Source organism: Moschus berezovskii, chromosome 23 (genome assembly GCF_049115385.1).
Source record: "Moschus berezovskii isolate FMDL1 chromosome 23, NW_MosBer_1.0, whole genome shotgun sequence".
NCBI classification, from domain to species: domain Eukaryota; kingdom Metazoa; phylum Chordata; class Mammalia; order Artiodactyla; family Moschidae; genus Moschus; species Moschus berezovskii.
The window spans coordinates 41,412,942-41,482,645 of NC_142482.1; the positions used below are offsets into that span (position 1 = coordinate 41,412,942).

The 69,704-nt window shown below is 42.3% G+C and overlaps 5 protein-coding genes and 1 non-coding gene across 17 annotated transcripts in view; 1 reads left to right on the forward strand and 5 right to left on the reverse strand.

Annotated features, from left to right (window-relative positions):
* Window positions 1–425: 425 nt before the first annotated feature.
* PGBD1 (piggyBac transposable element derived 1) lies at window positions 426–34,756 on the reverse strand. Of its 5 annotated transcripts, XM_055407138.2 has the most exons (8): window positions 19,253–20,830; window positions 17,776–17,825; window positions 16,602–17,011; window positions 15,302–15,458; window positions 12,832–12,944; window positions 11,150–11,249; window positions 10,423–10,519; window positions 426–2,193 (listed from the first exon to the last, which is right to left on the reverse strand). In XM_055407138.2, exons 3-8 carry the CDS (start codon window positions 16,995–16,997, stop codon window positions 636–638), a joined length of 2,421 nt encoding a protein of 806 aa, XP_055263113.2. In that variant the 5' UTR covers window positions 16,998–17,011; window positions 17,776–17,825; window positions 19,253–20,830; the 3' UTR covers window positions 426–635. The 5 variants fall into 5 exon arrangements, with proteins under 5 accessions (XP_055263113.2, XP_055263114.2, XP_055263110.2 ...); XM_055407139.2 differs by lacking the exons at window positions 17,776–17,825; window positions 19,253–20,830 and adding an exon at window positions 34,670–34,756; XM_055407135.2 differs by having other exon boundaries at window positions 17,776–20,830.
* On the reverse strand, window positions 23,035–34,658 carry ZSCAN26 (zinc finger and SCAN domain containing 26). Of its 4 annotated transcripts, XM_055407151.2 has the most exons (5): window positions 31,039–34,658; window positions 30,899–30,931; window positions 28,954–29,434; window positions 28,385–28,502; window positions 23,035–24,921 (listed from the first exon to the last, which is right to left on the reverse strand). In XM_055407151.2, exons 1-5 carry the CDS (start codon window positions 31,041–31,043, stop codon window positions 24,020–24,022), a joined length of 1,539 nt encoding a protein of 512 aa, XP_055263126.2. In that variant the 5' UTR covers window positions 31,044–34,658; the 3' UTR covers window positions 23,035–24,019. The 4 variants fall into 4 exon arrangements, with proteins under 4 accessions (XP_055263126.2, XP_055263127.2, XP_055263124.2 ...); XM_055407152.2 differs by having other exon boundaries at window positions 30,557–34,658; XM_055407149.2 differs by having other exon boundaries at window positions 23,036–24,921; window positions 28,954–30,931; window positions 31,039–34,657.
* LOC129543941 (U7 small nuclear RNA) lies at window positions 31,679–31,742 on the forward strand. Its single transcript, XR_008683392.1, has one exon. It is a non-coding gene; the product is annotated as a U7 small nuclear RNA (small nuclear RNA).
* Window positions 34,757–37,021: 2,265 nt separating the features above from the next.
* NKAPL (NFKB activating protein like) lies at window positions 37,022–41,953 on the reverse strand. Its single transcript, XM_055407155.2, has one exon. The coding sequence runs from the start codon at window positions 41,477–41,479 to the stop codon at window positions 40,277–40,279; it is 1,203 nt and encodes a 400-aa protein (XP_055263130.1). The 5' UTR covers window positions 41,480–41,953; the 3' UTR covers window positions 37,022–40,276.
* Window positions 41,954–47,253: 5,300 nt separating this feature from the next.
* On the reverse strand, window positions 47,254–56,065 carry ZKSCAN4 (zinc finger with KRAB and SCAN domains 4). 2 transcript variants are annotated; one of them, XM_055407147.2, is made up of 5 exons: window positions 55,358–56,065; window positions 53,891–54,032; window positions 52,606–52,688; window positions 51,011–51,134; window positions 47,254–49,793 (listed from the first exon to the last, which is right to left on the reverse strand). In XM_055407147.2, exons 1-5 carry the CDS (start codon window positions 55,778–55,780, stop codon window positions 48,931–48,933), a joined length of 1,635 nt encoding a protein of 544 aa, XP_055263122.2. In that variant the 5' UTR covers window positions 55,781–56,065; the 3' UTR covers window positions 47,254–48,930. The 2 variants fall into 2 exon arrangements, with proteins under 2 accessions (XP_055263122.2, XP_055263120.2); XM_055407145.2 differs by having other exon boundaries at window positions 47,256–49,793; window positions 55,349–56,065.
* A 9,568-nt stretch (window positions 56,066–65,633) lies between these two features.
* Window positions 65,634–69,704, reverse strand: part of ZSCAN9 (zinc finger and SCAN domain containing 9) — a 5,330-nt gene continuing 1,259 nt past the window's right edge. For 2 of the 4 annotated variants that reach the window (XM_055407156.2, XM_088831461.1), the window contains exon 3: window positions 65,634–66,601. In XM_055407156.2, coding sequence (XP_055263131.2) covers window positions 65,985–66,601 — 617 coding nt within the window. In that variant the 3' untranslated portion in view covers window positions 65,634–65,984. Of the gene's footprint in view, window positions 66,602–67,974; window positions 68,109–69,704 lie in introns of all 4 variants that reach the window. The other 2 variants (XM_088831460.1, XM_088831459.1) reach the window with 2 other exon arrangements.

A 69,704-nucleotide genomic window follows, 5' to 3' on the forward strand; every position in this document is an offset into this window, starting at 1 on the left:
ACCATTTGAAGACTGTTTTCTACTTCGTATATTCTTGCCTCTTGTCAAAGTTTGATCATAGATGTAGGTTTATTTCTGGGCTCTTTATTCTGTTCCATTGATCCATATGTCTGTTTTTTGTGTGCCAATATTACATTGTTTTGATTACTCTAGCTTTGTAGTATTGTCAGAAGTCTGGGAAGGTTACGCCTCTAGCTTTGTTCTTTTTCCTCAGGACTGCTTTGGCAATTCTGGGTCTTTTGTGGTTCCAGATACATTTTTTAATTATTTGTTCTAGTTCTGTGAAAAATGTTAATGAGTGATTTGATAGGGATTATATTAAATTCTGCCTGCATTTATAAATGGCATTCCCCAGAGAAAACTACCAGGAAAAAAAAAGGAAGGATTTCATTCTTTAAATGGATAATCAATTCAATGCAACTAATAAAGGATTTCCATATGTTTATATCAAAATTAGACACATAAAATGGATTTCAACATTTTCACAGATCATTTGTTATAACAGTTTTTGAAACTCTACATTTTAAAAAGAAATAGTTAATTGTATACATACATCATGTTTGCTTGGGTACAATCTGCTGTATAGTTGTGACTTTTCTGTGTTTTATTAATGTCTTCATTGTGTTTCACCTGCCTTAATCTGATATATTCGCGTTATGCTCCAAGTAGAAATGTGCAACGTATTTTCGAAAATCCCCGAGGTCTAGAGAGGCACCTGGGTTACAGGCTCTGTGTAGCTGCCATGCATTGCTCATGGCTATGTCAATCATATAGCTCACCAAAACTGAGTACCATTTCTTGCTTCTTATTCTCACCCTGTATTTGGAAGTGATCTGTTCCATTTTAGCTACACCTTCCCTGCATTCATCATACAGTTTCACTATGGATGGTTGACTTATCTGAGGGATCTCCTTGTCACTGGCAAAACAGTGTATCTCATCGACTGGCTCTATGCCAACCGCATTGGAACACAGACTGATAATACCATCACCATGCCAACGACACAAAATTATCTCATCATTTTCTTCTACTCGGAAATCACAGTACCCCTTCTTCATTTTTTTCATATGTTCTGCACTCATAAGGGGGCATTTTTCAGTCCTGCTGTCACGAATTGTCCCTGTTGCCCTCACCCCTTTCTTCTTCAAGGCTGACACCAATGTGACACTTGTGAAAAAGCCATCGAAGCACAGGTGATATGGATACTGACCCCTTGCTAAAAGAACGTCAGCAAAATTCATCACGAGGTTTCCACCAAAACCAAGATCAGGATCCTTACCTGCCATCAGAGTTGCTTCTTCTTGATGAGGCTCAAACCAAACCAGATAACCCTCTGTGGTAGCACCACACCAGATTTTATAGCCAATTCTAATAGATTTACCATTCAGAAATTGGTCACTATCAAAGCACTCACACATTGTCTTATCAAAACAGTAGTATTCTTCGAGGGGAGCATATAGAAGAAAATTTTTATTCATTTGCTTTATGAGAGGCCTCAATTTTGTGAACTTATCATTCTGATCTAGATGGCTATTATCTGCAAAATGCAGGTATGAGAAAATCAATTCAAATCTATCCCTTCTGATTGCATCTCTAACCAGGTTCTGGTCAGCATCAGACGATTCCCAGTACATCCCCCTTCTGGGACGCTGCACGAGTCCACTCAGAAGCAGGACACCAAACACACACCTCACTTCCTGAACTGTGACTTCCAAGTTGACATTTTTCTGAGAAGCATAATTATTGGTTTCACTGACAATCAGGCTGAATGTTTCATCATCAAAAAATAACTCAAAGAACTCTACTGGGTTCAACTTTTCACTCTTGAGATTCAAAAGTCCAGAATCCAGTGCTGACCAGCATGGAAAGTTGGGTTTAATATCTCTTTTGGTCCAGTTCTTCTCTGGGACACCTGATCCCTTTCGCCTTTTTGGAGCAGGCTGGGTCTCAGGCCCGTTATCCTCTTCCACATCTGAATCACCAGAAAATGCAAGGCCTTGGAGCAGTTCACTCACTCGAGCTTTGTCTTTCTTCCTTCCTTTTCGGGTAATGTCTCCTGCAGCATATTCCAGGGAGGAGATGTGCATCCGAGCCCACAAATCACCTGGATGACGGTCCTTGAGAGTGTTCAAATGCACAAGTGTCCTTTCAGCAGGAACAGGGGTACCACCAGGGGTCTGGGGTACACAGTCTCTGAGAAAGGAAAAACACAGGCTATAAAAATTCTCAGTCTTATTCACTGATACAGGATAAATCTCCTGACACCTAGAGATTCTTCTGTGGGGAATACTTCTCACTCCTCATATTTCTGTGGGGAGGGCTCTGACCAGACTGAGCATTTCTGGCTTCCCCTCTTCCAACTCATTCCTCATGACTTAACTGTTGAATCTGGGAGAAGGAATCTATCTGCAGGTTGCAGACATTCCATGTTCCTGCCCCCCAGCCAAGATGAATCAGGAAGGCCTAAGCAGAAAGGGTCTACAGTCACTATGCATCCATTTAGCTCTGCCTCTGAGCAGCTTTATTGGTCTAGCTTCTGTCAGTCATAAAGCTGAGGTTTCTAGAACTATCTGTTTTACTCCTATGTCTCTATCAATTGGTTCTGAATTTGGACAAAGAAATGGGTGGTTATTTACTGAGCACCCCCCTCATCTCTAACAGACTTTCTGAACAAAGAAGGATTTAGTCTCTTCTAGTTCTGCATTCATGTGGTGGATACACCGTTTTGGGGAGAAACTCAGACTGATTGCCCTCGAACTGACTTTTATGGATTTCTCAAAGAAGTATGCTAAAGTTATTAAGATGGAAACTATCATTTCACACAAACTTCTTAAATTCTAGAAATCTGCATTTTTTTTTTTTTTTTTACTAATTTCCTGTTGGTAAATGGCCCAAAAAGATATAAGGGAGAAAAAAGCAATGAAAAAAGTATGGTGTAATATAATTTACAGTACATATATTTATCTGCTTAGAGCATTTATGCTCAGTCATGTCTGACTCTCAGTGACCCCACAGACTGTAGCCCACTGACTCCTCTGTCCATTGAATTCTCCAGGCAAGAATACTGGGAGTGGGTTGCCATGCCCTACTTCCTGACCCAGGGATCAAACCCAAGTCTTCTGGATCTCTTGCATTGCAGGTAAATTCTTTACCCACTGAGCCATCTAGGAAGCCCAAAATAATTTACATTACATATATTTATCTGCTTAGAGCATTTATCATCCTGAATGTCTCTAATATCTGTATGATCCATTCAACACATCCATCTTGAGTTCCCTGACATCCTCAACGTCACGGATCCTCCTTGAATCCTGTCACTTCACTACGCTGAACTTTCCATTGCTGAAAACTCCAAAGGCTCACTCTGTTCCCAATTTCTTTTCACTCTAGCCTCCTCATACAGTTGTCCCACAGTACTGGTTCTTCCCTCTCACTCTGACTCCTCCATTCTCTCCTCCTTTTACCTCCCTTGCTCTTCCATCTAGACTTCATGATCGATTGCCTTAGTCCCTCTCTTGCCAGGATCATCCCTCACCCTGCCCCAGTGTCTGCAGTGCTGGACCAGCAAAATCCAGCACCAGATCAGCTCCCTCCTTGGTCTTCCCTATTCCTCATCCGGAGCGAGTAGTGCCAGAGAACTCACACAACGCAGTAGACTGATAAGCTAATAATGATGGTCTCTGAAGTTCAGCTAATTACTCATTACACCCAGAAATCCTTCTCGTGTCCTCTTGTCCGCTTCTTCCCAGTTCCCCACAACGGGTGTTTCATCACTCTTCTCAAATCTTCTTTGTACTCAGTTCTTGGTATCTCCAAACATGACTTCTTTTCCTACTCCAAAGAGGACCCAGAATTTTTCAGGCAGAAAGTTGTTCTTCAAAATGATCTGTGACTCCTCTCCCAGTTCTTCTAGCCTCTCTAGGCATTTGCATTTTCTTTCTCTGTTTCTCTCTGATATGTCTCCTCTTTATTTGGTAAATGCCAGTTTACTCATTCAGGTTTTGTTTCAAATGTTTCCTCTTCTGGGATACCCTCTCCAGTATCCAGATCTCAGTTGGGTTCTCTGCTGCAAGATCTATCATAGCTACAGGGCACGAAGGCATACTGCATTGTGTTCAGTATTCACTTACCTGCTGTACCCTCACATGACTTAATGAAGGTAGGGTCTCTGTATTACATGTGATTCTGAATATGAGTGATAATATGCTTACTGAATGAGTGAGGATGTTGGGGGTCACTCAATCTCTGATATCATGATGGAGCCTCAAACCTAGAACAGCCTACCCCTTCAGACTTCTTGTCACATCAAACAGTAAGATATCTTGATTCTCAGAGGCACCGTGAGTCATGGTTTCAGTTATCTGATGTAAACGTACCTGACAGACACGTGAGCAGATTTGTATTCTCTTATTATAGTCCTGAGCTAAATCACAGTGTTACTTCTCTTCATTTAGTACAGCTTGGCTTAGACTTCACCAGCTTTATGAAAGATTTCACTTCTCAAGCTTTAAGACGTTTCTCTTTTAACTGAGATTGTGGTCCCTGTTTCCCTAAGATGAACAAATGTCAAGAAGAATTCTCATCCCCGGCCCTGCTTGTCAATAATTATCCCAAGCTGTTTCCTTTTTCTTCTTTACTCAAGTCTCCAAGGAGTCGGTGGTCTCACCAGAAGCCCACCTTCTGCTCATGGTCTGGTCTCTCTCGGCTTCAGGAGCACCTATGCTACACACTCATTCATTCCACAACCAGCACTCGTGTAGGTACTTTTTTTTTTTAATTGATATTGGAGTATGATTGAGTTACAACATTGTGTTAGTTTCTGCTGTACAGCAAAGTGAATCAGTTACACACATATCCACTGTTGTTGTTTTTTAAGATTCCCTTCCCATTTAGGTCACCACAGAGCACTGACTAGAGTTCCCTGTGCTATGCAGTAGGCTCTCATTAGCTAGTTTATGTAGTGGTGTATACATGTCAATCCCAACCTCCCAATTCATCCCACCCCTCACTTCCCCCATTCCTAACCCTAAGTTTGTTTTCTACATCTGTGACTCTATTTCTGCTTTGCAAATAAGTTCATCCATTTTTCTAGATTCCACATATAAGTGATAGTATACAATATTTGTCTTTCCGGCTTACTTCACTGTGTATGACAGTCTCTGCTGCTGCTGCTAAGTCACTTCAGTCGTGTCCGACTCTGTGTGACCCCATAGACGGAAGCCCACCAGGCTCCCCCGTCCCTGGGATTCTCCAGGCAGGAACACTGGAGTGGGTTGCCATTTCCTTCTCCAATGTGTGAAAGTGGAAAGTGAAAGTGAAAGTGAAGTCGTGTCCGACCCTTAGCGACCCCACGGACTGCAGCCTACCAGGCTCCTCCATCCATGGGATTTTCTAGGCAAGAGTACTGGAGTGGCTTGCCATTGCCTTCTCCATGACAGTCTCTAGGTCTCTGCAAATGGCATTATTTCATCCCTTTTCATGGCTAACATTGTATATATGTATGACACCTTTATACATTCCTCTGTTGATGGACATTTGGGTGGCTTCCATGACCTGGCTGTTGTAAATGGTGCTGCAGTGATCACTGGGGTGCATGTATCTTTTTGAATTATGTTTTTTCTCAGGTATATGCCTGGGAATGGAATTGCAGGGTCATATGGCAACTCCTCATGCGACGAGTTGACTCACTGGAAAAGAGTCTGATGCTGGGAGGGATTGGGGGTGGAAGGAGACAGGGACGACAGAGAATGAGATGGCTGGATGGCATTACCGACTAGATGGACATGAGTTTGAGTGAACTCTGGGAGTTGGTGATGGACAGGGAGGCCTGGCGTGCTGTGATTCATGGGGTCGCAAAGAGTCGGACACGACTGAGCGACTGAACTGAACTGTACTGATGGCAACTCTAGGTTTTTGAGGAACCTCCATTTGTTCTCCATAGTGGCTGTACCATTGACATCCCCACTAACAGTGTAGGAGGGTTCCCTTTTCTCCGCATCCTCTCTAGTATTTGTTGTTTGTAGATATTTTGATGATGGCCATTCTGACTAGTGTGAGTTGATGCCTCACTGTAGTTTTGGTTTGCATTTCTCTAATACTTAGTGATGTTGAGCATCTTTTCATGTGTTTTTGGCCACCTGTGTGTCTTCTGTGGAGGATTATCTATTTAGATCTTCTGCCCATTTTTTAATTGTTTTTTTAAAAATCTTTTATATTGGGGAATAGCCAATTAACAATGTTGTGACAGTTCCAGGTGGACAGCAAAGGGACTCAGCCATACATATATGTGTATCCATTCTCCCCCAAACTCCCCTCCTATCCAGGCTGCCACATACCATTGAGCTGAGTTCCATGTGCTATATAGTAGGTCCTTTTTAGTTATGTTTTAAATATAGCAGTGTGTACATGTCCATTCCAAACTCCCTATCTATCCATTGAGTCTTTTTTAAATATTGAATTGTATGAGCTGTTTGCATATTTTGGAGATTAATCCCTTCTCAGTTTCTTTGTTTGCAAATATTTTCTCCCTTCCTGAGGGTTGTCTAACTATAGGTTTGCTGTATAATGGCCTTTTATTATGTTGAGGTAGATTCCCTCTAAAACCACTTTCTAGAGTTTTAATCATAAATTGGTGTTGAATTTTGTCTAAAGTTTTTTTCTGCATCTATAGAAATGATCATATGGCTTTTATTTTTCAATTTGTTAATGTGGTGTATCACATTGATTGGTTTATGTATATTGAAGAATCCATGTTGCATCCCTAGGATAAATCCAACTTGATCAGGGTATATGATCCTTTTAATATGTTGTTGGATTCAGTTTGCTAGTATTTTATTGAGGATTTTTGCACCTATGTTCATGTGATATTGGCCTGTAATTTTCTTTTCTCTCTGTGTGTGTGATATCTTTGTCTGCTTTGGGTATCAGAGTGATGGCGTAGCCTTGTAGAATGAGCTTGGGGGTGTTCCTCTGCAATTTTCTGCAAGAGTTTCAGAAGGGTAGGTGTTAACTCTTTTCTAAATGTTTGACAGAATTCACCTGTGAGACCATCTGGTTCAGGACATTTGTTTGTAGGGATTTTTTTTCCCACTTAGGGGCTGTGTTCTCTTTTTTAAAAATAATGTTTTATTTTGGCTGTACTGGGTCTTCATTGCTGCACAGGCTTTTCTCTAGTTGCCATGAGCAGGGGTTACTCTTCATTGTGGCGCACAGGCTTCTCACCGTGGTGGCTTCCCTCGTTGCTGAGCACAAGCTCTAGGACACACGGGCTTCAGTAGTTGTGGCGTGTGGGCTCCGCAGTCGTGGCTCCCGGGCTCTAGAGCACAGGCTTAGCTGCTCCACAGCGTGTAGGAGCTTCCTGGACCAGGGATCCAACTCATGTCTCCTACATTGTCAGGTGGATTCTTTACCCATGAGCTACCAGGGAAGCCCTGTTTGGAGTTTTTTAATCGAACTTTGTTTCAGTACTTGTGACTGGTCTGTTCATGTTTTCTATTTCTTCCTGGTTTAGTCTTAGAAGGCTGTACCTAAGAATCTGTCCATTTCTTCCAGGTTGTCCATTTTATTGGCATACAGTTGCTTGTAGTAATAGTAGTCTCTTATTTGTATTTCTGTGGTGTCAGCTGAAACTTTTTCATTTCTTATTTTATTGAGTCCACTCCTTTTTTTCCTTGATGAGTCTGGCTAAAGGCTTATCCATTTTATCTTTTCAAAGAACAAGATTTTAGTTCTTTGCTATTGTTTTGTCTCTATTTCTGCTCTGATCTTTATGATTTATTTCCTTCTACGTTTGGGTTTTGTTTGTTCTTCTTTCTCTAGTTGCTTTAGGTGTAAGGTTAGGTTGTTTGAGATTTTTCTTGTTTCTTGAGATAAGACTATAAACTTCCCTCTTAGAATTGCTTTTGCTGCATCTCATAGGTTTTGGATCAACATGTTTTCATTGTCCTATGTCTCCAGGTATTTCTTGATTTCTTCAGTGATTCACTGGCTATTTAATAACATTGTTTAGCCTCATGTGTTTGTGTTTCTTATGTTTTTTCCCTATAATTTATTTCAAATCTCATAGCATTGTGGTCAGAAAAGATGCTTTTATGATTTCAGTTTTCTTAAGCTTCAGTAAACCTGTGACCCAAGATGTTATCTATCTTGGAGAATGTTCTGTGTGCATTTGAGTAGAAAATGTATTCTGCTGCTTTTGGATGCAATGCCCTATGAATACCAATTTAGTCTATTTGGTCTAATCTCTCATTTAAGGTTTGTGTTTCCTTTATTAATTTTGTCTGGATGACCTGTCTGCTGGTGTAAATGGGGTGCTAAAGTTCCCTACTACTATTGTGGTACTGTCAGTGTCCCCTTTCATGGCTGTTAAAGTGCAAGTGTAGTCACTTAGCTGTGTTTGACTCTTTGTGACCCCATGGACTGTACCCGCTGTCCATGGAATTCTCCAGGTAAGAATACTGGAGTGGGTAGCCATTCCCTTCTCCAGGACCATGGCTGTTCAGAGCACCTCAACATATAAGGCAAATGCTATGTTGGGTGCATATGTAATTGTTATGTCTTCTTGTATTGATCCCTCAGTCATGATGTAGTAACCTTCCTTGTCTCCTGTCTATTTTGCCTGATATGAGTATTGCTACTTCAACTTTTTCTTTTGATTTCTGTTTGTGTGGATATCTTTTTCCATCCCCTCACTTTTAGTCTGTATGTGTCTTTAAGTGTGAGGTGGGTCTCTTGTAGATAGCATATATACAAGACGTTGTTTTTGTATCCATTCAGTCAACCTGTGTTTCTCGGTTGGAGCATTTAATCCATTTACATTTAAGGTAATTACTGATATATATGTTCCTATTTCCATTTTCTTAATTGTCTGGGGTTTGTTTCTGAAGGTCTTTTTTCTTCCCTTCCTCTTTTGTTCTTGTGTTTCCCACCTAGAGAGGTTCATTTAGCATTTGTATAAAGTCGATTTGGCGTTGCTGCTCACAGCTTTTACTTGTCTGTAAAACTTTTGATTTCTGTCAAATGTGAATGAGAGCCTTGCTGGGTAGTGTATTCTTGGTTGTAGGTTTTTCCCTTTCATTACTTTAAATATATCTTGCCACTCCCTTGAGGATTCCCTTGTGATGTGTTGCTTTTCCCTTGTTGCTTTAATGTTTTTATTTAATTTTTGTTAGTTTGATCAGTGTGTGGTCTCAGCTTGTTCCTCCTTGGGTTCACCCTGTATGGGGCTCTCCTCTTTGTGCTCCCTGGATTTGGGTGACTATCTCCTTTCTCACGTTAAGGAAGCTTTCTATTATTAGGCCCTTTCTCCTCTGGGGCTGTTCACCTGTGGGTATGCTCTGTTGTCCCCTTTCGTCCACTGTGCGAGTTCACAAACTACACTATTGCTGGTGCTGCTCTCGGTCCTACCTTATTAACCCTGGGTATGTAAGCGAATGGCTCTGGTGACTCTCAGGTGTTGTTTTCACCAGGCTACTGGTGCAAATCCTACTGTTACCTTTAATTTGTCTATTATCATCAGCTTCACTCCTTTTGATTCTTGCTCAGTTCAGTTCAGTCACTCAGTCGTGTCCGACTCTCCGCGACCCCATGAATCACAGCACGCCAGGCCTCCCTGTCCATCACCAACTCCCGGAGTTCACTCAAACTCATGTCCACAGAGTCGGTGATGCCATCCAGCCATCTCATTCTCCGTCGTCCCCTTCTCCTCCCGCCCCCAACCTTTCCCAGCATCAGAGTCTTTTCCAGTGAGTCAACCCATCGCATGAGGTGGCCAAAGTATTGCAGTTTCAGCTTTAGCATCAGTCCTTCCAATGAACATCCAGGATTGATCTCCTTTAGAATGGACTGGTTGGATTTCCTTGCAGTATAAGGGACTCTCAAGAGTCTTCTCCAACACCACAGTTCAAAAGCATCGATTCTTCGGCGATCAGCTTTCTTCACAGTCCAACTCTCACATCCATACATGACCACGGGAAAAACCATAGCCTTGACTAGACGGACTCTCCTAATGGAGGTTGAAAATATCCTACCTAACTTCCTGTCTTAAGTCCTTTTCCAAATCTGCTATTTCTTTAACCATCATGACAGCAGCCTCACCTGCAAGGCCTCACTCTCCTATCTCAATCCTCTGCCTTCTCTATCTTCTTTTTCTGGCTTCAGTATCTATAGCTCCACAAAAACATAAGGGAGCCAGGGGAACAGTGATCAAGCCAGGAACCAAGATAGGATTCTTGACGCAACTGTGTGCCAACTGAAGGTTTTGTATAATGATATACCAACAGGTCAGTGTCTTGGTGTGGGGCCTCCTACAATCATAGAAGTGAGTGTTACTTTTTCTGTATTATTCCAGGGAAGCAGACGTTTACCAACTGGTTTCACTCCAATTTTTTACTTTTGTAAGAGCTATTCTACAAGGACACTCACCTGTTGGCTATTCCTGAGGCCTCAGCACCTTGTTCCATTTCCTCAGAAGTTTCTTGTTTTGCGTTAAAAAATCCATCTTTAGTTACAACTTCTTCAGCTAAAATAACACATTGATAATTCAAATGTCATTGCCACCTGAATCTAGAAAAAATCTCCAGGGTAGGGAATAGTATGTTTCAAATTAAAACCAAAAATCAACAGGTGTCCCAGGAACAAAGTCATAGCAATCCTAAAAACATGGTAGAGTGTGGGAAGATAGTAAGAAAGGTCAGTTTCCAGGGGAGAAGGCCTAATGGGGCAAAGACTATTTAAAGAAAATTACATATAGACAGTAGTGTTCTCAGAGTAAAGAGAACTTCCTCTGATGTGAAGGAGGGATAAGGCAGAGGTGTTTGTGGAATTTCCAGATATTAAGGGATGTGTGAAAATGACAAATTATATGGGACCCTTGCAAAGGGGTAAAAAAGGGAGCAAAGGAGGAGATGTTGAGGGAATCAGGAAATACAGAGGGATGATCAGAGAAGAGAACAGCAGGAATCAGTAGGCTGAGTGATTAGTAATAGGAGGTACTACGATTGTGAGGGATACAAAATGACAGGCTGAGAGAGGCGTGGAGATGGAGCCCAGAAGAAGGGGAAAGAAGGGTGTGGAGGAAATGTGGGTTCACAGTGGCTGAGTCAGGGTTAATGATGGGAAAGGTGGACACCAGCCAGAGGCCTGTCCTTACCCATGAGACTGACGTTTGTAACCTCATCCTGAGCCAGACTCAGAACTGGCCACTCCTCTGAGACAAGGACCGGTGCTGCTTCCTCAGTCTTCACTGATGTCTACAAGGACAAAAAATGGCCTCTTAGTCTTCACTGTGGTCAAGATAAGGGGTCTAGTTGTGAAGGGTGCTGACAACCACACTGCACACCAGGAGGACCAACCAGCAGGGCCTGCTCTCTGAAGGTCTAGAGGAGTATCGTCTTGCCTCTCTCCTGCCTTCTGAGGGTTGTCAGCAGTCCTCAGTGTCCCCTGGATGCATCACTCTGGTCTCTGCTTCTGTCGTTACATGGCCTTCCCTGTGTGTGTCTCTGTCATCACATGGCCTTCGTACAAGGACACTGACCACTGGATGCAGGGCCCACCCTAATGCAGTACGACCTCATCTTAACTTGATTACATCCACAAAAAGTAATCAGATCAGTCACAGGTACCTGGGGTTAGGACTTGAATACATCTTTTCCAGACACAATACAACCCATAACTTCGTCTTAGCCCTACTTCAATTAATATTAATTTTCTCTTTCTCTGGCTGGTCTTTCATTATTTGACTCAACACTACTTTCATTCCACTGACCACCCATATCTCTGCCCTTTCATTGCCCAGACTGTTGATCTTCTTACTCCAACTTAATTCAAACTTGATTACACATGGGTGCAACATTTAATTATTTCTTGGAGTTATTTGTTCAAATGTTTGCATTTTTAAAATACATACTGTTTTGTGGGGGGGGGGCTGCCCCACATGGCTTATGGGATCTTAGTTCCTCAATGAGGGATCAAACCTGGGTCCGAGGCAGTGAGCGTGCAAAGTCCTAACCCCTGAACCACCAGGGAATTCTTTCTTTTTTCTTAATAAATTACTTTGTTTCTCCATTACATTTTAGGATAATTACATTGATTTAAATATACATAAGGGAAGTTTTACTTGCACACATTTCACTTGCTATACACTGGTTTTCAGGGAGGTAAAGTATTAAGACTAGGAGGCCTGGGTCTGATAGGATTAAGAACCAATTAGAAATCAGAAGAAAATTGAGTGAGCAGAGGACTGCATGCAAACCTGTCGGAGGAAACGAACTCAGCAGGAAAGGACTTAATGGGAGAGTTAAATACTTATAAACTAAATGACTAGGAAAATGATTGGACCACCAAAAATAAGGGGAAAAATGAACAAGAGTCCACTCTGTGAAGAAGATACACAGTACTGCTATTACCATCGCCAGGTATTAATTGGACACGTGCAGAACACTGGGAATATAAAGGAATATGAGGGAGAGGTCGGTTCTCAGACTGCGGAGAGAAGCCAGAGGTTCCTCAAAGGAGAAAACATGTCACTGGGCATCAAATGAGTGGAGGCACTTTCGGAAACCAAGGGCCTCACTCTGCCCCTTACTCTTACAGCCTGAGATTTGGATGTGCCTTCCACATACGGTGTGGAATAAGGCAACAGCACGTGTGTATGAGCTCCCGGATGAGGCATACATGGTGTGTGGTATTCTGTGACAAGGTGAAGGCAGAGGGACTGTGCCACCTGAAAGGCTCTCGGGGTGACCAGTGTGAGCCAAGAGAAGGGCCACGGATGGGAGGGTGGGGGAAGGAGGGCTACTACTGAGGTTCCCACAGCCTGGGCACCCTGCTCACCTGGGGCCTGGCTGAGTTCAACCCCAGTGCTGCAGCCTGGTCTCTGGGATTCTCTTCCTGGAGAGGGTCTGGTCTCTGGGGAGGAGGCCTTGTGGACGGAGCAGACAAGAGTCCTGAAGAGACACAGTAGCTTTTACAAGAGCCCTTTGTGGGGGACCCAGCCCCTAAATTTTATGTTTGTTAAACATCCAAGAACTAAGATACAGATCTTAAGCTAGAACCATCACGCCTGTTTTCGTTGTCAAAAATTCTAGAGCTTTAGCGTCTCCGACCCACAGAATAAGTGGTGTTTATGAACTCATGAGATGCTTTCCAATGATGCACTTTCAGACATAAAATCAGAAACCACAGATAAAAATAAGGAGAGGAAAGAAGCAGCTGGTGATTAAAGAAACATTAACCAGAGAACAAAGAAGAAAGGTAAGAAGTGGAGAACAGAGACAAAGCCAAGGGGCGACAGGGAAGCAGGTAAGAGAAAGATGAAAAGAGAAAATGAGGATAAAAAAAATTGAGTTGATAATGGGGGAAGCTGGCTATGTGTGGAAGGCAGGGAGAGACGAGAAATCTTTCAATTTTGCTGTGAACCTAAAATGGCCCTAAAAAAGTCATACATGTACACTTGAATCTAATAACACTGTAAATAAACTATACTTCAGTAAAAAAAAGTCAGACACACAGTCATACATAGAAGAGATGCTAACTGCAAACTAGGAGAACTTTTGAGAATCTGCTGCATTGGAAACCATAATCCAAACAGTGACAATGACTGCATGTCACTGCACTGTTACTTAGAGAGATTCTTTCCAATTCCTATCTGTACAAGGGGGAGAATACAGTCCACTTTACAGGGGCAATGAAGACTGAGATAACATAAAAGCCCTCTGAAGCCCTTTAAGACCCCATACAAAGTAATGTACCACTGTTTGCCAAAACGGTAACAATAGAGGGAGTCCAGAATTGCTAAACGAAGTGCATAGGGGGTAATTCTAAACCAGAACATAGCACTACTTTGCTTCAACAGTGAATCACTGTGGAATCTTTTTGGTGCTGTTCCTTCATACTAGAGAGAATACAGCTTGCTAGGAAAATAAAAGAGCCTTGCCCATTTCACTATTACTACCTAATCTCCCCACAATGCATATATGCCAAAAAACCAACAGCTTAAAAAGCACAATGTGAAGCTGATCTGCTGTCAGAGAAAGGGCTGAGCTAAGGAGGGGCAGGATGGCAACAGAAAATGGAAGACGGGCAAAGAGATCAAGAGCAATGGGAAATCTGAGAGCAAACGTCAGACCAGACGCTGTGACTGCTCCTTATCATTCCTCCTGAGGTGGAAAAGCTTTAGGGTTAAGACTGGGAAGAAGGTAGAAGAATGTTTTCAAACATGTTATAGCTCACTACACATACCACACTGATCCCGTTGCTTTATATCTCTGCCAAAGACAGAACAAGACAAAGTGGGCTTAAGTTGCCATGAGTAAGATGATATCAATGTCTTTTCTACTTCTCCATCAACATATCTAAAATTTAACAATCTGTCTGACACTAAGAATCACAGCTGAGCATTAAGAGACTAGCAAAACTAAAGTACTTGGTAGTTTTCATTTTAAATCTAGTGTTCCATGACTGGTGGGAATGAAATACCATATACACACAAATAACAGTCACTGTAAATCATATTTTTTACGTTAAAAAAAAAGGCTTCAATGGTACCCAGCTTTTTTCAAGTCTGAACTTCCTGGTTTGAATTTAAACACCCTATAAAATGGCCCAAACTAACCTCCACCCCACCCCGCCTTTCCCCTAAATAAACCCTACCCTCTAGTTATGCGGGCTGATTTATTATCCCTTTGAAAATACCATCAGGAGGGGAGGGAAGGCAGGTAGCCTGGGGAATTGATCTTCCATTCATTTGGTCTCTGGTACCCTGGAGAAATGTGCTTGGGTTATGACTAGTAGGCACACAGGTCCTTGGCCAGAGTCTCCAGAATATTTGGGAGGGCCTACGAGGGTATAAAAAGCCCTTGCGAATGACAGGGAGTAAATCTTTTTTTTTTTTGACAGGGAGTAAATCTTGAAGGAGGCCACTGAAAAAAACGTTACCATGGGAAAAAAGAGAAAGTTATGGAAAAGTACCAAGTAAATATTTAAATCCCAGGTGTGGAATTAGAAATGTGGAGTAGAGACATATAGTAAAGAGAATCTTGGTCAGAAAGTCAGATGACAACGCTGCCTCTGCTGACCCTGGGCAAGTCATTTATACTGAGTTTCGGTTTTCCTAACTATTAAGGGTGTTGAAAAGATCTTAGATTTCTAACATTTTACAATTTCAGGTGTTTTTAAAAGCTTGCTTAGATACAGGGTTAGACAAAAGCAAAACTTGAGAACATAGATAAACAAGCTTTCACTTAGAAGGCCATGCACCTGTCAGTGGCCTGTTCCCTTACTAATTTCACCCTCTGGCACTCACCACTCACTTCCTGAGAGGTCTCTTGGGCGGACTCTGGAGGCTCACACTTCAGGGTGGTTACCCCCGACCGGAGCTGGGGGCTCTGACACTCCAAAGAGGTTCCTTGATATTCTGTCACCAGTAGGTGCAGGTCCTGTCCTAGAGTGTAGAAAGAAGCCTGAGGACAAAAGATTCACTTTGAAAAGGCGTCCTGGTGGGAACTGGACTGAATAGCAGTTAGGGACATTCCCCAAGGGAACACCAGACAAGCTTCATTTAATCCTTAAGTAGCGAGTAAGACAAAGTAGCAAGACACAGACATTCACTCATTTGGCAAATTTGGACTGAATGCCTACTAAAGCCAGACTCTGTTCTGCATGCTAAGCAAAGAAGAGAAACAATACAGGCAAAGAACCCCTGCCTAGAAAACAAAACAAAACCCCAGATGGATGCTTAAACTAGTGTGTGGAAGTTTAATGAGAAATAGTACACCATCTCCAAATGTCTTCCACAGATTACTTACTAATTACAAAGGGGAAAACGGTAACTTGATAGTGGAGAAATCTGACATACACCACCTTAACCTCATCAGTAACGGGACGATCCACCACCATGTGCCTCCCGAAGTGATGCACTGAGGAGGCCACAATGTCACTTCTGTGGTAATCCAGCCAAAATGTACTGCCTGGGTCTTATCGTGAGAAAATACAAGACAAACCCAAATTGAGGGGCATTCCAAAAAGTAACTGATCTGTACTCTTCAAAAATGTCATTGTTGTGACAAAGACTGAACAACTGTTCCAGATCTAAGAAGACTGAAGAAAGCAACTAAAAAATGTGTGATGATGCAATCGGGGCAAAACGGTCATAAGGAACACTATTGGGCTATCATGGATACATCTGAACAAGGACTACTTCTGAGGTGAGAGTATCATAAAAGTGTTAATTTCCCCAAACATGATAATCTATATTCCAGTTATACAAAAGAATGTCTTTCTTCTTCAGTAACACACTGAAGTGTTTAGAGATAAAAGGTCATGGTATCTTCAACTAATTCCATTCTCAAATGGTTCAAGAAAAACAACTGCATAAGCTCTTGTGGGTGTGTGTATGCACACAGTATGTATGTGCAGAGAGGGAGCACTTGCTCACACAAGAAGGGCGGCACATTCCTGAAACAAATGTTAACAACTGGTGAATTGTACACACAGTTCTCTGCACTACTCTCCCAATACAAGTTATAAATTATTTCAGAGTTAAAAATTAACAGACAATGTTCACCATTACATCTCCCACACCACCACACACATTCTCTTCCCACCTGTTCTCCTGAGTCTCCTGTGTCTCTCTCTAGACTCTCCAGCGCTGTCACTGCGTCCTCCCCACTCTCCAAAGAACATGCCTGCACCCTGGCCTGGAGCTCCTCGGGCAGGATGGTCAGGAACTGCTCCAACACCAGCAGCTCCAGGATCCTCTCCTTGCTGTGGGTCTCTGGGCTTAACCACTGATGGCAAAGTTCTCGGAGTTGGGCCAGAGCCTCCCGGGGCCCGGGTACCTCCTGGTAGCAGAACTGCCGGAAGCGCAGGCGGCAAAGCTCCCGAGTGTGGGAGCCACTCTCCTGTGAGCTGCATGTCTGTTCCCATGTGGGATCTTCCTCCTTCACTTTCACAAGGCTGTCTCCATTTTCAGGAGCGGGGTCCTGCAAAACTTCATCCATGTTGACCTTAAAGACTTAGAAAACAGTTCACTTAGCTTTTCCAAATGTACACCTGAGGCGTAAGTATTGATCACTAATGTGAAAACAACAAGAGCTTCAAAAATCTATGTAACACATTTATCTTTTTGTCCCCACTCTAAGTGATGCTCAAAAACTGAGCCTGCTCACCTGTTTTATCAATGAAGTATACCTTGACTCCTAAGGGAGTAGAGCCCAAAGGGAGGGAATACAAAAGAAGGGTTAATAAGAATGCCAGTTCTAATGAGGTGGATGAAACTGGAGCCTATTATACAGAGTGAAGTAAGCCAGAAAGAAAAACACCAATACAGTATACTAACACATACATATGGAATTTAGAAAGATGGTAACGATAACCCTGTATACAAACAAAAAAAGAGACACAGATGTATAGAACAGTCTTTTGGACTCTGTGGGAGAGGGCGAGGGTGGGATGATTTGGGAGAATGGCATTGAAACACGTATATTATCATATGTGAAATGAATCGCCAGTCCACGTTCGATGTATGATACAGGATGCTCAGGGCTGGTGCACTGGGATGACCCAGAGGGATGGTATGGGGAGGGAGATGGGAGGGGGGTTCAAGATGGGGAGCACATGTACACCCGGGATGGATTCATGTCAATGTACGGCAAAACCAATTGTAAAGTAATTAGCCTCCAATTAAAATAATTAAAAAAAAAAGAATGCCTGAGCAGCTTATACTTTAGACGGAGGGAAGGTCATCTATCTCTGTGTCTTTCTCACAGAATACTTTACCTTAGGTGAAGTAGACTTTCAACAGTCTCCAAGTCTCCATCGCCTAAGATCTGTTGTGATGAGATTTTGTTACTTTTCCCATTATGGGGTGGAGTCTTTTTCCTTCCCTTTAATCTGCGCTGGTCTGTGACTTGCTCTGACCAATAAAATATGGCAGATACGACACTGTAAGAGGAAGTGCTCTTGTAGTGTCTGGCACACAGCCATGAGATTGCCATGCTGTGAGAAGGCCCAAGCTAGCCATGCAGAGGTCACATGGATGAGAACCACAGAGCCCCAGCTGAAGTGGAGCTGAGCCTAATCTCCAGCCACATGAGTAAGTCTGGTAATACTGCCCAGTCAACCTACAGAATCATAAGAAATAATAAGCTGAAGTTGTCTTACGCCACTAAGTTTGGGGCTTTATTTTTTTATGTAACGATAAACAGTAGAAATATTTCAACTTGTTTCTCCCTCTCATTTTTCCTTTTGTTGTCTCCATCAAAATTCAATGTATCTCTGTTCTGAACGCAGCGCCTTAGACCGCTCGGCCATCCTGACAAGCACTTGTATCTCTGTTTTAAGAACACTCTTACTATCTGATTCTGACTTGCCTTTCACATTCCAGACTCACATTGTGAAATGCCACAGGATGCCTCCAGTCTTAGACCTTCCTGCCCTGTCATTTCAACACATCCCAAACTGAAATCAGCCTCCTCAAAGCTGCACTCACTCTGTATTTTTCTATTTCCATTGGCATCACCACCATCTTCCATGTATTCAGGCTCAAAGCCAGCCTACATATAGTGTACATAATCATCCTGGTCCAGTCAATTCTTCCTCCAAAATGCCTGTTGCACACACTCCTTCATCTTCCTTTTTACACCCTTATTACGATTGACAGTCACTATTATCACAATATTTTCCGTGTGGTATTCCTGCCCCACCACTTCATCATCACCGGATCGGAATTTCTTAAAGCACAATTCGGACCATATCTGACAACACCACCCCACCCCCGCCAAAATGCTAATTTCAATTGCTCCTGGTTGAACTAAATTCAAACTCCCCAGGATTCGATCTTAGAACTGAGTTTCACTTACGTGTTTGCCACTCGATAAACATTTATCGAGCACATCATTATTTTCTAGGAGCTATCCCCGGAATAATAGACACAGACCCTACTTGCAAGAAAGCCATCGTCTTCTCAAAACGCCTCACTGCCAGCTGGTACTCAAATTTGTTCCACCCACCTTGTACTTTATGGCCACGACCAGTCTTCTAACGGTAAATCCCCAAGGCCTAGCGCAAATGCCACCCCCAAACCTAACGTACAGACAATCTTGTCCTCTGAGCCACTCAGGCGGAGGGCGTTCCCATGGAAAAGTGAGCCCAAACCTGCCTCACCAACTCGCTTCACTAACTCACAGGTCACAGCCCCCACCACGACCACCACCCCTTGCTCCTTGAGGACAGGGTCTTATCTTTGCCGGCGTACCTGGTATTCAACAAATACTGGTGGATGTCTCGCTGAATGCACGGAGACGAATTGGGATGCCAGGACGTCCCGCGGGCCCAGAATGTATCTTACTGCGATCGCACCCCAGCACTTGGAATGCAGGGGGCACTCGGTGAATGATTGTCTTAGCTGCTGGCTAACAGACCAAAAGTTCAAGGAACAAGCACAACAAAGACGTAGGTGACCCGGTGAAAAACCCCACCGGAGAGCGGAGGCCCAGCTCTCCAGTCCGGAGAAGCCTGCTGCCTCGCCTGGTGGGCGTGCCCCACTTCCTGCCGTCGGGACTCGGGGGGCCAAAGATCTCTCTTCCCGCCGCTTTGGCTGCCGAGCCGGCTCTGTGCCTCTCTAGGAATCCGGCCGCACGTCTCTCTGGTGCGCCTGGAGGACCCCAGCTGCCACAGCCCAACCCGCTCAGTAGTATAGTCTCCGACAGACCATCTGGATATCCCCAAACTATCCCTCATTTTTGTAATTATTTCAATTAAACACCAAATAGATGAGGAAGACAAAACTGAGTTTCTGTCTTTAGAGTCTTCACAGGCTGCTGGGGAGACAGATGAATAAACATTGCAATACAGCAAGCAGCACACATTAAAAAAATTTAAATATACAGATTCAAATACAGTTAAAACTCAAGTTGCATATAACTGCGTATATAACTTAGTTAAGCCTGCTAATAATGTATCAATATATCAAAATATATTAAAAAGTCCTATAGTAAAAAAACAAACACACACCCTCGAGTTGCACAGAGATTGAAAAGTATCCCGACTCCCCACAGTTAACCACGTTACTATTTTGTGTATACCCTCCCAGGACACCACCGGCCACACAATAGCACTCAACAAACATTTGTTTAGTAAGTACCTATTTTAAACCACCTCTGGCATCATGATATTATTTTACATCTTATCTTTTTCAGTTAAGAGAATACCACTGAATATATATGCTTTTATGAATATATTTCTAGGGTAAATACATACTGGAATATATTTGTCAAAGGGCATGTGCATTTAAATTTAAATCCCCTGTTTAATTAAGGGCACTGCTGTTCAAGAGTAAAATGAGAATCTTAATAGAATAATTCAGCCCAGGTAAACATGGTGGTTCAAAATCAGAATTAATATTAATAACCAATTAACATGTGAAAAGATGGTCAGTTTTGACAGTAAAACTATTTAAAAACTCTAAAAAGTAAACTCAAACAGAAATGGCCAATCAGTAGACAATATTGCTGCAATTCAGTACAGGCTTCCTGACTTTCTGCTCTGAGTAGATTTTTAACTGCCTTTTAGGGTGTCTAGGGAGAAGGCAGGAGAAGGCAATGGCACCCCACTCCAGTACTCTTGCCTGGAAAATCCCATGGACGGAGGAGCCTGGTAGGCTACAGTCCATGGGGTCACTAAGAGTTGGACACAACTGAACGACTTCACTTTCACTTTTCACTTTCATGCATTGGAGAAGGAAATGGCAACCCACTCCAGTGTTCTTGCCTGGAGAATTCCAGGGATGGGGAAGCCTGGTGGGCTGCTGTCTATGGGGTCACACAGAGTCGGATATGACTGAAGTGACTTAGCAGCAGTAGCAGCAGCAGGGAGAAGGCAATGGCACCCCACTCCAGTACTCTTGCCTGGAAAATCCCATGGACGGAGGAGCCTGGTGGGCTGCAGTCCATGGGGTCGCTAGGAGTCGGACACACTGAGTGACTTCACTTTCACTTTTCACTTTGATGCATTGGAGAAGGAAATGGCAACCCACTCCAGTGTTCTTGCCTGGAGAATCCCAGAGACGGGGGAGCCTGGTGGGCTGCCGTCTATGGGATCGCAGAACAGTCGTTCATGACTGAAGTGACTTAGCAGCAGCAGGGTGTCTAGGATGTTTTATGTTGTAAGCAAAACCCCAAATGAAATCTGTTATAACATTTGCCCTTTGTTCAATGTTTCTATAATTTCCAGGAAAAAGGAAAACATTACTTAAATATATCTCTATCCATCATTTGTGCATAGGTGGTTATTTATGGGTCTGCCTCCATGGTACAGATGAGCCCACCACTTCCTTTGGAATTGTAAGGAAGAATTAGGTTAAAGTGTCAATGAACTTAGGATGCTTGTAATACCTATACTATAGAATCATCAGATTACTTTTCCAGAGAGTTAAGGATATGTACTGTTCATGGGGTTCTCAAGGCAAGAATACTGAAGTGATTTGCCATGCCCTTTTCTAGTGGGTCATGTTTTGTCAGAACTCTCCACCATGACCCATCTGTCTTGGGTGGCCCTAACACGGCATGGCTCATAGTTCCAGTGAATTAGACAAGGCTGTGATCCAAGTGATCAGTATGGTTAGTTTTCTGTAATCGTGGTTTCCATTCTCTCTGCCCTCTGAGGGATAAGGATAAGAGGCTTGTGGAAGCTTCAGTCAATCCTAAAGGAAATCAGTACTGAATATTCACTGGAAGGACTGATTCTGAAGTTGAAGCTCCAAAACTGTGGCCGCCTGATGCAAAGAACTGACTTATTGGGAAAAAAAAAACAAAACAAAACCCTGATGCTGGAAAGGATTGAAGGCAGGAGAAGGGGGCAACAGAGGATGAGATGATTGGATGGCATCACCGACTTGACGGACATGAATTTGAGCAAGCTCCGGGAGTTGGTGATGGACAGGGAAGCCTGGGGTGCCATAGCCCATGGGGTCACAGAGTTGGACATGACAGAGCAACTGAACTGAAGGGTATATAATTCTTCATACTTTGAATCTTTTCATTATCATCGCTCTTTAATGAGAATAAAGATATTTCAGGTTACTTCCTTAACTGAGCAGAATCAAATAGATCTAAACTATGATTTAGAGCTAAATATTTAGGCATTAACCTCAGCACATCCCTCAAAACTCTTGGAAAACTCCCTGGTATCAATTTTACTAAAGAAAGCAGAATAAAAGATACATGCCTTATGGTTTCTTAAGCAAAGGAGTATGACTGACTTTCCATAAAATTCAATTTCTTGAAAAATTACAGCTGCTTCTCCTGCAGATATGGTCCTTCTCCAAAAAACGGCATTAACTGTTACTTCTGGTCAGCTTGCACCAAGTCAGATCACAGTGGGAAGTGGATCAAAGACTCCTAAGTGCCTATTTCAACCTTCATTCTTCCCTTTACTGTTAGTGACAGAAGCCTGATTTTCAGCTGAACACTCTGAAACCCAGAATAAGATATACTTTCCAGTTTCCCTTTCTTTAGTTTTGGCCTATGATATATGTGCTGAAGTGATTTATGGGAAAGCTGCTTAAAAGGAGCTGACTGACAGGCAGGCATCTCTGTCCTGCCTTCTGTCCGCATTTTGTATGTGATAGCTGGAGCTTCAGCAGCCATCAAGGATCATCATATGATGACTTTAAGGAATGATGGCATGAAAGGCAAAGGCTGGGGCCCCTAGTGATGTCAGAGAACCACCTTCCATGCCTGGACTGCTGTCTCTGACCTTTTCTATTTAAAGAAAAACTTTATAATGTTATTCCCACTTTTTGTGTTTAAATTATATGCAGCTGAACAAAACCGTAGCAAAACCTGAGGGCTCACCAGTCTTCCCACTCACATGACAGATTAAGAAGTCTTTTCCAGACAGCAGTACCCCAAGCAGCTGCCATCAATCAGTAAGTGATGTTTATCATCCTGGTAACACATTTAGAAGTCAGACTCCCCTAAGCTTACTAGTCTTCACCATTACCATGACATTTTGGCATTCACAATGTGACGATCATGATCTCTTCCAAGCTGATTTTATTACTTGACTTTCAAAATTCCAGAACAAACAGCATTTTAAAATTACATTATCAGTATTAAAGGAAAAAAATCCAATTTCTTTCCCCAGACAATGATCAAAGTTGCTATGTAGCAGCCACTATACTAACACTGAAGTTATCAAGTAAGGTAGTTGCTACTTGGATTAATTCAGCCTGGTTCATTCAAATAACTTACCAAATCTCTTCCATAGTCTAAATAAAACTTTAGTTTCTAATTTGAATCAGTGAAGTATATACGGCAGGGATAGGGCTGGGAAATGGTAAAATTAGATCATCATTGCTTTCCAAAATGTTTCTGCTGATTGGGGTGGGGATGGGGTAGTAAAATCAGTGGGGAAAAATGTTCAACATTAATAACCTGCACTTTAAGATACCTTTGAGGGACTTCCCTGGCAGTCCGGTGGAACTCTGCACTCCCAATGCAGGGGGCATGGGTTTGATCCCTGGTCGGAGAACTAAGATCCCATGTGCTATGCAATGCAGCAAAAAAAAAAAAAAAAAAAAAAATTTAAAAGGTACCTTTCAGTGTGGTATTCCAAAGGCTTTTTTTTTTTTTTTGTATAGGAGACTGTTGCTGCAGCATGTGCAAAAATATCAACCCTCTCTTCTGCTTAAGCCTATAAATCTATACATACTTGACTCATTGATAACTTCAAGCCCTTGATCATGAGGCTCTCTGCTACTTGGAGACACATAACTACACATTTACCATGTTAAAGGCTCTGAGAAGTCCTGCAGTGAAGAATGCTTTTTCCTTTGATCCCACAGTACCATCTAGTGTCAAAATATTGTGGCCCAAACCTGACTACAAGGAAAATAAGAGTGCAGGCAGAAAGCCTTCAACTTGGCCCCCGAGTTCTCTGCCAGAATTGGCTAAATGACTTTTCCTGAAGTGCTGATTATTAACGTACTGTCTCTGATGGTCCATAAGGAGAGGACACTTCATCAAGCCAATCTGTCTTTGTGGTGATATCTCTGATGTTGAAAAAGACCGGACCTCTGCCTGAAGGCTTCTCCACATTCATTACACTTGTACGGTTTTTCCTCGTTGTGGATTCTCACATGCTGAGCGAGATGTGAGTTTAATCGGAAGGCTTTCTGGCAAATAGTACACTTGAAAGGTTTTTCTCCAGTGTGAATCCTGTGGTGTCGAATAAGGTCTGAGGTCAAACTGAAGGCTTTCCCACACTCGTTACACTGGTGGCTTTTGGAGTGGCTGTGGATTCTCTGATGGTGGGTGAGGAGAAGGGCCTGACTAAAGGTTTTCCCACACTCTTTGCACTGACAGGGCTCCTCCTGACTGTGAATTCTCTGGTGTCGATTAAGGTGGGAGCTGCGCCGAAAGTTCTTTCCACAGTGGATACATAGATAAGGTTTCTCTCCAGTATGGATTCTGAGATGTTCCAAAAGGCCTGCATTCTGGCTAAAGACTTTTCCACACTCCTTGCACTGATAAGGCTTCTCACCAAGATGGATTTTCTGATGTCTGATAAGGTGTGAACTTCTCTGAAAGGCTTTGCCACATTCATGACACTGATGACCTTTTTCTCTAGAGCAGATTTTCTGATGTCCAGGAAGACTAGAACTCTGACACACTTCAGCTTCACAGAGCTTTTCTTTCATGTGTGAACTTTCATGCTTAATCAGGTCTGAGTGCTGGATAAACCCCTGCCCGCATTCTGAGCATTTATAGTCAGTCTTCTCCTCGGGTTTGGCCTGTTGCCTTTCCAAGTTAGAGTCCTCATAATGAACCTCCATGGGTTCAGACGGTTTCCCAGATGATTCCACTCTTCCACAGGAGTCTGTCTCTACAACCAGCTTCCCATTCTCAATCCTTTTCTCCTTACCTGAAACATTAAGTATATAACACAAATTACTTGTTTTTTGGTGCTCAGGAAAAGGAATGTGCAATTAGGAGGATAAAACTGAATCAAGCCACGTGTGCAAAATGGAAATATGGATGTTTGTGTTTGCATAGAACATACATGGAATGATACATAAGAAAATGTTTCCCAGTGGCTGCTTTGGGAGGATTATGGTGAAAGATGACTTATTTTAAATGATTGGAAGTTAATCATGTGATACATATGCATATATACATACAGAGAGAAGTTAGCAAGCAAGTAAGCAGTCATAAAGGACAGGGCTCTATGTTCTTTTTTTTTTTTAATCTGCTTATGGTTTCAGTGAAGAAAATACTGAACATTTTCCTGCCTTCACTCCTTCCTTCCTAAACCCATCCTAAATGCCAATCATTACTGTAGGCACTGAGGTTATCAAGTAGGATAAAAACTTATTTATTTTTTATGAACTTTTTAAAGGAGAGACAGAATTATAAACAAGTAGTGGGAAAATAACGTAAAGTTTGTGCCAGGCATAGCAGCAACACAGAAGAAAAAAATAATTGTTACAATTTTATCTTTGAGAACTTTTTGCTAATCTAGTTTTCTATAAATTACCATGAAAATCAACCACCAGACAAAACCAGGAAATAAGAACATATTATACAACTTAAGTATTTGAATAATTTATAATGGCTATATTACTTAAAAAAACTTCAGTTCATTTAGGCAAAATGATGAGATCACTGGTCTCAAAACTGAAGAAAAAGCATATAGAATTGCAGGGTCTGAAAAGAACATACAACTGGAAGTATTTAAAAGTGAGATTAAACAAATAAGGACCTACTGTATAGCACAGGGAACTCTACTCTGTAATGGCCTGTGTGGGAAAAGAATCCAAAAAAGAATAGACATATGAATATGCATAACATTCACCAAACTGTATACCTGAGACTAACATGACATTGTAAATCAACTAGACACCAATAAAAAATTTTTAAGTGTGGATATATATATCTGACTCACTGTGCTGTACAGCTGATGGCTGTATGTTCTTGATAATGGTCTGCCATGTGGAAATTAGAAAGCTAGGTCAATTAAATACCCAGGGCAAATAAGAGAAAGGAATAGCACCAGAAATGAAGAAATGAACTGGAAATGAAGACATGCAGACATGGTGCCACTTTTATCACTGATTAGCTGTGTTTCTTAGGTGATTTAAATCCTCTGGCCTCAAGGTCCTCACCAATAAATCAAAAAAACATTGGGCCACAAGACCTTGAGGGTAACGTGAAGTCCACAAAAATGTCTTAGCCTTTCCTGATCTCCTTGGACAGCACTAACTGCCTTCCTGTGTGGTTCAGTAGATCCATTATAGTTCATTGCTTTAATAATTTGCTTATAGATGTGGCACAGGAGAGATAATAAACAATGTTTGCTGAATAAAAACTTAGCTCAGACACCAGGGAGAGGGTGAGAGGGAATAGCAGATAGAGGCATGAAGTCCAGGAGCATGAATGGGATGGAAAGCAGAATGAGAGTTAAAGGAAAATAGGAGAGGGAGAGACAGAGTCTAGGCAGCACTAATAACAACAAATGAAGCTTTCTCTGTGAGAGCAAGATAAAGACAGCAAGCAGAACATTTCAAGAGTGAGAGTAAATGAGAAAGTGAAAATGAAGGGTAGGGGAGGAGGTATCAGAGAAAGTAAAATCACACGTTGGGGACGCAGAGTAGAAACATCAGAAACCTGATTGGGTGTAAAGACCTTTGGCAGGAGGATGAACAGCCCCGATGGGGAGGGAGTGAGAGAACAGTCTTTTCAGTGAGGACAGAATGACACACACAACTAAAAGGGAATGCAGAGGTCTCCAAAACTGAAAAACAACCTGAACTTTTGAGGGTAAAATAACATTTTTCAACAGATCTAGAAGGTAAGGAACAATTTCAAGAATCTACTGTTGCTAAATCTACTTTTTGTATTTAAAATATATACCCATCATTGATTACATGGCATAAATTCATTTCTGCAAGGAAGTTTAGAAAAAAGTAGGCCTCTCTCTTTTGGCTACTTTACTCAGAAAGCTTCCAGAAGAGGAATTTTGAAGTTGACTCAGAAACTGTGCAGGGGAACCAGGTAGTAAGTAAAAGAAGGCTTTACAATTGAAATCAGCCATTCATCAAATAGATATATACTGAAGGTCTACTCTAGGCAAGGGATGGTAGCAGACTCAGGAGACAAAACAAAGCCCTGTCCTTTGGGTCTGGCAGGAGGAAAAGAGAAGTAAACCAGCAATTCTAATATAATATGATCAGTTCTATGGTACCTTTAGCAGCAGAGGTGGGGAAACTGATTTAGACTTGGGGGGATTTAGGAAGGACAGAGAAAGTGATATCTGAGCTAGCTGTGAAGGAGGAGCAGGAATTAGCCAGGGAGAGTGAGGAAAAAGTATTCCAGATAGACAAGATGGGAAATGGACTCAGAATGAGGAGAAACACACGTGACAGCTCATGGAACCAAGGATGACTAATTGTCCCAGTGTGTCTGGGAATGAGGGGTTTCCCAGCACATGAAACAGTTGGAATGAAAAGTCTCCAGCAAACTGAAGCAAGCTGGTTATGTCAGGGAACATGAGGCTGCAAAGTCCACAAGTGCCAGAACATGCCAAGTGAGGCTTCTGTTAAGAGGTATTGGGAGTGACTGAAGGTGATGGGTTGTTTCTTATTTTATTGAAGGTCTTCAAGGAGGGGAGCAACAGTAATGAATTTGTATTTAAACGGTAGAGAATGAACAAGAGGTAATTTAACTTTAGCGGAAGCACCAAGATGACAGATGGTAAAACAAAAAAGAGAAACAGGGCTTGTAACAGACTGGAAAGAGGAGAAGAAGAATGAAAAGGATAAATATTAGAAAGATTTCAGAGTCTAGAGCAAAAAAAAAAAAAAAAGAAAATCCAGACAACATTTAGAAATAAAAAGCAGTAATCATTTACAATAACTGGAAGGTGGTAAGAAAAAAATAAGTAGTGAATCATGTGGCTGGAATTCTTTCTTGGGAGAGAAACAAGCACTCCTTTTTAATTCACACCCCCGCTCCCCAGTAACGGGGAGAAGAGGAAGGTAAAGGTTCACACAGGAGAAGGATTCAGTTTTAATTAAACAGAAAAAAACCAAACTAGAAACACTCAAAAAGAGAAACAAGGGTTAGGGAAAAAGGAAACGTCTGGGGTGATGGAAACTTTTCTGTCTTGATTGTGGTGATGATTAGACAACTGTAATTATTTCATGTTTGTGAAAACTCATTGGCCCGTACACTTACAAAGAGTGAATTTTACTGCATGTAAACTAACCTCAATAAACCTGACTCAAAACAAAAACAAAAAAAGCAAAATGCTAAGGGTGCTGAGCAAGGGCTCTGGGCAGAACCACAAAGCCCACCACATCTCACATGCAAAGATGCAGTCTTCTTACCCTTCTCTCTCTCGGGCTGTGGAACGTCACCTTCAGGTTGGACCTGCCGCTCCGGCACGGCTTTTCCAGGGGCTGTCTCCTCCATGAGCACTTCCTGTTTCTTTGCCTGGTTTGGGTCCTAGGGATGATTGGGTACACGTGGGTTTAGGAAGAAACTGCTTTCACACATTGGAGAGGGAAACGGCAACCCACTCCAGTGTTCTTGCCTGGAGAATCCCAGGGACGGGGGAGCCTGGTGGGCTGCTGTCTATGGGGTCACAGAGTCAGACACGACTGAAGCGACTTACCAGCAGCAGCAGCAGCTATTCAGAAAAACACTTCAATGCTTAGAAAAGGAAGTGAAGAGAAACCACAGAAGGGCAAAGAAGAGGCTGGAGAACCTGGAGCACATTCAGTTTCCTCCCAGCAGAGGCAGGGTGGCTGAGGTAAGAGCTTCAGCAAAAAACAACCAGACTGCAAAGAAACTGAACCCAAGTTGAGCAGTTCTCCCACTGCTGAAGTCATGGCCACGGCTCTGGCTCAGCGTGTCAACTCCTGCTTTCTTGCAAAAGGGCACACCTGACCCTTACCTCCTGTTGTCCTGTTCCTCCCAGCTCCGGCTGCAAATCCTCCAGGAAAACCACCACGTCTTCCCCACTCTCCGGGTGATGCTCCCGCAACCGGGCCTGGAGCTCCTCGGGCAGGATGGTCAGGAACTGCTCCAGCACCAGCAGCTCCAGGATCTGCTCCTTGGTGTGGGTCTCAGGCTGTAGCCATTGTCGGCAGAGCTCCCGGAGCCGGCTCAGCGCCTCTCGAGGTCCTGTGGTCTCTTCATAGCGCAACTGCCTGAACTGCTTGCACAAGGGCTCCTGCCCGAAGCCTGTGCCGTTTCCCTGCAGCCTGACTCCCTGTTCCCGAGCAGAGAGGTGATCCTCTTTCACCACCCGAAGCCCCTCCTTCTTCAGGTTCACAGGAGCCAGGGAAGGAACAGTTCCCCATGCAGTCGCCATCCGCACCTCAGACTGCTCTATTTTGGGCAACTTTCTTTTGACTGCCTCCTCAGGGATACCCCTGAAAATGTAATAACAAGAATCACAGAAACAGTAGCAATAGTAGCAGTAATGATAATAACTGCAATAGCAATACTCCTTTGTTGGATTTATATATTTCCAGTAATTACTATCCATTTCTTCTCTCTCTCTGAAACAACCATACGCAATGAGAAGACAGCTTTACAGAAGATCGCCAGCTAACAGCATAAATAACAGATCTGAAAAATCACCATTCTGTAGCCCTTGATGAAATAACTGATTCAGTCAAGGACCACAAATAGGTGAAATCACTGGGTAAAAAGGAGTAAGGGGGAAGGATAATCTCAGCTTCAAAGAATCACCACACTGATTGCTTACGAATTACAAAGGGAAGAATGGTGCTATCCAGCAGTCAAATGAAACCAAGTCACATGACCTTGCGCCTTAATCACTTATGCAGCATTTTTACCAGACTTGTTCATCATGAATCTAATAATGAGGAAACTTTCAGATAAACCCAGATTGTCCAGAATGCAGCTTATCTACAAGAGATATGCACTTTTCAAAACATCAATTTCATGAAAATAGTGAGTGTAGGAAAGGTATTTCTCTAGATTAAAAAGATACAGCAAAACCTAACAAGTGAAATTTGCTCTTGAGTAAAAAAAAAAAAACCAACGAATGTTTTGAAGAATTTAGAAATCTGAATAATATATAGGCAAACCAAATGGAGCCCAAAGGCTGTATTTGTACCTAAAGTTTTACTGGAAGCAGGGACTGAACCCGAGTCCCCAACATTGAAGGCAGCCTTTACCCACTGAGCCAAAAGGGAAGATTGATTTTTTTTCTTACTGGAATACAGCCAAACCCATTTGGTAGATAGTGCTTACATCTGCTGTCAGAAATACACTAGCAGGACTGAGGACTTAACAATGGGGCACTGATTCCTGCTCAGTCAAAAATCCAAAAATCCGTATGCTACTTACTATCTCTGCTGCAAAAACAAAGGAACTGATAGGTGAGCAAGGGTAGGAAGCTAAAACAGCTTCAACAGGATCAGGACTCAAACTCTAGTTCTTTTGACTCCACATGATTTCTAACCAAACACAAACTTTCCCCCACTTAAAGATCTGTAAAATGAAAATACATGTACTATACGTACTAAAAAAACCCACGTATAAGTGGACCAGTGTAGTTCAAACCCTTTTGTTCAAGGGTCAGCTGGAGTTACCACAGAGACTGTACTGCCTACAAAGCTCAGCTATTCTGGCCCTTCACAGAAGAAGTGTGTAGATCTGAGAGTCTCCTCGGGTGGGATACAGTTTTGTGGTCATGTTAAGGGAACAGCCTTATTCTCAGGAGACGATACTAAAACTAATTTTCAAACGTTGCAAGGAGAGGGGAGTCTGCGGAGAGAGGGAGAGAGAAAAAAACACAAACGTAGCAGGAAGCTGACAAGAGCTGCTATACAAGGGCTATATAGTATGGCCCATACTATTCTTACAACTTTTCAGTAGATTTGACAATTCTCCAGATCCTGAGAGGGAGAAAAAAAGACACAAAATGAATAAAACTGTTTGTATTTCATTCATTAAAGCCAATATCAGAATTAACTAAAAGGACATAAGGATATTCACAACTTACCTCATTTATTGTCCAGGTGCCACACTCTTTTAGTTGCTGGAGATACAGAGATGAAAGAACCTCTGGCCTCTATAGCTCTCTGCCCCACAAGAAATCAAGTAAATAAGCAATTACAGTTGAATGTATTAAGTGCCACAGTGAAGGCAGACACAGAATGCTAGCAGAGCTCAGTGGTAAGACACTTAATCCCTATTAGCAGGTCAGAAAAGGCCTCCTGAAGTTGAGCCCTTCTGACCGTTAAAAGACATGTGAAAGTCAGACAAGAAAATACAGAAAGGGTTTTCCAGACAGAGAAAAATCTGAGCACAGAGCTGTTAGAAAACCTCACATGTTCAGGGTAGTTGCTAGTTATGGCTGGGAAAAGGTTAGGTGGTGCTGGAACCTGGGAAACACCTACGTGTAAGGAAGAGAAGTAAGAAGGAACAACCAGAAAGGTAGAAAAACAGACAGTAGAATCCAGGAGACAAGGGGATCTGTTTTATAGGTGTGGAGTGGTGGAAAGAGCCTGAGCCTCAGACTGGCCTGGCTTCCAATCCAACTCTGCCACTACGCTGTTTACTCATGTGTAAAATGAAGATAATACCTAACTCAGAGACATGTCTTAAGGTAAATGAGATAATATATAATTATAAAGACTAATAACTAAATACAGCTCTTTTAGAATTTGTTTAGCAAGTTTTCTGGTCAGCACTGGAACCACCCCACCTCCCCCCAAGAAGAATAGTAACTGATTTCTAACTGGAATCTAAAGAGGCAGTCTCAAGAGTAAAAGGTTTCAGTAACATGAGTTCACCTACAACTTGACATATGCACTTATTTTAAAAAGGGGCTTCCCTGGTGGTCCAGTGATTAAGAATCCACCTGCTCTGGGAAGATCCCACATGTCATGAGGCAATTAGGCCCATGCTCCATAATGACGGAGCCCTCACCCGAGAGACCGTGTTCCACAACCAGAAGCCACCGCAATGAGAAGCCAGGGCATCTGAACTAGACATTAGTCCTCACTCACTGCAACCAGAGAAAGCCTTGCACGGAGCAATGAAGACTCATCCACAGCCAAAAATTAAAACCAAAACAGACAGAAAACCCCAAAACTTTCCACGTCTCCTTGTCCATAACTATATTAAGCTCAGCAGCGTCCGACCCTTTGCAACCCTATGGGGTGTAGCCTGCCAGGCTTCTCTGTCCATAGGATTTTCCAGGCAAGAATACTGGAGCTGGCTGCCACGTCCTCCCTCCAGAGGATCTTCCTGACCCAGGAATCAAACCCATGTCTCTTGCATCTCCTCTACTGCAGGTGAATTCTTTACTGCTGAATCATCTAGGGAGCTCATAACTATATTAGTATTTCTAAAAAACATACAAACAAAAACAAAGTCAGTGACTTCCCTGACAGTCCAGCAGCCAAGACTCTTTGCAACAAATGCAGGGGTCCTGAGTTCAATCCCTGGTCGGAGAACTAGATCCCACATGCCACATCTAGAAGATCCAGCATGTCACAACTAAGACCCAGCACAGCCAAATAAATTTTATTTAAATATTATTTTAAAAAAACAGAGGTCACTGCCACCTCTATAAAGGCAATTCTGGTCATTGGATAGGGAGAACAGTCACTCAGCCACAGGAAAATTAGAAAAATGGCACAAGTAAGCAAAAATTACTCTTTAAAAAAACAGGACATTGAAAGGAAAAAGAGAAATAGGACCTAAGCTAGGAGAGGGTAACATAGAGGACAGATATGTTTGTAAGTTCAATTACCATCTTTATGCCAACGATTTCCTTATTTTTCTGCCTAGACCTCTCAAGAGTGACAGGTTTCTCTTCTGGCTGTCCAGTTCCTGGACACCTTACAGAAGCCTATCAAACGCAACATGTCAAAATGAACTCAGAGAGGCTTCCTGGTGGCTCAGTGGGTAAGAATCCGCCTGCCAATGCAGGAGACATGGGTTCAATCCCTGGTCTGGGAAGATCCCACATGCCTCGGAGCAACTAAGCCTGTGTCCCACAACTGTTGAGCCTGTGCTCTGGGCCCAGGAACGGCAACTATTGAGCCCAAAAGCTGCACTACTGAAGCCCATGTGCCTTTGAGCCTGTGCTCCATAACAAGAGAAACCACCTCAATGAGAAGCCCATGCACTGCAAAGTACCCCTCACACCCAGCAATGAAGACCCAGCACAACCTTAAAAAAAAAAAAACAACATAACTCAGAGAATTACACCATCAGTCTTTTGAACAGGCTCTTGGTATGTGGGGACTCTTGATTTTGATGACTCTTGAGTGACTCTAGAGATAAGTGAAATAGTATCTGCCAATTGTTGGCACACACTTCTGAATTAGTATGAATAAGGCTCACTCCCTTAGTGTCTGTGCCCAGTTAGGTTCCAAATTCAGTTCGCTGTTATTCAGAATCACTCCCAGCTGATACTTATTTGTCTAAACAGGATTTAAAGCCAAAACACCAATCCTGCTGCAGCTGACCCTTGATCAACAGGAGAGTGAACTACATGGGCCCACTCATACATGGATTCCTTTTTTTTCAAATAGGCCAAATCTGCAATGTGGCCCTGTGAGTAGAGAGAGCTGACTGTAAAGTTATACTTGGATTTCTGACTTCACTATGGGCTGCTAACCAGTGCTGTTCAAGAGCCAACTGTATTCTTAAAAGAAGTGAAAAAACATCCATGAACATAATGATTGTTAGTCAGAAAATAGCTTGGTATTATGATGGTGAATTTTATTTGACAACTTGACTGCACCACCGAGTACCCAGATATTTGGCCCAACATTACAGTGGGTGTTACTGTGAGGGTGTTTTCGGATGAGATTAACATTTAAAAGAGTCGACTGAGTAAAGCAGATAGCTTTCATTAATGCAAGTGGACTTCATTCAATCGGGTGAAAGCCAGAATAGAACAAAAAGGCTGACTTTCCCCCAGTAAGAGAATTCACCTGACAGCATTCAAGCTGAGAAATCAGCTTTTTTCCTGCCTTCGAGTCACCTGATTCCAGTCTTGCCCCCCTCCAGTCTGTTCTCATCTTGAGTTCCCAGCTGTAGACACTAAGGTGTTTTTCCTTTGCTCAAAACCTTCGAAATACTCTTTCCACATCAAGAAATGAACAAATTCCTAACACAATACCCACTTTTTCTACAGGCCTCCTCCCACCCCCATCTCTCTGACAGCATTTTCTACACACTTTCCCCTTGTTCACTGTGCTCCAAGCACCCTGGGCTCCCAGCTACTCCTCGAGTATGATAAGCAAGCTCCTGCTTTAGTGCCTTTGCATTTGCTGTTGTCCCTTACTCAAAAATTCGTGATCGCAAAGGCCACGTAGGTTTTTTAAACCTCCCTAGGGCTTTTGCTCAAAAGTCACCTTCTAAGGCTTAACTTTTATATATTTAAAATTGAGCTCAATGAATATATATATACACATGCAGAAGATTGTGTCTCTATAACAAGAACCACAGCATCTTTCGTCTCCTAGGCCCCAAGACTGACATCTGTCCTCGCCCGCTCAGAGTCCACACGTCTCCTTCATTGGGTAAGGCTTCTCCGCACCCCCAAGGAATCAGCTGCTCCCCAGCCCACGGGCCGCAGTTACTCCCCAAACTGGAGTACAGTCACCACTCACCCCTCCGAGGACCCACAGGAAGAGTCAAAATCTTTCAAGCCGCTTGTTAGGTCTTCACTGAGCGTCCGCTCTCTCTCAGCGGCGCGCTTGACCGTCGCTCTAGGAATGCTGGAGGACTGCGGCTCGATGGCCTCCTGCTCCGGCCTCCTGCCCCCGCCTCCCACGAGGAGGCCAAATTCAGGCAAGCTGGTTGAGCGGTCTTGTGAGTCCAGAGGCGGGAGGGGTGCCCCAAGGCTGGGAGGGGCGTCTAGGTGTGTTTTTAGGTTTCTTAAAATTTTAACCCGAAATTTATTTCATTCATGTAGATGACACGCAAATTCGTGAAACCTTGCGTGTTTTGGGGCTTTCCAGGTTGCCCTCAGTTCAGTTCAGTCGCTTAGTCGTGTCCAACTTCTGCGACCCCATGGACTGCCGCACCCAGGCTTCCCTGTCCATCACCAACCTAATGCAGCAGACTTTAGAGACACAAGATCCTTAGGTTGGAAGATCCTCTGGAGGAGGAAATGGCAACCCTCCAGTATTCTTGCTTGGGAAATCCCGTGGACAGAGGAACCTGGTGGGCCTTAGTCCATGGGGTTGCAAAGAGTTGGACATGACTGAGCACACATACACAGGCACGGAAACAGGCCAGCTCACTTTAGTGTTATCACAGCCGGTATTCCACTTTGCTCACTCACGTAATTAAGACACGGACACATATTTTACCATTCTCCCAATTAAAAAAGTTATCAAATACAGTGGCAAAAATAAATGTAAAAGTGTTAAGTTGAACATGTATGTATGTACATATGCAAATATACAATGAATATATATTTGCAAGGTTTAAGGTAACAAATTAAGTAATGTTAAAATTAAGGAATGAATTTTAAAAAATTAAGGAATTAAGGAATGTTAATTAAGGAGTTACCAAACACAAGGTTGTGTTGGATGCAGTTGGCCAAAGAAACCAAAATATGGGTGTTTTGGAGCAGAGAGGTTTATGGCAGGACCAACCCCCAACTCCTCAAAGGGTTTCACCAAAGCATTTTTTAAAAGCCAGGTGAGAGAGGCGAGGTTGTCAGGAAACTGATCAGCTCTTGCACAGTTCTCTGATTGGTTGGTGTTGAGGTAACAGAGAGATTAACATTATTACTACTTAGTTAAGTATTAGTTGCTCAGTTGTGTCCGAATCTTTGCAACCCTATGGACTGCAGCCTGCCAGGCTCCTCTGTCCATGAAATTCTCCAGGCAAGAATAACTGGAGTGGGTAGCCATACCCTTCTCCAGGGAATCTACCCAATCCAGGGATTCAAACTCAGTCTCCAGCGTTGCAGGCAGATTCTTTACCCAGGCAAATAAGGCAGTCTGAGTCACCTTATGGGTACTTAGGTCTAGAGGCATGATCGTCAAGTATTTCATTTCTTCCATTTGGTGGTAATGTTAGCATCTGTAAAACAACCCAGGAGACTGAATCAGATACTATTATCTATGTACATCAGAGAGGAGCTACAGCAGAGGATAGGAGGGAGGTGTCTGTACCAGGAAGATCCCATAGGGTCCTCCTCAATTACAGTCTATTACTATGGGAGAAAATAATCAACCATTATTCTCTGCAAAGTATGTGAGGGGTAGAGGTGGGGGGTAGGGTGGTGTTACTACCAAAATAAATTCTGCCAAAGAAAACAGAAGTATTCCCTCTCTTGCCCACATCATCACAAATTGTATTTTTATTACCTGTGAACAAAGTGAACCCTTTAAAAAAATCTGAACAAACTGGTTTAATCAGTTGGTAATTTTGAAACAAATATCTTACTAACCATTGTTTTACTACACAATTCATATTGTTTCAAGCCTGAAATGATCATAACAGAAAAAAAAAATTCCATTATTAGGAGAGTTCTTTTTCCCGTTGTGTCAAGAATTTAAAAATATCTTTTAAAAGTTTAACTTAAAAAAAAGTTAAAGTAAAATGTATATACTTAAAAACTTTTCCTTAGGCTAACAAATCCAATCAATGCAAATATTTTACTAATTAAAAGTTAATAATTCTGTCCTGAAGGGAAAATATGTACCTAATTTTTTCAAGAGTTTTCTCTCAAAAAAATTATACAAGAGGTAAACATAAATTTCAGTTTTAAAAGGAAGCACATATATCCTAATTCATTTATTCCCACTTTCAAACTCCCTACCATGGTTGGCTTAAATGTCACTCATATTATCAAGGCTGAGATTATTGTCATTGCATTGGATATCCCATGAAAATAAAAACGCAATGAAACTAGACAAAGAAGAGCTTTTTAACAAAAATTCAAGGTGTGCATTTTTAAGCAGGCTGTATTTTTTGGAAGCGGTACAGGTAGATAAAGTGAAAACAAATCAAAATACCATTTTTAGCAAGACAGAGCTACATTACACTAATAATACAAATCAGTTTTTGAACTTGAGATTTTCATTTTCTAAGATTATCCTCATTTCTGTAAACAAAATGGTCATCTATATGTTTCCATCAGGTCCAGGTCCACGATGTTTAAAATAAAAGCTTCCTTTTCTATATGATCAGTAGAGGCACTACTGCATTATTAGCCATGAGATACAAGTATCTTTTTGTAATGATTCTTTCCACCCATACTCATTCATTACTTTGAATTATGACATAGAAAAATTTGTAGTCAATCCTTGTTCTAAACAATCAAAAACTTCCAAATGAATCTAATAAACAACTCATAGTTTAATTCTAGGAAATCCATAACTTTAAAACCAGCATATTAATAGACTAATAACTACAAATGCTAAAAAGTTATTTAATAAAATTCAACAAACATTTCTGAATAAATGGGAAACTCCTAATAGGAACAGATGGATACTTCCTTTATATGGAAAACCACACACATACACATATCTCAAACCAAAACACCTCCCTCATGCTTGATAGTGAAACTTCATAAGTATCTTCATAAAAATGCAGCTGAATTTATTAGGTTAAGAGCAAAGAAATGAGGGATTCCCATAGGATCCAGGGGTCAGGACACCAGGCTTCCAGTGCAGAGGGAAATAAGATCCTGCATGCAGCTTGGTGCAGCCAAAAGAGAGAGAGACAGAAGTCCACCAATCTTACCTTGGTTTACTTAGGAGCCAGTTTCTGAGACGCATCTTTTCCTCATGTGAGAAAGAAAATTCACTGAATGGCTACTAGAGTTTTTAGGGCTTAAAGGGCAACATGATCAAGTGTTTCCCAAAAAAGCAACTCAAAAGTCAAATAAGGGGAAAGTATCTTCAAGTTTTGTAATAAAGAACTGATTTATTTATTATTTGAAGAGTTCTTACGATTAATAAGCAAAAGATCAGAAACTCAGTAGGAAAATACACAAATATATAATGTGGATAATTCACACACACAAAAGAATTACAATTATTATACATACTCAACCATACTCTTAAATAAAAATGAAATGCCATTTTCACCTATCAGATTGGCAAAGATTCAGATTCAAAAGGTTTAGAAATACAATATTGGCAGGTGAGTATGTAAACCAATGCATCCTCTTTGGAAAGCAATGTTACAATGGCTATTAAAAGCACTTTGAGGTTAAAGTAATATTCTTAGACTTTGACCACTCTATCAAAAACGTCCACCATTTCTGGCTCTAGCCCCTTCTTTTTTTCATAGCATACTTCAATTTATAATTATTTGTCTGTTAACTATCTGTCTCCCCAAGTTAGCATGTAAAATTCTATGATGGCAGGTATCAAGCCTAATTTCCTTTTTGGTTTATCCCTAGTATCTGCTATATTGCCTACTACATAGAAAGCACTTGTATTAGTAATTACCTTCCCTTTGATCCAATAATTCCACTTCTAGGTGGCCATTTTTAGATGACACAATGCATTCTTTTTCACCCAATAATTAATTATATTTTTAGATGAGCATGCTACAGATGATAACACTCATACATCCACAAAGATTTTCACTACAAGTATTGTATAATAGCAAAATACAAAAAACATCTTAAACATCAGATATAATATGGTTCATCCATACATTAGAATACTATAAAATCATTAAAAAGATATATTTATATGCACTGATATAAAACATCTCCAAGCTATGTATATATTCTTCTGTATAGTGTCGTATAAATGGAAATATACATACCTAACAAGAGGGCTTTCACCCAACTCTCTGTAGGAAAATCTCAAGCTAGTGTGATCCAGTGTCTGTCAACTTACATACTGGGGTAAAAGTGCCTTTCTATATCAACTCAGCCCTGCCAGATTCTTGAGCCACATCCTTTCACTTTCAGCTCTGTGGGCTTTTCAGGGTCTTGAGGCTTGAAAAGGGGATTATCCAAATTAGATTGTTTTCATTTGTACTGAAGTCTGAGTTTGGTCAGATATCACTAGATGACAATAAATGTCTTATCATAGACCACAAGTGGAGCTCACTCTAAATGTCTTTCCAGCACTGGTGCTAGCCAGTCTCTCCACCTTAACTGTCTTGTCCACATAGTCCTTCCTGATCTGATCTTTTCATGAGCTCAACCAAACATCTCTTTATACCTCCTCCTTGTCTAGCTGGCACCTAATCTACTCATTGGAATACCCAAGCACTCTGGATCATTATCTTTTTAATGTCTATTTTTATGGGTAAACCCTAGGACTCTTTCAATCAGGTCCTTGGCTTCTGATTGTCAAAGCCAAGTTTTTCAAGAAAATGTTGGCTTTCAGCAAATGTACTATATTTTTTAAAAAAAGTCATTCAGAACTGTAGTGGGCACCTGTTGGCTGCCTACCCCTGCCTTCCTAACATTACTCTAATATGGATACTCAGGTATCCATTCCTTGCCCACATAGCCCATAAGGTGAGCAACTAGGCAGATCAGGAGTAAGTCATTCTATTTCCTGGGCAATGATCTATCCGGAAGCACGGGGGCGGTTCTGGGGGAAGCAGGTGACCTAAGCTAATCTAATTAGGGAGTCTCAGTAGTCTTATTTGGAATGCCAAGACAAAAATTTTCCTTCTCTCTTCATAAGTGGACCAGGAAATACATAACCAAACTCAGGAGGTTTGGCAGCCTATTATTTAAGGGAAACAAGCTAGAAGAGGAAAATGAGCCAATAAAACTAATTTTTAACTGTTAAATGCAAACCAGAAGTATACACTCAATTGAATTATTCGTTCTTTCTGGGGTTCTCCCGGTTTTCCCTGGGTGAATGAATGGTTCCATGAGGAAATGAAGCCCTGGAAGAGAGAAAAGTCAGAGCAACAGGGAAAAAAACAAAAACCCTTTGGTTAATAGCTGCAACTTTTATCCTGCAATACACATGCTTGTATATAAACAGGACTCATGGATAGATAAAGAAAATGCCAAAAAGAGATTTCTTCGGAGGGAAGGATTAGGGATGGGGTAGAAGACTCACATTTTACTGACTCTCCTCCTGTAATGTTTGAATTTTTAGAAACACGTAGACATATTACTTTTACAGTTAAAATTAACAAAATAAAGTATCAAAGAAATCTCAAAAAGCAGTTTTTTCTCAAGGAACTTACAGTTGGTACAGTAGCACCATAAAGCCTTTTAATTTTGGTCATATAAAATTGTTGAAAGTCCTGCTATGGAACAAAAGTCCTTATTTATCGTCTTTCCTTTTTGTCTTTCGGTACACCATCTCTCGGAAACTAGCTAGAATCTTATTCTCTCTCTTCCGTCTCTCTTCTTGGTTAAAGGATGCAAGGGCTCTCTTCTCATCAGCACTATAGATCTGATTCTCTTTACGCAGGCGCACAGCCTCCATTCTGCGATGCCTGCTACCACTCATAACATAACCTGAGCTTTCAAAAGAAGCAATCTCTTCACTTGTCAACCCAATTTCACCTCTTCGCGGGATACGCTTTCCGGCTTTTACATACTCAGCCATAGCTGCACCTTCACCTGGAAGCAGAGCATGGCCATAGTTCAAAGGTTTCTCATCTTGAGAGGTGTGTATAATAGGTGCCTCTGGACCTATTAGATCCATGTTATCGGCAATCTTTGACTGCTCAACCCAGATGTCTTCTGGCAACTCCCCTTCTGAATCCTTATAACTTGAGTCACTGGATTCTTTTTTAGTCTTCTTAGTCTTCTTTTTCTTGGGCTTTTTAGCTCTGCGTTTCTTTTTCTTCTTGACTTTTTTCGCTCTCTTTTTATCATCATCAGAGCTAGAATTAGTGTCAGAGTCCGAATCACTGTCACTATTATCAGAATATGTCCTATGTTTTCTTTTGGACTTTTTCTTTCTTTTCTTCTTATTTTTTGAACGACTGGCCTTTTTCCTTTTTTCTTCGGAGCTGGAATCTGAGGTGCTGCTCTTCTTGGCCTTTACCTCTTCATCCTCAACCGGGCTGAGTTCATCAGAATCTGGCTCAGGAAACTTTGGAGACAGCCCCCATACCTCAGGAGCTCCCAACTCCCCAATCCTTTCTCTCTCTTTCAGCCGCCTCTGGCGATAGCTCTCCTCCTTCTCTTTCTCACAGTCCTCCGCCCACTGCCTGTCGCCCACATAGTGGTGTTCATGGTAACGGTACCCTCCATAGGAGAAAGAAGAGGATGAAAAGTCATAGTTGCGGAGCCCGGGGGGCCGCTCTCGAGACCCAGGGCGGCTAAAGGGGTAAGAAGTTCCGACACCTGACGCACTCCACGAAGGCCTGAGGCCTTCGCGGTCGCGGGAGTGAGTACGGCTGCCCCACGGGGAGTGTCTGGCCTGCGCGGATGGCGGGCTCTCGGACGAGCTGCGTCGCTGTCTCCCAGAGCCCGGGGTGTCCTCTGGGTACCTGGACTGGAACACTGGCGCCATGGCCTGGTCTCGATGTTAAACACCGGCGGTTACTACAGGGTTTCTGACTGGCCGGCAATTCTTGTCCACGCAGGCGCGCTAACAACGGCCCGTCGCACGACTTCCGCTTCCGGCGGTTGCCAGGCAAAGGTCTTAACCGCGTGCGGGCTGTGAGGTCCCTCTTTAGGTGGTGAGACTGCAAGGAGGCCTCTTCTGGAGAGCGGGTAAAGGGGGCGTGGCAGTGCCTGTCTTTGGGCGCGCGCTGGCGCCCCCCTCCCCGCCACGTGACCCGCGGCCCGGCAAGACCCGCGCGCCGCGCCCCAGCTATGCGGCAGGGACTTCGTAGCCGCGCTCCTCTGCAGAGTCTCCCCTTCGGCCCGCCGTCGGAGGACCTCGGGGTGATCTATTCGCATCTGGGACACCAGCGTCGATCTCACCCTTAGTCTCTGGTGGAGGAAAGGGGATAACCGCCAAAGATGGATTGGGCGTGCTGCCTGGGGCTTGACTCAGGTGTGGTGGGCGATGGTGCGCGGAGAAGCCGGGAACTGACTGGAAGTGAGGGATTGGGAGGGGTTTGAATGGACGCGGGCGCATCTCGGACCCGGGAAGAGGCAGAAAGCCGGCAGTTTAGAGTGCGGGCTGCGGCCTCGCTGCTTGATATCAGTGACCTCGGGGAAGTCACTCAAATCCTCAGGGCCTGCTTCCTGCTCTCTGAAATGGCAACAGTAATACAGGCAACCTCATAAGCGCTTTTGGTGATTTTGATGAGAGAATTTATGGAACTTTTTTTACATTTGATGAATGGTGGGTATGAACACGTAAATCGGGAGAAAAGAGCTGGTCTGATGGTGGCGACACTGGTCCCACGAGAGGATCTGTGTGTCGGAAATATGAAGAAATGAGACTGCAGAGAGGCCAAACTTTTATGGACGCTGAGGGTTTGGTACAAAATATAATTATAGCTAACAGTTGGGCTTCCCTCGTGGCTCAGAGGTTAAAGCGTCTGCCTCCAATGCGGGAGACCGGGGTTCAATCCCTGGGTCGGGAAGATCCCTGGAGAAGGAAATGGTAACCCACTCCAGTATTCCTGCCTGGAGAATCCCATGGACGGAGAAGCCTGGTAGGCTACAGTCCACGGGGTCGCAAAGAGTCGGACACGACAGAGCGACGGAACGGAACGGAAGTTGAGCCCCCTGGGAATATTTAGAAGAGGAATTCGCATCAGTGAATTCGTCTACTGTTCAAACACTCCGTTCTCTACCTGGTTATTTGCCTTTAAGCATCTTGACACCATTCTCTTCTACCATTCTCACTCCAGCTGTCTTTATCTTTACCCCTTGGTGAAGGTTCCCTACTTCTCCCATGCCTCGTTTACCCCTTAAAAAGGACCTCGTCCACTATTTTCATAGCAGAGATACGTTTTTTAATGACTACCAAGTTCCACTTGGAAGCAAAACCCAGAACTTCTTTTAAAATAAAAATTTGAGCTCAGCCTGAGTTAAGTGAAGACTGGAGTTATGATTTGTATTCTTAAATTCACAGAAACACAGGGAGGCATGCAACTCAGTCCAGATTGTCTCTTTACCTAGATGATCTCTTCAGAAACTGTGGTTTGGGAATCACGCTCTGCAAACTCTTTGTTCACTCTCTAAAATGGCAAATATTTCATGCAAAAGATTGTCTCCCCTGATCTTAAAGTGTGTATAGACACTACAGTCATCTTGGTTCTCTATAGTTAAGTTGACCTGCTCAGTTAGCAGACTTGGAATGTGACAGGAAAGCTAAGACAGAACTTAGGAATGGTGTTTTCCTGATGCTAGGGTCAACGAATAAAATGGAGAAATTAAACAGAACCAAGTTAGGTCATTTGATCCAAGTAGAATTTTAGTAATGTAATTTTATGGGATAAGGACTGGCATGGTGCTCTGCCATAAAATATGCTTCTTTCAGTTCAGTCGCTCAGTTGTGTCCAACTCTTTGAGACCCCATGGACTGCAGCACGCCAGGCTTCCCTGTCCTTCACCAACTCCTGGAGCTTGCTCAAACTCGTGTCCATCAACTCCGTGATGCTATCCAACCATCTCATTCTCTGTCTTCCCCTTCTTCTTCAATCATTCTCAGCATCAGGGTCTTTTCCAAGGAGTCAGTTCTTTGCATCAGGTGGCCAAAGTATTGGAGTTTCTGCTTCAGCATCAGTCCTTCCAATGAACACCCAGGACTGATCTCCTTTAGGATTAACTGGTTTGATTTCCTTGTAGTCCAAGGGACTCTATGCTTCCTTAGAAACTGGCAAATAGGAGGAAGTATTACAAATGAATGGGCACATGTATGGTGAAAATATCACAAGGGATAAGGTAAGTATTATAGATTATCTGTAAGCAAATATGTCTCAGCCTTACACCAGTCCAGGCTTCCCTTGTGGTTCAGCTGGTAAAGAATCCGCCCTCAATGCAGGAGACCTGGGTTCAGTTCCTGGGTTGGGAAGATCCCCTGGAGAAGGGAAAGGCTACCCACTCCAGTATTCTGGCCCTGAGAATTCCATGGACTATGATGTCCATGGTGTCGCAAAGAGTCGGACATGACTGAGCAAATTTCACTTTCACTACACCAGTCCTATACCCTGAACTGTAGTGCACCAGAAAGGCTACAAATTCCATTTCCCAGACTCCCAATGCTGATGGCAGAATTGGGGAGCAGAGGGGAGGAAATGGTTTACACTTTAGTTAATACCTGAAAGTATAATTATTTTCTAACAACCTGGAAATTATGCAGTGTTTTAGCTGTTCAAGAATTCACTGAGACTAAAAGAATAATCACATGATTTATTACTTTTATACAAATAAGTTACATTAGGATTGCTCAGATTTTTTTCTAGACCCTCAAAAATTTGAAGTAGCTTAGAAATTAGAATAAAAACAGGAATTTGGAAAGTTGTGCATATGATTTTGGATGACAATTCAATTCCTAATAAAATACATGGAATAGGCAAGAATATATCATAATGTTCAGTCATTAATTTGGAAAAGAAACCAGGAATGCCTGGTGTACTCAAATTCCAAGTTCTCAGTTGATGCAGTAAACAGGAATTAATAATGCCATAGATAAAGTGAGAAATGTGGGTAGATGCAGAAATAAAAGTATATTTCTAAAAATTATATGCTAACAAAAAAGTTCACAGGAAAATAAGCATCCCCAATTATTTCTGTAGTAGCAACTCCATTTGAAACATTCAAAATAGGTACCACATCTACAGAGCTGACAGAAAAAAAGTTTCCTCCTTTGAATCCATCAGACCCAATTTTAACTATGAGGAGGAATAACAAAAGACAGACTAAAACGTGTGTTTAGAGAAATGTAGGTAAATTTACTGAGTGGTTAAAGTTCTCATTATGAATAACTGAGATGCAACCACACAGATGACTTGGGACATCATTACAAGATAAGATCAACACTGTTACATACTAGTGTTAGGACACTTTTAGATAGCCTTTACTATTAAACAACTGTCATTCCAATATATAGAGGTTTCAGCTAACAGTGTTTAATCTCCATTTCTCTATCAATGTTAATGTTTTCAGATTATTTACCCAGCACTTCTTTTTTGTAGGATCAGTTCAGTTCAGTTCAGTTTAGTCGCTCAGTCGTGTCCTACTCTCCGCGACCCCATGAATTGCAGCACACCAGGCCTCCCTGTCCATCACCAATTCCCAGAGTTCACTCAAACTCACGTCCATCGAGTCGGTAATGCCATCCAGCCATCTCATTCTCTGTCGTCCCCTTCTCCTCCTGCCCCCAATCCCTCCCAGCATCAGAGTCTTTTCCAATGAGTCAACTGTTAGCATGAGGTAGCCAAAGTATTGGAGTTTCACCTTTAGCATCAGTCCTTCCAATGAACACCCAGGACTGATCTCCTTTTTGTAGGATGCTAAGTCACTTCAGTCGTGTCCGACTCTGTGTGACCCCATAGCCGGCAGCCCACCAGGTTCCCCCATCCCTGGGATCCTCCAGGCAAGAACACTGGAGTGGGTTGCCATTTCCTTCTCCAATGCATGAAAGCGAAAAGTGAAAGTGAAGTCGCTTAGTCGTGTCTGTAGGATAGATCCTCATAATTCTGTGAGGTAAGCTGGCACTCTATTTATTTTTTCCTTTAAAGAAGGCAGAGACAGAATCTTTTGTAGGATTACACACATATTTACCAAAATTAAGACGACATCAAGGGGACGTCACTGGTGGTCCAGTGGCTAACGTGCCAAGTTCCTGATGCAGGGGGCCCAGCTTTAATCCCTGGCAGGGAACAAGATCCCACATGCCATAACTAAGACTTGGTCCAGCCAAGTAAATCAATTTAAAAAACAACAACACATCTAGGAGGGTTATTCATCAAAAATCTTTTTTTCATTGTAACTACTCATTTGTAAAAACTCAAATTAAAAAAAATAGTTATAATTAGTTACTTATTCATGAAATGCAAGAAAAAATAAAATGGTAGATTTCAGCATTGCTTCAGTTGGAGATTTCAGCATTGCTTCAGTTAGAGAAGTGAAGTAGAATAGCCAGCTGACACTAAAATTCCTAGAAACAATTTTTAAAAACATGAAAAGTGACATTTTATTCCACTTTATATACTGATTATATCTTAGCTAAGTAGCTTCTTTTACTGGGTCTAATTTTCATCTGAAAATAATTTTTTGACCATCCTTTTAAATAGGCTATAAACCCATTTTATAATTCACTTACTTATAAACACACATCTGTTATATACGAAAGTGGGCTGTCTAAAAGCCTATCAGAAAAATAATTTTTTAATCTGAAATCATACAATAATGCCAGACAGCTTCCTAAATATTTTTATCATAAAAATGTCAGTGTTACTGAATCAAATTTCAAACCCTTGCTCTGGCACTGAAGGCCCTTACAAAGCACTACTTCTTCAAACTTGCCTTAGTTACTAAATCTGGTAACTCCTTTAGTCTCTGCAGCTAATGTATCACCCTGTTTATGTAATAAAAATAGCACACAGCAGAAGTAACATTTCTCTCCTCTGAACTTTCACAGTATTCAGTTCATCATTTACAAGTCACTGATCAGGATATTGCCTCATTTGAAAAACAATTTTTTTTTTTTTGGCTGTACTGAATGGCATGTAGGATCTTAAGTCCCAACCAGGGATTGAACCCATGCACCTAGCAGTGGAAGCATGGAGTCCCAACTCTGGCACCGTCTTATTTTTAAGTGCACGTCTTATCAATGTTATTATACTGAAAGTCTAAGCCCAAGTATGTATGCAAATGCGTGTTTATGCTTTATCCCCTTCATTGTCAGGCACAGGAGGCACTGAAAAGTATTTTTCTACAATCCTCCCCTCCTCCATGGAGAAGATTTTTAGCTTCAGAAGGAGCAGAAAGAGTGAAAGGAGGCACAGTGGTCCTTTGTTAATCTCAATAGATAATACTTATTGAGTAAGTGTAAAATGCTTTCTGGTTTGTAAAAGGTTCTCATGTATATCTCTTCACATGACATAAGAAACAAATACCAAAGAAAAATGAACAGTGTTTTAAGATCAGGGCTATTAACACACATTTAGGAAAAATAAAGAAGAGGAAATGGTAAGCTTTATGGAGGCACCCAAAATACAGTTAAAAGGAAAATTTCGCAGGCTAGAAAAGTTTAACTGGAGAAAGTCTGCAGGTTCTTAGAAAACTAGTTTTAAATTATACTCCAATGAGAGAATAATGAAGGCAATGAAAGACCCAAAGGAAGTGATACTGGGAGAGGCCTACAGTTTGCAAAGTCCCTAGTCAGCCTGGGGTTCTTCAGAGGAGGAATCCAGCAAGGGACTGGAGAACAGAAAATCTTCTGCTGGTGACTGAATAAAACTGGTTCAGGATTTCATCAAAGCAGAATCCATTCTTGGCATAACCTGGTAAAGCTGAAAGCTGGGGAGAGGGCACTCACACCTATGAAGATGGTATTGGTCTTTGAAGAGCTTCACAGAAGGTGATCTGAATGAAAACAGGAGATAGCAAGAAATTCTTATTGACAGTCTTGACTTCACAGGTTGATACTTTGGACGTTGTGGAATCATTTCTGTCAGACCCCAGGACTCCCAATGTGTTTCCAAAAAGATACATTTTCTCCTACTGCCCATATTCAGGTCTCTATCATCGTTCGCTGCCTCTGACCCAGTCTTCCTCTCCCCAACCACACGGCAGTTTTGAAAACATGAATAATACTTGTTATAAATATCTGGTGTGAATCCTCTAGCCTGGGAGAAGTTTAAGCCTAGCTGGCATAAGCCTTGATACACTGTGGGCTCTAAGCTGGGAGAGAGGGATATCAATGGTGTCTTGGCAGTTGGTTAGGTCCAAGATAACCAAAAAGTGAGAAACAAGCTGTTGAGCATCATAGGATTTATATCAAGATACATAACCATTTTGATCTGACTTGATCAATTGTTTTTTATTTACCTGAATGTGAAAGGTTTTCCCTAAAGAATAACACAATTAATATGAACTAATGTCATTAACGCTGACTACAGACTGGAGTTGTACAGATGCAACAGTCTCACAATGTCTTAATGACAAAGAAGCTGTTTAAGGCATTCTTACTATAACTCCTATGCTGGTGAAGAAATATGGATTCCTTTACCCCAATTCTCAGATGGTAAAGAATCTGCCGGCAATACAGGAAACCCAGGTTTGATTCCTTGGTTGGGAAGATCCCCTGGAGAAGGGAATGGCAACCCACTCCAGTATTCTTGCCTGGAGAATCCCATGGGCAGAGGAGCCTGGCAGGCTACAGTCCATGGTGTCGCAAAGAGTCGGACATGACTGAGCGACTAACACACACACACACTACCCCAACTCTGACAGTCTTATGTACTTGGCAATAAATATACTAGACTGACCCAGAATCTAGACCCTCAGAGAATTAGACAAGCACAAGTGGCCTTAAAAAGTCATCAGAAATCCAGACATTAGATTTTCAGAGCTATGAAGGTTGTTTCACTGGTATATTTAATAAATGTTTATAGCACCTGTATACAAGGCACAGTGGGGTGGGGATAAGATATCACTGATCCAACCAACAGGTGAGGGATTCATTATAGGCAAAATGAACAGTCAGACCACCAGCCCCCCAAATCAGAGAGCCATCCACACAGAAGACATTATAAAATGCTGGCTGAGAGTGATTAATTAGACAGCCTGGCAGTCCATTTAAGTCTAAAAGCTGAGAACCACCTCAGGTCCAACCTCTTCCAGACAATGCTCCCATAGCTTCCTATCAAACAAGTTAGTTTTTCAGTCACCTTCTAGGTTGTAGAAGATAATTCATCTCAGACTCTGTTTCCTAACAAACACCTGATGATATATGGTGGGAAATAAAGCTCAGCTCACAGTTTTCAGCAAGGGTTCCAGGGAGGCTTCAGTTCAATGAGGAAGGAACATCAACTCTGGCATGTAAGACATGGGTCACGGAGATAGAATTCTTTTCCCAACGTGGCTTCTTTGATGTTGAATAAGGTATGAAGTTCGGGTAAAGCCTTTCCCACACGTCTCGCACTGAAAGGGTTTCTCACCCGTGTGGATTTTTTGGTGCTCCATAAGGCTTCTATTCCTAGTGAAACTTCTCTCACACTCATTACATTTATAAGACATAGGAGCCTCAACATTTTCCCACTGGCTTTCCTTCCTCCCCTGACTCTCCCAGGTCTGCCCAGGGTCAGGATTCTGAAGGTTTTTATTGCCGTGGATCCTCTGATGTCTCAGAAGATGTGAATTCCGCCTAAAGGCCTTACCACACATGTTGCATTGGTAGGGCTTCTCCCCGGTATGGATTTTGTGATGTTCAAGGAGGCTGCAGCTCTGGCTAAATGTTTTCCCACAGTCCTCACACTCGTAGGGCTTCTCCCCAGTGTGAGTCCTCTGGTGTTTGATAAGGTTTGAACTGTGACTGAAGACCTTGCCACATTCTTCACATTCATATGGCTTCTCACCAGTGTGCACTCTCTGATGAATGACAAGAGCGGAGCTTCCGATGAAGGTCTTGCCACAGTCCTCACATTCATAGGGTTTCTCCCCAGTGTGAATTCTCCTGTGCTTAGTCAGGCCTGAACTCTGAGCAAAAGTCTTTCCACATTCATGGCAATAGTGCCGCCTGTTTCCTGCGGCACTTTTCTGCTTGCTTTGTAACCTGCCCTCCTGTTCACCAGCTTCGGCACATGTAGGCATCTGGCCAGTGGCTTCACCCAAGTGGCGTGGTATCTGCCCAGGCTCCTGTGTTGGATGATCCTCATCTGGAGGCAGCTCTCTGATCTTCGGTTGCACCACACCACCTGAACAACAAATGGCCAGCAACTGTCAGTTATGTCCTGCCACAGAGGAAAGCTTTGTGCTGAGTCCCAGGGAGGCAAGAATTACAGAGGCCTGTATATGGCAAGGATGAGGATGTAAGTATTAGAATACAGATGGGAATAAAGGGGGAGGACAGGGATGCTGGGGAGGAGGGAGTCCTGAGAATGAGAATGGGGCTCTTGGAAGAAGGGTACAATCTGGGAAAGGAGAGATTTGGAGGGAAGGTGGTGAGAAATACTGAAGACTGTGCTGGGGATACACTCAGAGGCTCTAAATTCTGAGAAAGTAAGGCAGAGCCATGTGCTTGGGATTAGATACTAAAAGGGCTGAGCAGAGGGTGACAGTAAACAAGGCAAGTAAAAGAATTTCTGAAATGTTCTGTGAGAAACAGGGAAAGCAGGAACTCAGAATTCAATGACTACCAAAAGGTGCGGTCATTTCTGGCTGGAACCGAGGCAGAGGCAGGGTCTACCAAATAAAACTGGCATCAGTGCTGGGAGATCTGAGTTGGAGCCCCTACTGTGTTGCCAATGAGCTGTGTGAACTCAGACAAGCCAGGCAATCTTGTGTGTCTCTGCACCGCATCCTCCTGTCTAAGGCCAGGCTCTGCAGTCAGTCTCTAGATCACTTCTAAGCTCTCGCCCTATGGTTCCGTGGCCCATTTCCTGAAGAGACCCCTCAGTTCTCCTCTCCTGTCAGGTCTAGCAATAGAAGGGAAGGGGAAGAAATCAGCATTTACTGAGCATCTACTATGAGTTAGATCTAAACTAGAGGCTGTACCTACTTCATCCCACCTAAACTGACCAGAACACTGGCAGTATAGATTAAAAAGCAAGGCTCATGGACTTCCCTAGTGGTTCAGTGGCTAAGGCTCTGTGCTTCCAATGCTGGGGGCCTGCGTTGAGTCTCTGGTCAGGGAACTAGATCCCACATGCCCTAAGAGTTCCCATGCTGCAACTAAGGATCCCACATGCCACAACAAAGACTAGCCAAATATTAATAGATAAATACACAATTTTTTTTATAAAAAGCAAGGCTCAGAAGGATTAATAAACTACTCACATAGCCAGTTAGTAGTTGGGATTCAGATATGGTGGTTCTAATGCCAAACATAATTCAAATAGCTTCTAATAGCCTAGTATATGCTAATATACAAAGGAAGCCAGGAAATCTTAGAAGAAATGCCCATCAGTCTTACCCAAGGAGGTCAGGCTGCCACAGTTCTCCTGCCTTTTATCTCCATACAAGTTCACCTGAGATGAATCCAGCTGTGTCCATCCAGGGGAGACAGTCAGGGCCACATCTTCCATTTTAAATGGCCCCTAAAACAATAGGTAATCCCACTTAGTTCCACTTGCCCAAAATCACTCCCCAACCAGTCATACTGAGTACAAGTCAGTCAATCAGACAAAGACAAACATCATATAATGTTGCTTATATGTGGAATCTAAAAAAAGGGTACAAATGAACTTATCAGAAATAGAATTACAGATGTAGAAAACAAACTTACAATTACTAGGGGATAAGAGGTAGGAAAGGATAAATTGGAAGATTGGGATTGACATATACATACTACTACATATAAAATAGATAACTAGTAAGGACCTACTTGATAGCATAAGGAACTCTACTCAATACTCTGTAATGGCTTATATGGGAAAAGAATCTAAAGAGTGGAGAGGGATTTCCTAGATGGTCCAGTGGTTGCGATGCCACACTTCCACTGTAGGGGGTGCAGGTTTGATCCCTGGTCAGGGAACTAAGGTCCCAAATGCTGTGTGGTGCAGCCAAAATATAAATTAATTTTTAAAAAAGAGTGGATATATGTATATGTATAACTGATTCACTTTGTTGTATACCTGAAACTAACATATTATAAATCAACTAAGATCCAATAAAAATTAAAAAAAACAGCAACTGGGTACATGTAATGAAGGAACATTCCCTTTACACGGGCTGTTTATAAAAGAACAAGTATGGTACACTTCTGCCTACTTAACCCTGTCTCTAATAATATCTTCATCAATAAAATAACCATTAAAGGAAAGAAATACACACATTACAATAAGAACTTTCACATAAATATCTAAAAAGTCCAGAAAGTGAAAGGTTTGGAAAATAAGGACCAATGCAGTGAAAGGAGTGGAACATTATCCAAACTTTTCAAAATATATGTGATGTGCTTTGGCAAACCAGGGATGGGGGCTTATTTATAGCAATTATTTTAAAATACAATGAAATCTAGGTCTGAGGTGAGGGAAAATAGATTCTACAGAGCCTCAAATACTGAGGTCTTCAAGCAGGACATGAAAGACTGGGTAAGAAATTAAAATCCAGGTTAAGCAAATGCTGTTCAATATCTTGGACTAAAAGCACACACCTTCTGTGTTCCTTTAAGTCCCTAGGGGACAGAGCATGATTTTATATCCCTCACTAGCAGCACAGTTTTTGATACTTAAAAAACAAAACAAAACCAAATTACCATCACAACAAAATCTTCAGTTTGTATTTGCTAAATTTCCCATGAAGAAGAAAATCTTGTTGATGAAAGAGTTGACCAAACAGAACCGAGAAGCACAGACATTCCCTCAGCTAGGAGTGAAACAGAAAAATCCTCTTAAGTGAACACCAAAATAATGACATATGGCAATCTTGGAATAGATGAGAAAACTCAAACTCCAGATGCATATAGGATGAGGGTGGAGGAGGAATGGGGAGAAAGAGATCTACTGGGGAGCCCATCAGTAGTAAAGGGTGCTGGGTGCAGGGGGAGGGAGAGGGGCTCCAGCTCACCTGGGACCCTGGGGCGAACCTGGTGGCTATCACGGCATCTTCTCTGCAGTGCCCCCCAGGGGCAAGCCTTGGAACCTGGAGAACTGAGAAGGAAAGCACTCTGGATGAGATCTACCCTGGCATTCTGCCTTCCTGCCCGGTGGAATCCAAGTTCAAAAACTGCATAGATAAATTGCCACAAAGAAGTTTAAACAGCATGTGTGCCTTTCCAAAATTCCTGATCCTGGCCAGCTCAAATCCTTAGACCTAAAGAGATGTGGTATGCTCCACAGAGGCACAAAATTGATGGGCAGATCCTAGGTAAGAAATGGAAGGAGCATAAAGACAAAACAAAGCATTCCATATAAAGAGTCTTTCATCTTGAACATTCTGGAAGAGTGGATAAGAGGATATTTGTTCTTGCTAAAATATATTTAGAAGCTTAGAGTGCTTTTTCTTCTTTAGTTCTACTATAAAAGACTAAGAAGAGTCAGATTAGGCTGAGCTCAAAAAGAAGGAAATAGGAATCTGCTTATATAGAACTTGCTCAGATTCAAGAGAAGTAAAGGGGAACTTCAGGTTTTCCTATAAAAGGTGAACTTGGCAGGAGGCAGAAAATAGGTTAGGCTAGGACCTCTGTTGAGAAATAAAGATTTCATGTTGGCTGACATATCCCAGTGTTATTTGTCTTGGAACTCTGCCCAAATGTTCATAGCACATGGGGAACACTCAGGAAAATATAGCAGTTTCCTACTGAGTAAATTTTCACCCTGTTCTAGTGATAGGTTTTGAAGATTTACACTCTTTGATTTGCACAAGTCCTACAATTCTGGAATATTTTGACAGGCTTTACACATTCTGTCTTATGTTCCTCATAGCACTCACCAATATCTGAAAGTGTATTATTAATTTATTTGATATTCTCCTTACTAGAATGTAAGCTCCACTGGAAGAAGAAATCTATGCTATGGATCATGCTACTCCTGATACCCACAACACCAACACTGGCTACCACATAGGGAGCCTCCAGAAATATATGTTGAATGAATGGAGATAACTGTGTTGCTAAAAAAAATCAACTCTTTCCAAACACCAATTTTAATAAAGTCTTATTTATCATGTCCAGGTTTGGTTAGGAAAGCTTTCCACTATTGTTTGAAATTTCCCTGCTAGCCTCAGTCTCAAAGAGAAGTAGATCTGTGATGGGCATATAAAGCTCCTATCCACAGATCTGTCCTTTAGGGGATCCTTAAGTGAAACTGGGTGAAGTCTGTAGAATTCATACTGCCCAGAAGATAACACTCACCTCTGTCTGGACTGGATCCCAGAGATACATGCTTGAGCAGAGCCTTCACTGGCTGGAATTGGATATTTCGTGGCCTCTGAATGGGTGTCAACACTGCCATCTTGCAACAGAGCAGTTCTTGCCCCTGGCCACCACCTGGGACCTAAAAGTCATTCATTTATTTATTCAGACACTTCTATCACATTCTCTATGTGCTAGTACTTTCTATTTCCTTTCTATTCATTATTTCTAAGAGCTTTATGAATATTAACTTAATGCAGATAGCAACAACCTTAGCTAGGTACTTTTATTATCTGCATTCTTGTAATGGTGAAACTGAGGCACAGTGTTAAAGCAACTTGCCCAAGGTCACCCAGCTTAGGCAGAATGACTCCAGAGTCCACGTTCTTTAGCATTACTCTGTGCTCCCTCGTTATTTATATTTGTGATTTTGTGAAAACTCTTTGGGAACTGGTGCTAAGTTCTCAGAGAACACTAATATGTTTTCTTATCCTAAAAAAGAGGTTAATTCTAGCTTACAGGGCTTTGCAAACCAGCAAATAAGATCCCAGTGTATGAAATCACCTAACACAGGGCCTAGTGATGGTATGTCCTCATTAAATGCAGGTTTCCTTCCAGACATTTGTAATCCATGGGTTTTCAAGCCACTGTCTCATTAGCTCATGTGCAGCTTAGAATTTCCCACAACACCTATAAAAAATGAAAAGCCTGAAGCTGAAACTTGAAGTGATTCTTCTCTTATTACAGGGCTAAGAGGCACTAATGCCAACTCAAGAATTGTGGTCTCTGGGTCACCAATTAGAAGCCTTTGGTCTGGTTATGTACACGCTGAAAGGAACACACAAAGATACACGATAATACAAAGGGAACTTAGTCTTATACAATATTCAGGAAGATGTAAATAAATATGAACCCAGGGGTTTCTAACTTGTGGTCCACAGATTCCCTCCTAAGTATTCCATGAATATGAATAGGAAAAATTATTTTTACTAGACTCTAAGCAAAATTCATTATTTCCTTCAATCATGAGTGGAAGCAACAAACCAAGGTGTTACAGACACCAATTGAAACTGCAGGTGTTTTCACATCACATTACAACCAGGTAAATGTTATCAAAGATATTCACCACCACTTTGAAATTATCCTAGAGTTATTAGGCCTGTCCCTAGATCTCACTATTTAGTACATTAATTTTTTAAAGCGCATATATAACTTTACCATACATTTACTACTTTGCTAACTGTATTTCAATATAATTGAGTTGCTTTTAATTCTTTATATTTTACTTCAGGTATTTAATAAATACTATTATGTGAAGGAGTCCAGAGACTTCACCTTACTGTCAAAGAGGTTTATAGTACAAAAAGAGACGGAGAATTTCTGGATCTTAAAGAAAAGCCCCTCACTCTGATCTTGAGATTTCAGGAAGAAGCCGACCACTGCTTGCAGACATTATACCTGTTCTACCTGCGGCATCGGCCCATCAGGCTGCCTCTCTAGATACTCCAAGAGCGCCACCACCTCCTCCCCGCTCTCCGGATGCTGCTCCCGCACCCAGCTCTGCAAGTCCGTCGGTAGGATGGTCAGGAACTGCTCCAGCACCAACAGCTCCAGCATCTGCTCCTTGCTGCGAGTCTCAGGCCGCAGCCACAGTCGGCAGAGCTCCCGAAGTCGGCTCAGCGCCTCGCGGGGCCCCTCAGCCTCCGGGTAGCGGAAGCCTCGGAAGCGCTGGCGGGAGCGCTCGGGGCTGGGAGCCGGGCTGCCTGGGGCGCGCTCCTCCGCAGCCAAAACGGAGGCGTCCTCTTTTTCCACTTTCACGGTCAGGATCCCCGTCCGGTCCTCTGCAGACTGGGCGTCCAAAGCTGCGCTTTCCTTCGATTCCCTAGCCATCGTGGACCAAGGCAGTACTTGAGCCTCACTCTACCTGGGAGCTATATGTCTTCGGAAAATTCTTGAAAGGTGGTAAATCACTATAGGACCGTAAAACTGCAGCGGTCCCCTCCCGCGAGTCCAGGAGCGAGGACACCCCTGGAGAGCAGTCTCACAGGTTGTCCCCTGCAGTCCGCGCTTCTGCAGCGTCCTTCTCTGCACCCCACCCTGAATCCCACAATAAGTATCCCCAAAGATGTCTTGGTGCAATGAACAGCATCCAGACGCTGGAGAAAAATTGAGACTGTGGGGCACCGGAAGCCCAAGTGGGAATCAGTACCATTTCCCGGGCCCTCTAGGAAGAGCCTCTCGGTGGTTGTCCCCGAGTTAACCCATTAGCAACCATGCCCTTACCTCCAAGGGAAGCAGTTAGGGGAAGGAGAAAGGATGACAGGCTCCGAATCATAAGAAATAAGACTAGAGCTTTGGATCTTGTAAGGATGCTGTTGTGGTCTATACCATCCTCTGATGTAAGCTTGACTAAAGAGCTGGCATAAAACTGTCACTAAAGTTTAGTAAAAAGCAGGGTTTTCTCAGAGCTCCAGGCAGGAGGACACTCCCTTTCTCTCAGAAACATCAAAGAAGCAGAACACATCACCAAGCGCTTGCTCGAAGCAGCAGTGGCTGCCCCTGGCTGTTGCCCCACTCCAATAACCACTCTCTTTCCTCCCCTTCAAGGCTAAACTATTAAACTTGAAAGGAAGCCCTCCTATCTGACTCTAGTCCTCAATTTCCATTCATCCATAACACACTGTAGGTGGCAAACTGACAGCAAAGCCATTGAGATTGCTCCTGCAAAAGTAACTATAGTTTCTACTCCCCCTCCCTCTCTGCACATAACAGTTATCCCTATTTTCCATGGCTTCTTCTCAGGCAACCAGGCTTTCAGGCTTCCCACTTCCAGAAACTCTCTAGTCCTGTTATCTCCTTTCTTTGCTCTTGTTTCTTCCGAGCCCTCATTTACCATCTAGCATAATAGTTACATCTGCAGATTCTCAAGCAAATTTACCTGAGTAATCCTGGCTTTACCACGTACTAACTGGGTGACCTTGTAAATTATTTCAACTTTCTGTGCCTGACTTTCCCAATCCATAAATGGGGATAGTAACAGTAGATAGTGATGGAAGAAAATTTCACCTATTGAGGTATGGGGAAGTTAGTCTGACTTACAAGATGTACATCTGCTTTAACCATTAAAAAAAATGCATTCACCTTATTGTTCACAATGTCTGCTTTGAAGATAGAGATAAATGCCCCCCACCTCCTATGAGGCCAATGTTATTTGTTCTGACGAGATATGAAACTGTGGTTCAGGCACAGTTGGAACTGGGCAGGGGCGGGGGTATACACTGTGGATATGGTTTCAGACACATTCCTGCATCACTGAGAACTTGAATTTTCTGAACTGTATCAAACTCAAGGATACTACCAGCCATTCTCAAAACAATATCTGCTAATAGCGGCCAGCTGCAACCTTATGGTGTCAAGGTCTCTCCTTGCAACTATGCAACCATGAGCCAGATTCCTCATGTTAGAAAAGCAGTTACAAATATGAAAAAGAGAAAGGCCAAAATGATCCTGTGGTGTTGGATTGGAATCTAAGGTATCAACATGAACTCAAGTCCCCAAATCTACAGTTACTTATAGAAATAAATATAAATGTACATAAGTCAGTGTATAAGTGTATATATACAGTATTTGACAAATGGCACTGCAATGTTTTGAGATAAATGGAAAAAATAAAACAAATTCTAATTGTTTAAAGATATAAAAGTCAAATAGCAAAACTTTCACATTTTTCGAAAAAAATCAGAAGCATTTCTTTATGCTCTTGAGTATAAAATACACAGACTGCACAAAATGTGAAGGAAAAATGTAGTACATTTGACATCATTAAAATTTAAAACCACATCAAAAGATACCAGAAACAAGTGGAAACTACAAACAGAAGACCGATGGAAGATATTTGCAAGCCATATATCAATACCCAGATTATACAAAGAGCATTAACAAATAAACAAGAAAAAAATCCAACAGTCAAACAGAATAATTGACAAGAACTATGTAAAGGCAATTTACAGATAAGGAGTCTGGAGTGACCAACAAACAAGCAAAGATCTTTAACTTCATTAGTTACTAGGAGAAGATAAATTTTAATACATTTCATACCAATACCTCAGCAAAATTTTGCAGTTTCAGTAATATTTGCTAGTAAGAATGTGAAAATTTTTGAACTCTCATATAAGCTGATGGATGTGTAAGCTGGTGTGCTCATCTTAAAAGGCAATGTCAATATATACTGTAAAGTTGAGAATGATATACACATGGACTTAACAGTTTTAAATTATTTAACTTGTAGGAGTCTTGAACATGAACAATTATGTTAATTGAATCACTTTTCTGAGCCAGATATTGTTTTAGTTATTCAGGATACAACATTGACAAAAATGGACAAAGATTTCTGACCTCATGAAGTTTATATTCCAGTGGGGATTGACAAAAGATAAACAATGAGAAGAATAAATACATAAATTAAAATAGGACATTATGAGAATGATGGTTTTTTAATAAAGGAATAAAAGAATAAGGACAAGACTTTGTTTTTTATTTTTTACCAGTCTATTCTACAGGATTGTTTATGTAGTTGGTAATCTTGAAATATGAGATAACATATCCCAATGGTCAATTAGCAAGCTTGCTTACTTACTGCTTATTATAAAAGCTGAGGATTTCATAAATTCAGGTTTCCCAGATGCAACATACGCACGTTGTGTGTATAGCACCCACATGAGCCCATCATGTCACCTCCTTGGGACTTGGGAGCTAGGGAAACTGATGCAAATATGATGATCTCATGCTGCTCGCATCTATGAATAACAAGTGTTAGGCTTGCGATCTATGAGAAATGGGACAGTTAAAGAAGTAATGATCAGGGCCTTATAACCTGGACCCATGCAACAAGACACGTAGGAGCACTGAAGGCCCAAGGAGGACTGTCATGCATAAGAAGGTTTTTGAAAATTGGAGAAGAACAACAATTGCAACTTTGAAACAGTATGGCTAAGGGTGGGGGAGGACGTGGACATCCATGCACTGGAGAAATACAATGAAATTCTGACGGCAAAATGTGAAAGGCATTGGGCCTCCATGGAATCATATAAAATTCTTTGTTTCTGACCCAGGAAACTCCTATTTTATGCCAGATTCCATGAAAGAATCACAGGCTAATTAATTAGCTTGTTGAAAGTAAAAGTCTCTCAGTCATGTCCAGCTCTTTGTGACCATGACCCCATGGACTATACAGTCCATAGCATTCTCCAGGCCAGAATACTGGAGTGGGTAACCTTTCCCTTCTTCAGGGGATCTTCTCAACCCAGGGATTGAATCCAGGTCTCCCACATCGCAGGCAGATTCTTTACCAGCTGAGCCACCAGGGAAGCCCAAGAATACTGGAATGGGTAGCCTATCCCTTCTCCAGCAGATCTTCCCAACCCAGGAATCGAACCAGGATCTCCTGCATTGTAGGCAGATTCTTTACCAGCTAAGCTACCAGTGAAGCCCTAATTAGCTTGTTAGTAGAGTAAAATGAAATCCCAGACCCCAAAAATCTGAGAAAATATGTCCACCAGTCCTTGTTGATGTCCTTTTGGTCTTGTTTAGTCTTGGATCAAAGACCCTATTATGCATACACATAAATCTCAAGATTTGGAGCATTACTTATGAATTTTCCTTAGACATATATTCCGTTTCAATATTATGGTGATAAAGCTTTATACGCATAACTGTTTTTTTTAATAATTCTAATTTCCTCAAGGTATCAGTTCAGTTCAGTTCAGTTGCTCAGTTGTGTCCGACTCTCCGCGACCCCATGAATCACAGCACGCCAGGCCTCCCTGTCCATCACCAATTCCTGGAGTACACTCAAACTCATGTCCACAGAGTCGGTGATGCCATCCAGCCATCTCATTCTCCGTCGTCCCCTTCTCCTCCCACCCCCAACCTTTCCCAGCATCAGAGTCTTTTCCAGTGAGTCAACTCGTCGCATGAGGTGGCCAAAGTATTGGAGTTTCAGCTTTAGCATCAGTCCCTCCAATGAACATCCAGGATTGATCTCCTTTAGAATGGACTGGTTGGATCTCCTTGCAGTATAAGGGACTCTCAAGAGTCTTCTCCAACACCACAGTTCAAAAGCATCGATTCTTCGACGATCAGCCTTCTTCACAGTCCAACTCTCACATCCATACATGACCACGGGAAAAACCATTGCCTTGACTAGACAGACCTTGGTTGGCAAAGTAATGTCTCTGCTTTTTAATATACTATCAAGGTTGGTCATGACTTTCCTTCCAAGGAGCAAGCGTCTTTTAATTTCATGGCTGCAATCAGCATCTGCAGTGATTTTGGAGCCCAAAAAAATAAAGTCTGACACTGTTTCCACTGTTTTTCCATCTATTTCCCATGAAGTGATGGGACCAGATGCCATGATCTTTGTTTTCTGAATGTTGAGCTTCAAGCCAACCTTTTCACTCTCCTCTTTCACTTTCATCAAGAGGCTTTTGAGTTCCTCTTCACTTTCTGCCATAAGGGTGCTGTCATCTGCATATCTGAGGTGATTGATATTTCTCCCAGCAATCTTGATTCCAGCTTGTGCTTCTTCTAGCCCAGTGTTCCTCATGATGTACTCTGCATATAAGTTAAATAAGCAAGGTGACAATATACAACCTTGACGTACACCTTTTCCTATTTGGAACCAGTCTGTTGTTCCATGTCCAGTTCTAAGTGTCGCTTCCTGACCTGCATACAGGTTTCTCAAGAGGCAGACATACATATATTGGCATAGAAGGCCAGCACTCACTCTAGACACATTTTAACTCTCACACTGCTTTCACCTCTTGAGGAACAGTCACCTCACTGCCAAACAAAATTAAAGAAAAGATATTATGGCTAATTTGTAGACTCTTTAAAAATAGTTTATGAACTCCTCCCCATGATCAATTTTAAAGACCCCCTAAAAACTAAAAGACTCACTTTTCTGCTGAAACATAGAGAAATTCAGGGAGCTCAAGTTCCCCCATCTAATTAGTAGAAAAATTAGGATAGAAGCTTTGTATCCAGAGTTTCAGTTATCCAGTAAGATTTTTACCCACTTATATGATCAGAGGAGCCTGGCGGACTACTGTCCATGGGGTTGCAAAGAGTTGGACATGATTGAACGACTAACACACACACACACACACAGAGACATTGTTTCTCATGAACAGTACCCTCACCTATATCAATCAGCTGTTGTGCAGGTAACAATGGTGACTCTCCTGGCTTGGGTAGTCCACAGTCCCATGAATAAGACTGCAATTTCAGTCATACTTAAGGAAACAGATTCAGAAAAGTAAATAATAGAATCTGAGGAAGTTGGAAAGTGGCAAATGACACCAAACACTTGGATAGGTACTGCCACTGTGAAAGGCTACAATATGAACTGTGATAAAAGCCAGTCTTTGATGTAATCTCAAAGAGAAGTCCAGTATATTCCTTCTCTCTCCATTTCTCTACTTTTCTCCCAAAGGGATAGGGGCAAACCTGGAAACACCCCCTTAAATACCTGAATCAAAGGTCAAAGAAAGGTTTCTAAGGGTGAACAGGATGTAGAAGACATCTAGATTTTTCTGAATTGAGGGTTGAATTCTGAGTTAACTTCTTGCTGTGTGAGCCTCAGAGGATCTTCTGGTTATAGCCTTCAACTAGCTCATCTGATATTAATACCTTTGTATTCAACAGTTAGTTCTATACCTTAAAAGTACTCCCAAATCACTGGCTTCTGCCGCATTGGGTATCATCTTGTCAGGATGGGCAGGGTGACCAGCAACTGGTCTGAGGGTGAGGACTTCATCCAGAATGTGAAGAGGAGATGGTGATTGTGCTGGAGGATCTGGAGAGAGAACCTGGTAAACCAGGAGAGCCGATGAAAAAGTTGATGTGTGTGTGTGTGTGTGTATGTGTGAAAAAAAATCAAAGTGGGAGTCAGGGCTCTCTCTGAAAAGGCTCCACCACACCTGTTTCTTGTCATTCCACCACACATCAAGCAGTAGTTCTTTGTTTAGTTTTTGGACGCTTTTGAAAATATGATGGACACGATAGCTCCTCAGTGTATTAAAATTAACTACTACCATAGTAATACCCTTTTGAATCTAAACATTTATTACTCATAGGTCCCAGCTGATCCTCTCTGGCAGGAAGTAGGTGAGAAAGAGTTGTATGTCTCCAAACAGATTAGGAATCCCTGAAATTTCACCTCAGGTCCCACAAACTACACCCCTTCAAGAGTCTAGTGAGGGGACAGGCTGCCTCTGGGAGCTCACCTCTTCTAGAAAGTCTCAGCTGACTTCAGTGGGAGGTGAGCCACTTTGCAGTAGTGAAACAATTTCAGGTAGTCAAATGGACAGGTATGGATTTTTTTTTTTAACAGATGCTTTTTCTGATTATATACAAAATGGATTGAATGCTAAATTCTTACTTACTCCTTAGTTTACAAGGATAGAGCAACTAGAATCACACGATAAAGTATCTCCTGAATTGGTTCTCTTTAAACAGTTGTAATTTTTAAAAAATCTTGACTCTGTTGTTGATGTTTGACAGATCACTGACAGCTTTCACCTTCTGTTTTCCCCTTCCTTTCTCCCCCACATCTGAGTAAGTTTATAAGAAATGTGCTTCCTCACTTGGCACCTCAAGCTATGCAAGTCCTTACCTTATCTGTGCATACGAAGTATTTCCTGGACCCATCCCCTAACCACAATAAAAACCAGGGCCACTAGCTCTTACCCTCCTTTGCACTGGTGGTGGTGGTTTAGTCCTAAGTCTTGTCTGCCTCTTGTGATACCATGAACTGTTATTTCCTTCTCCAGGAAGCTCCTTCTTTGAGCTTCCCTGGCTGTCTGCAATGCAAGAGACCTGGGCTTGATCCCTGGGTCGAGAAGATCCCCTGGAGAAGGAAATGGCAACCCACTCCAGTATTCTTGCCTAGAGAATTTCATGGACAGGGAAACCTGGTGGCTATGTCCTTGGGGTCACAAAGAGTCGGACACAACTGAGTAACTAACACTTTAATATACTTGATAGAAAGAAAAATTTCAAATTCTGTCTTAGAAGTTCCAGTCTCAGCTCTCTTAACCTGTGACATCCTTTGCACTATTCAAGTCAATTCTGGACCAGCTTGGGTGCTGCCCTACTGTCCCCCAAAAGTCCCTTGATGAGAATAAAACATTTTTCATTCATTCTTCATAGCATCATCCCTAGTAATTGGAAGGGGGATTCATACCACCTCTGTACAATAAGCATATTCACAGCTCAGAGAGGTAACACAGTCAAAGGGTCATGTAGTCCTCCATCTACCCCAGTTACCATGTTGACAGTCTGTTGCATATTTCCCCTACATGATCAAATCTTGACACATTCATAAGCATTCTGGACCATTCTGGGTATGTTCCTAGGCCCATCTTCATTGCTTCTACTGACAGATGTCCACTGTCTGAACTTCTCTTTCCTTATCCCACATACCTGTTCTGTGTCTGGCCATTATTTCTTCTTTTGGCCCCTGGTATCACAGATTTCATCTTTTTCATGCCCTCCTCAAGTGATTCCCTTTTCATATACTTTTCAGATACACACCAACTTCATATTCTTGCATTTCATTTGGAAGATTTTCTCCCTCCTATCAGGTCCCTTCTTGTCACTGGATTATTATTTCAGATGGAAAACTCAGCAGTTCCAAAGAAAATATAGGGTTATACAGGACGGTATGTAGAACACTGGGAGCGTTCACCAGGATCCTAAGTGTGGAAAAAAAATGGACACGAGATCAGATTAGAACATCAGCAGGCAACTCCAGACCTAAGCAATACAACAGAAGGGAAAGATTCAGGAGATTTAAGATGGTAGTTTTCAAAGCATCTTATGGATGATGATCCAATGCTCTGATGTCTTATATTAATACTTAGGATACCGACGACTTTTTGTAATGCTGAAGATGTGATGGGAGAGCACTAAGGGAATTTCGGGTGACAGAGCTTAAATGAGGAAATCTAAGAATACCAGTATGAAGCATGACACTGTAAATAGTGGAGTCAAAAGTCAAGCGTTTAACTAAAAAGACCTAAGATGTTAACATTAGGGGAAGCTGGGTGAAGGGTACATGAGAACTCTATCTTTACCACTTTTGTGGGGGGAGGGCAGTGACACACTGCACAGCTTGTGGGATATTAGTTCCCCGACCACGGTCTGAACTGGGGCCATGACAGTGAAAGCTCCGGGTCCTAACCACTGGACTGCCAGGGAACTCCCTCTTTTCAACTTTTTTTATAAGTCTAAAATTATTCCATAAGTTAAAAGTTTACTAAAAATAAAAGTCCAAAGGTTAAGCCTTGGCTCTAAGGTTGGATCTTCTGAATCTTCAATTCCTCATCTGTAAAACAGGATAATAATACTCATTTTCCTGTGTGGTTGTTGCAAGAAGCAACTGTGGTGAAGTAAATGGAAGCACTCTGAAAACAGCGAAGCACCCAGCCAATGCTGGTCAGTGATCCAAGGGAGGATCATGCAGGTATCAGAGGGAAGCAGTAGGCAGAAACAGTGTTTACTATGTGGGTACTGGTCACGGGGAACACCAAAGACCCCCTTATTGTACAACATCAGCAGCACTCTATGTGATCTTTAGGAATTAAGCACAGATATAGGTCGTCCTAGCATGTTGGCTGTGGCACTGCCATTTATGAATACATTTTTAGAAAAGGTTAGCAGTCATCTCAAAGAGAATAAATAAGAGGGATGGGTTTAGTAAGAAACAGGAAAGGGAAGGAACCAAAGGGAAAGCAGCACCTTCAAAACCCCAAACCTTCCTTTTATGGATGTCCCCAGATCAAAACACCAACATCTGCTGGAACATCGAAAAAGCAAGAGAGTTCCAAAAAAACATCAAATTCTTCTTTATTGACTATGCCAAAGCCTTTGAGTGTGTGGATCACAACAAACTGGAAAATTCCTCAAGAGACAGGAATACCAGACCACCTGATCTGCCTCCTGAGAAATCTGTATGCAGATCAAGCCGCAACAGTTAGAACTGAACATGGAACAATAGACTGGTTCCAAATTGGGAAAGGAGTAGGTCAAGGCTGTATTTTGTCACCCTGTTTATTTACCTTATATGAAGATTATATCATGCAAAATGCTGGGCTGGATGAAGCACAAGCTGGCATCAAGACTGCCAGGAGAAATATTAATAACCTCAGATATGCAGATAACACCACACTGATGGCACAAAGTGAAGAAGAACTAAAGAGGCTCTTGATGAAAGTGAAAGAGGAGAGTGAAAAAGTTGGCTTGAAGCTCAACATTCAGAAAACTAAGATCATGGCATCTGGTCCCATCACTTCATGGAAGATAGTTGGGGAAACAATGGAAACAGTGACAGACTTTATATTTTTGGGCTCCAAAAATAACTGCAGATGGTGACAGTAGCCCTGAAATTAAAAGACACTTGCTCCTTGGAAGAAAAGTTATGACCAACCTAGACAGCTTATTAAAAAGCAGAGACATTACTTTGCTGACAAAGGTCCATCTAGTCAAAGCTATGGTTTTTCCAGTAGTCATATATGGATGTGAGAGTCAGACTCTAAAGAAAGCTGGGTGCTGAAGAAGTGATGTTTTTGAACTGTGGTGTTGGAGAAGACTCGAGAGTTCCTTGGACAGCAAGGAGATTCAACCAGTCCATCCTAAAGGAAATCAGTCCTGAATGTTCATTGGAAGGACTTTTGCTGAAGCTGAAACTCCAATACTTTGGCCACCTGATGTGAAGAACTGACTCATTTGAAAAGACCCTGACCCTGGGAAAGACTGAAGGTGGGAGGATAAGGGGATGACAGAGGATGAGATGGTTGAATGGCATCACCAACTCAATGGACATGAGTTTTAGTAAACTCTGGGAGTTGGTGATAGACAGGGCAGCCTGGCGTGCTGCAGTCCATGGGGTCGCAAAGAGTCAGACATGACTGAGCAACTGAACTGAACTGAGACCAAAACGCATTTTGCGGAGACAGGAAGAAAGGTGTTTTCTAGTCTTTATCTATCCCATGTGACTTGGTGAGTGATCCGGAAAACTTGCACACAGCTTGGATTAGACCAGCTCAGCCACCAGGTGGATCTTCTGATGGCGGATGAGGTTGCAGTGGCGGTTAAAGCTTTTCCCACACTGGTTGCAATGGTGAGGGCGCTCCCCGGTGTGGCTTCTCTGATGCTCGATGAGAAACGAGCGCCGACTGTAGCTCTTGTTGCACTGGCTGCACTGATATGGCTTTTCTCCCTTGTGGATTCTCTGATGCTGGATGAGACCGGCACTCTGGCTGAAGGCCTTTCCACACTCCGTACAGTGGTACCGTTTCTCAATATTGTGGATTCCTCTGTGGTTGAAAAGACCCGAACTCCGACTGAAGGTTTTCCCACACTCATTACACTCATAAGGTCTTTCTCCAGTGTGAACTCTTTGATGTCGAACCAGACCCGAGCTCTGAGCAAAGCTCTTTCCACATTCCTCACATCTGTGTGGTCCGGCTCCTACAGGGCTTCCCCAGGGCCTCTCTACCCGACCCTTACGTTCACTGACTTCTCCATGTCGGGGCCCCTGCTGTGATTCCTCCCAGGTCTGTCCATGAGACACTTTACCACACGGTTCCACTCTCTTAGGACAATGTTTCCTTAGCACCAACTCTCTGTCCTCAGTCTGGGTCATTCCACCTGAAACAAAAAAAAAGACCAGGTAAATGTCACTTGTTCCCTGAGCCTAGTGATGAATGGGTTGCTATGTGAACAGAAATGCAAGGTGCTGCTGCTTCTTTTTCTTTTTAATCTATGTATTTATTTGGCTGCAGGGGTCTTAGTCGTGGCACATGAGATCTTTGATCTTCATTGTGTAATGCAGAATCTCTTTCTTTTTAGCTGTGACATATGAACTCTTAGCTGCTGCATGTGGGATCTAGTTCCCTGACCAGAGATCAAACCCAGGTCCCTGCACTGGGAGCACAGAATCTTAGCCACTGGACCACCAAGGAAGTCCCAAGTGAGGTACTTCTATCCTGATGTCACAGAGTAGGAAGGAGGTTACAAACTGAGGGGCCAGTGTGGCAACACCTTCTTCTAGGTAACAAGGGAAGTTTGCCCTCTTTGGCAAAATGCAGCTAGGTGCCCCCGACATGGATGAGGCCTGAAGAAAATTTTTTTATATTCTTCACAAGAAGAGAATGGTCAGGATCAGAGTGGCTTCTCCAGAGTCTTCCCTGAGAATTCCTTCCACACTGTGATGCAGGGAGCCTCAAAGTGACCCTTTCTAAAGAAAGCTATTTTGTGTAGACCTCCATTCGTTTGGTCATTTATGGAAAAAGTGCTGAGCTTCTCCTATTCTAGGTGCTGTAGGAAGCACTTTATGTCTTTCTAATCTGTAATCATCCTGGGTACATCCCCAGGACAAAGCCTCAGCTCTAGTGCTTCTATCTTCCTGGAAACTCTGACCTCAGAGCTCATTCTCTCAACTTCCTTGAAGTTTTTGCTCAATTCTCACCTTCTCAATTCTTCCACTTAAAACTACACTCTGTATGCCCCATCCATAGCAGTCAAATTCCCTGTATATTCTTCTATTTGTGCTTTATTCTGTAACATCACCTTCTAACAAATTATATCATCTTATTTACATGCTTATTATTTGTCTCCCCCTTGCTACATACAATCTTATCTCCATGGGAACAAGATCTTTCTGGTTTATTCCCTGAGAATCTTGGCTGGTGCACAGTGGTGGCTCAATAAATATTTGTTGAATATTTAGAGAAAGGATTAAAATCAATGTTACTACTATGGCCTGAACTGACTGACCCGGGGGCTGGTGCTGAGGCAAAGGCTGTACTATAGGACTGGTTCATGTTGGACAATAGTCAACCAACCTAATTAGACTGCCTCTATTTAGATGAGTTGAAGGTGAGGATGGAGAAGGGCTGCTGTGGAATCCTTAGGATGTCTTGGGTTCCCCAGGTGTGATCACCACTTTTCAACTCAGAAAAACCCAAAACATCGGACTCTGACATCTAACTGCACTGTCCCTCACACTCCTGGATAGGTGCCTCTTAGGACTCCTCTGGGATGAAACCAGGGTTCTCCACTTCCTTTTAGCTGGGAGATGACAACAGGTTTGCAAAACAGAAATCTGTCTGCAGAGAAGAAATGGGCCACAAGTGAGACCAGTACTGCCCTTTTGCTCAAATTTTACATTTACATCTGAAATGTACAAGGGGACTGCGTAGAATATAAAAGCCAAGACATTTCCCACTTTTTAATAATGATCATTTATACAGTGTTCCGTGAGTTACGAAGCACTTTCACATATATTATCAAACTAACCACAAAACCTGTTCGTGTTAGCATCCCACTTCTTAGAAGAACTAAAGATATACAAAGGAATCTGTCTACAGTTAGACAGACTATATTTAGAAAGAAATATGGAAAACACACAGCAATTTGATAAGAGTAGTTACTCCTGGGGAGTTGGACTTGGAGGAGAACTTTTACTTTTTACTATGTAAACTTGTGTGTTTTGGGGATTCTTTACTATCTGTATGCATTTTAAAAGAAACTCAAATTCAATGATATAAAGTAACTTTAAATGTTGCTTGGCTAAAGAACTGAAGAGCTGGAACTTGTATTTGGTCCTTGTAATCTCAAGTACTTCCTACACTGCTTTTACAAAATGGGCTTTTCCTGAACGTACAACACACATGTGCACTGACAGTGCTGTAGGGAGAACTCTGATCTGTAGAAGCCTTCTGGATACTCTCCTGTAGCCACTGTAGATGCTTAACACATATTAGTTGAATGAATGAATGACCAGATGGATGGATGGATAGATGGATGAAGGACTTACTCAGATGTGCCGTGGAAGAAGGGTTCTCAGCAGGGTTCTAGATGCAGGCTTGGAAGGTAGAAGAAAGGAAAAAATGGCTGAAAAATGAGAAGTCCAAGTTCAAGGGTAGAGGAAGAAGAAAGTAACAAAGGAACTGACTGGAAAGATGCCCATTAAGGAGGAAGACGAAACCAGAAGGAATTTTAGTAAGATGAGGTCATGGGAGTCAGAGGAAGGTCTGCAGCGGGAACAGAATTACTCATCAAATATAGTTTTAATTTAAATTAAGAGATGTGTTCCAAAATCATAACAAGGGTGTGATTGCTGGGGTAAATGAAATAAATAGAAGCTGGAAACAGAGCGACAAGAGAAGTTATAGCTTTGATACACATGGGGTAATGTGAAAATGAAAACAGGAGACCTCTGCTGTGGACGGATTACCAGAAGGGTAACAAAAGTCAGTGAGAGACTGTGATGTTATATGTGGGGAATTAGACTGAATTTGGAGCCAGTTGTGCAGGGAGAGTTAGAATGGGAAGGCAACTGACTCAGCCCCAAGTACCCAGTTCTATACCTACCGGTGCCCAGTGCTGACGCCACTAAAAAGATTACATACAAAAAAAAAATGGCAAGGTCTAGTCCATTGGATTCTCTCATCCGGTCTGCCAGCTACTAAGTATACCTCGTATCTTTTGACTGCAAATGTAAACCCAAATCGACAAGGGTGGCCCTGGTAATTTCTGATAACAGTTACAATCTATTAAGCATAATGTGTGCCACGTGTTTTTCACAAATTGAATTCAATGCTCACAGCGACCTTTAGAGGTACATATTTGTTATTGACTGAACTGTATTACACCTACCCCAAATTCATCTGTTGAAGTCTTAACTGTATTTGAAGATAGGGTCTTCAGAGAGGTAATTAAGGTAATTAAAGGTGGGATCCTAATCCAA

Bases quoted from the DNA above. Each gene is read 5' to 3' on its own strand.
- PGBD1 (XM_055407139.2), bottom strand. From the start codon at position 16,997: ATGGATGAAGTTTTGCAGGACCCCGCTCCTGAAAATGGAGACAGCCTT. The intron at 15,459-16,601 runs GTGGGAAGAGAA...TTTTGTCCTCAG, and splicing joins CAGGAGACTCAGGAGAACAG to GCTTCTTTCTACACTCTAGG. The intron at 11,250-12,831 runs GTGAGCAGGGTG...TTGTCCTTGTAG, and splicing joins TGAACTCAGCCAGGCCCCAG to ACATCAGTGAAGACTGAGGA.
- ZSCAN26 (XM_055407149.2), bottom strand. From the start codon at position 29,550: ATGGATAGTAATTACTGGAAATATATAAATCCAACAAAGGAGTATTGC. The intron at 28,503-28,953 runs GTAAGGGTCAGG...AATCATCCCTAG, and splicing joins GAGGAACAGGACAACAGGAG to GACCCAAACCAGGCAAAGAA. The intron at 24,922-28,384 runs GTAAGAAGACTG...TTAATGTTTCAG, and splicing joins ACAGCCCGAGAGAGAGAAGG to GTAAGGAGAAAAGGATTGAG.
- NKAPL (XM_055407155.2), bottom strand. From the start codon at position 41,479: ATGGCGCCAGTGTTCCAGTCCAGGTACCCAGAGGACACCCCGGGCTCT.
- ZKSCAN4 (XM_055407145.2), bottom strand. From the start codon at position 55,780: ATGGCTAGGGAATCGAAGGAAAGCGCAGCTTTGGACGCCCAGTCTGCA. The intron at 51,135-52,605 runs GTGAGCTGGAGC...CTATTGTTTTAG, and splicing joins GGTTCGCCCCAGGGTCCCAG to GGGCCATTTAAAATGGAAGA. The intron at 49,794-51,010 runs GTAAGACTGATG...TTTGTTGTTCAG, and splicing joins TGGCAGCCTGACCTCCTTGG to GTGGTGTGGTGCAACCGAAG.